The following is a 71,569-nucleotide window of genomic DNA, read 5'->3' as shown; positions in this document are numbered from 1 at the left end:
GAGGTTATAGGCCACTATAATTTAAGGAACCTTGTCGAATGTACCAGTCCGATAAACGTATGCCGAATTTTGCAATAACCTAGTAAAAGTAGACGATCTCACCTATACCACTAGGGCGGCAGACATCGATATCGCATTTTACTATCCGAGAGTTTTTAGAGTTGCGTCCATCTACTTGCTCCTTTTTGTGCTATCCTCCGAGGGATCTACCGTTCGAAGATCCCTACTCACATATTACTCTCGATACGATTTATTCGTATTTTTTCGGGGGAGAGAGAGATCCCACGGTGACACAGTTTAGGTCAGTAGAACTTCAAGTCCAAGACTACGCTCTTTATAGGGTTGTAGTCCTTTGCATTTTACCACTGACTACTCGAGACATCGCTGTGATGCGCCCTTTCCATTCGTTCTTACTTTATGCCCTGATTCATAGGTTAGAAATTGACATCAGCCTACATATCTACTCCACCATCATCTACTCAGCTGGATTCGTGACTGACAGTCGAGTCCATATGCCATTTGGTCACATTCTGACAGCCTATATGTCCTCGTTGCACATTGATGTCACTAGAGGAGACGTTGCCCATATGACCGAGTTCGATGTTATATCCTCTCGGAACTTTTCCCTAGCCGGCATCCAGATAGATAGAGATGACGGGACTATGTCTTGGCGGAGGGGGGCACAGCACCAGCCCGATCCAGACCCACAGATGGACGAGTTCATGCTCGCACTATTTCCAGAGGAAGCCGCACCGGCTCCACCACCACCCCCAGCTCGAGCACCACGACACGCTCCCCGCACTCTAGCCGACCGTATGACCGGACTAGAGAGAGCTATGGCGAGTCTCCAGGAGAACTCTGATTTTCATCGGGACATACGGCGAGAGGTTGCCGAGTTACGAGCTGCCGGGGACACCCGACACACTGAGCTGATGGCACTTCTTCGATCCTTGGGATCTGGACCACCCCCTTCATCATCTCAGTAGCTTTAGTGATGACCTACTTCTGTAGCTACACTACTTGTAAAATATTTTGGATTTATCTAGTGGCATTTCAAACTTACATTGAATATGTTCTATCTTAATATGCTAGGATCTTTCAAAAATACTTTCAAAAATGATTTTACCAACTTATAGGTTAAACTTATTTGTTTTCAAAACTTTCCATTTTTAGACTTTCAAAAAAAATTTTTGACCTTAGACTAGCTTTCCATCCTTAGAAAGCATGTACCCATAGGACTAGTTTTTGAGCATCTCACCAACACCTTAGGTTTACCTTGCTTATGTTTGATAAACATAGAAAGGGGTGAGATGCATAGGCCAACTGTCTAGACTTAAGATGCTTATTTCAGTGCATCAGCATAAGTCTGGACGTTAAATACAATTCAGATATTAATCAGATTAAAATTCATCAGTCAAGTCAAACACTGACTGGTTATAATTAACTTAATCTGACTAACCAAGTGAAAGCTACTATCTTCTGATAGTTAGTTAGTACCTAATTGGTTAGACAGCTGGTTAGAGTTAAGTATCAAGTTCAGGGGGAGAATTAACTCAAAATTTTGTTTGTTTGAAAAATGCCTTTTAAAACCTAACCTATGTTTGAACATTGATTTACAAAAAGTTAAATTTAAGTATTTGAAAAGTAAATGTTACTTAAACATAAAAAGTAAATTTGAAAAACCTATTTTGAAAATTTCCACACGACTCAACCTGTCTCCCCCAAGTTAACTTGACTATTTTTTAACTTGGTATTAAAAATTGCACTCTTATCTTTCAAATTTTGAACCAAACTTAGATATCTTTCAAAATTTGATTACCTGTTACAGTAACTCTTCACTATGATTTTTTACCTTTGTTCATTTTTTTGATGAATGCCAAAGGGGGAGGAGGGTTAGGTGGTTAAGTTAGCTAAACCAATTTGAAAACACAAACTAACTTTAAAACCACACAAAACAAACTAACTTTAAAACCACACAAATGCGTTGTTTCTTGCATATGCTTTCACTAACTTAACCAAGTCATTCCATCAAAAAGGGGGAGATTGTTGGTGCGGCTAGCACTAACGATTTAACCCAGGTTTTGATGAATGACAAATAGGTTAAGTTAGTCTTGTTGTTGTCTGACACTTTGATCGAGTGTGCAGGAGAAGTCCAGACAGGTCGACGGGCTGACCGGATGTCTGGCACGAAGTCCAGCTAGGTCGACGGGCTGACCGGATAGCTGGCGAGAAGTCCAAGCGGGTCGACGGGCTGACCGGACGCTTGGCGAGAAGTCCAGCTAGGTCGACGGGCTGACCGGATAGCTGGCGAGAAGTCTAGACGGGTCGACGGGCTGACCGGACGTCTGGCAGGTAAGTGAGGTAAGTCACTGGAGGGGAGTGACTATGAGGACGCGTTCCCGGGAAGGGGACATTAGGCGTTGATCCGGCTTAGATCCATTTCGGATGTCTAAGTCGAGATCGTGACTAGATTCCGGTCTCGAAAAGACGGAATCTAAGTCATACTCTTTTTATCCATCTGTTGAACTTTAACTGTGCTAACAATTTGTTTTACAGGATGTATATTTGCCTCGGACTAACCTTGTTTTGCAGGAAAAAGGAGTCTTTCTGGAACAAGGTGGTCCGGGCGCCCGGAGGGTATCCGGGCGCCCGGAAGCAACTTGTATCCAGACGATTCGTCGCCTCGTGGAGGATCCAGGCGCCCGGAAGGGATATAAAAGAAGCCCCAGGCAGGAGCTTCAGAATCAACTTTTACTGAGAACTCTTCTACTGCTGATCTTGCTGCTCGACGTTCAAGTACGACATTAACTACGCTCCGACAAAAGTGCTCTTCCGGTTTTTACTTAATTTTCCTTTGTCGGTATTGCTTTATTATTAGCATTTCCTGTACTTATTCTGTAATCATATTTCGACTTGTTAGTGATTGCCCAACGAAAGTGGTCAAGGACCACGGGCCTTCGAGTAGGAGTCGTCACAGGCTCCGAACGAAGTAAAAACATCTGTGTCTATTTTATTTTTCCACTGCGATTATACTCGTCTTTTTCGAATCGATATTCACCCCCCCTCTATCGAATCTAACGGTCCTACACATACATCACCTTCCCAATCGATCCACTGATTGATTGGGACCTCTGGATTGATCCACTGATCGATCCAGAAGGCTACTGTGTGCTCGGGACTGCCTCCCAATCGATCCACTGATCGATTGGGATGAAGGCTTGTCGTAGGGACACCCCAATTGATCGCCTGATCGATCCGGCTACTGGTTTTTACCCAAAACCAAGTCCCAAACCTCCCAAACTAACATCTGGTCAACCTTGACCTGTTGGTTCATCATGTCTAGCATCCGGTCACCCTTGACCTGCTAGGACTCCCTCACCAAGTGTCCGGTCAACCTCTTAGACCCACTTGGACTTTTCTTCATCATGCCAAGTATCCGGTCACTCCTTTGACTTACTTGGACTTTCACCAAATGTCTGGTCAACCTTGACCCATCTGGATTTCTCCGTGCCAAGTATCCAGTCAATCCTTTGACCTACTTGGACTTTTCACCAGATGTCTGGTCAACCTTGACCCATCTGGATTTCTCCCATGCCTGGCTTCACTCACCAGAACTTTCACCTAGCTTCACTCACTAGAATTCTCCTTTGCCTGACTTCACTCACCAGGACTTCCATTCTGCCTAGCTTCACTCACTAGGACTTTCACCTAGCTTCACTCACTAGGATTTTCACCTGGCTTCACTCACCAGGGTTTTCCTTTGCCTGGCTTCACTCACCAGGACTTTCACCTAGCTTCACTTACCAGGATTTTCCTTCTGCCTAACATCCCAATTAGGACTTCTCAGTCAAGTATCCGGTCAACCTTGACCTACTTGACTCTTCTTCAATCAACCTGATCAGACCCTGATCAGAGGGGAATTGCACCATACAATCTCCCCAAATGACCAACTGCACCTGCACTTGTCCATATCATCGAAGTCTTGTATTGTCAAACATTGAAACCCAAACCAAGACTCAAGTTTGGTCAACCAGGTCAACCTTGACCTGAGGAATGTTGCACCAACAATTAGTTGAGGGATCCACATAATTTGAAAATTTAAAATTTGATATATTTTTTTACAATAAGAGGACTACTATTAACCCATTGATGGTATTGATCATTGAGTTATTCTAAGTCTTATATGTTGGAGTGTATACTGAAAGCCTAAGCTTTGTAAACATTCATTATGAATAAAGAATCACATTTAGTCAAATTGTCTACATTTTGTAGTTGTTCATTTAATTTATATTGTAGATAACATAGTATGTGGTGTCACATGCAGAAGATGATGTTATCAGTACCTTATAAATTATAAACAGTAGCTCACGACCAAAATGGAAAGGAACAAACCATTAGAAGGTCGTAGTGTAATTAGGTATTAGTTTATCTTGACTATATAATTACACTAGTACACTCAGAGTGTATTGAGTAGGACCATTTGAGGTCGTTTCTTTTATACTGACTTTATAAAGGAACAAAGACCTCGGTTATTATGGAAGTGTGTACTCTTAATCTTAATATAATAACAAGCATATATATTTGATAATTATTTCTTTAATTTATCAATAGGTGAGATTTAGTTCGATGAATCAATAAGCCCGATAAGTTGGGAAATGATATCACTTATAGTGTGTGTTGTTGATTATAGAAGGAAACTGTGTCCTAGAGATACTAGGTTGATAATGTCCCCAAGAGGAGCTCATAAGGATTGTCATGTTAAACCCTGCAGGTGGACTTAGTCCGACATGATGATAAGGTTGAGTGGTACTACTCTTGGATTTAGATATTAATTAAATGAGTTGTCAGTAACTCACTTAATTAGTGGACATTCGATATCTTAAACACAGGGAGACTAATACACTCATAATAAGAAGGAGCCTAAAAATGTAATTTGGGATTGGTGCGGTAGTTCAATAATAGTTCTCTAGTGGAATGAATTATTATTGATAAAATTAAGTTGTGTGTTCGGGCGAACACGAGATTCTTAATTTTATCGGGAGACCAAAACCAATTCCTCCTCTCGGTCCCTATCGTAGCCTCTTATTTATAGAGTACTATACCTACCTATACCCACCTTCTATACCCACCAATAGGGGGCCGGCCAAGCTAGCTTGGGAACCAAGCTAGGGTCGGCCTAGGTATAAATTGGGGTGGCCGGCCCTAGCTTGAACCCAAGCTAGAGGGGCCGGCCAAATTAAATTAAAAAGGGATTTTAATTTTAATTTTTATTATGTGGAAGAAATAATTTATTAAGGAGAATTAAAATTAAAATATCTCTCTTGTAAAAGATCTACAAAAGATTAAAGAAAGAGAATAGATCTCTTTCCTTATTTGTAGATTGGTGAGATATTTTATTTTCTCTTTAAAATTATCCACATGTTGATAAAATTAAAATTATAGAAATTTCCTTTTATCAACCATGAAGAGATTTTTAAAGAGAAATTTTATTTTTAAAATTTCCGGAAACAAATTAGGAAGTTTTAATTGTTGATTAAAACTTGTCTAATTTTTTCCTTCATTGATGTGGCCGGTCATTGGAGTTTGATTTGGGAAATTTTATTTTATTTTTCTCAATTAAATCATGTCAAGGAAATTAAGGAAATTTTATTGTAATTAAATTTCCTAATTTGCCTAGGCCAAGGAATATAAAAGAAGGGGTAGGGGTGCCTTCATGAGACACAACCTCTATTATTTTCTCTCCCTCTTTTGTTGCTTGGTGTGGCCGGCCATCCTTTCCCTCTCTTCCTCTTGTGGTGGCCGAACCCCTCTCTTTCCTTGGAGCTCTTGTGGTGGCCGGATACTGCTTGGAGAAGAAGAAGAAGAAGGAGAGGAAGTGAGCATCTCTTGGAGCTTGGTTAGTGTTTTGATTTTCTTCCTTGGTGAAGCTTCTTTCTTTGTGGCCGAACCTAGCTAGGAGGAGAAGAAGGTGGTTGGTGGTTTCTCATCTCGGAAGATCGTTGCCCACACAACGTCCGAGGTTAGAAGAGGAATACGGTAGAAGATCAAGAGGTTTTTCTACAAGGTATAACTAGTAATTTTTCTTTCCGCATCATACTAGTTATTTATGGAAATAATACCAAATACAAGAGGCTTACGTTCTAGAATTTCGAATATGTTTTTCGATGTTGTGTTCTTTTGTTTTTTTTTCCTTGTGAATTGATTGTTCTTTTTGGTTAACCTAAAGTTATTTTAGGAAATTAAATATTAGATTTCTATAAAAGATTTTGTCTAGTCGGTGGTGGTTGCTCTCATATCCAAGAAGGTCGTGTGCCTCGCCACGTCAGTACTGGGAACCAATTATGGAAATTAATATTTAATGGAATTAATAACTTAAGGTGATTTGGGTCGAACGTGTTAAGTTCCGCAGGAGATCCAAGTCAAAACCTAAAAGAACAAATAGATTAAGTTTTGGATCAAACGTGTAAAGTTCCGCAAGCGATCCAAAATTTAATTTAAAAGAACACATGGTAGCTAGGAAAAGGTTCAGACCTTTGTACAAAATTTTTGTACAGTGGAACCTCTATGCTTTCCGAGTAGCAACCAACATTATAATGTAAGTGTACAGATTTTATCTAGTCTTGTAAGTTTATAAATTTATCATTCTTAATTTACATTATCAAATTAGATTTGTGGGCATAAATATATTCAAGAGGTTTGTAGAAATAGATTGATTTTGGTTCGAAGTTATTCAAAGTTCTTAATTCATTAGTTAGTTTTAGATGAAATATGACATGAAAGAAAAAGAAAGGGTATTTCAAAAATATGATACTTGATTTATATATCATAAAATTCAGATATGCGTAGTGGGAATAAAATATGGTATTATCATTGTTGAAATGGAATTTAGATATTTTATATTCTTTTTTTCTATTTTTTATTTGTTTTTAATGAGATTGATGGATGTAAGAATTAACATTTTGTCTGATATTTTTCAATGATCTACTTATTTCAAATTTCGCGTTCATTGAGAATTTCAATGATTATTTGTTGCATGGGTGGGTGAATCCATGTATGATTTAGTGCTCTAGAGCATAGTTCATAGGATGGAAAAGATCGGTCAGATTCACAGAAGATAAATATTATCTTCTGTTTTAGTGATATGTAGAATCATACTGATTCTATTCTGATTTTAAATCAATTCTAAAAAAATCATTCTCCATCATCCAAGACCGATTTGATATTTTCAGATCATCAAATCATAAAAAATATAAATAATTAATTAGATTGGATAACATCGAGTCTGGAATGATCTATCCGATCTTATGAAAATTTTCCACCGATTATCAGGATAAATCAAAAAGCCCTCACAGTGGACAGTCCAAGAGCCAAGCGCATATCCTCTGGACCGCTTTTTACGGTCCAAGGGATGATCCTTTCATATATATTGGTGGAATAGATGACTCCTACTCATAAAATAAGTGGGGATCATTCATCCCACCAATACATGTAGAGGGACTATCCTCTGAATCACAAAAAACAATCTAGAGGATCTGACCCCATACCCAACATCTTTTAATATACTTTTAGATCATCAAATCATAATAGCATCTGAATCCGATTATGCAAATTATGTCGGGAAGCCAGGAGAGTCCAAGTCAAATAAATTAATTCGAAGAGAAAGTGAGGGGAGGGCAGACATGGATTGATAAAATGCTATTCATAAAATAGGTGGGGACCTTTTATCCCCATCAATCCAAGAAAAACGATCCAAGAGATAATCCTTTGACATGAATTGATGAAATAAATGGTCCTCATTCATAAAATAGATAGGGATTATTCATCCCCATCAATCCATGAAAAATGATCCAGGGGATAGTCCTTTGGCATGGATTAGTGAAATGAATAGTCCCCATTCATAAAATAGGTGGGGATCATTCATCCCCACTGATTCATATCAAAGGATCATCTTCTGAATTGTAAAAAGTGATCTAGAGGATCTAGACTGAAGCGAGGGAGTCACGGATCGATGAGTCGAACGACTCCGGTGGAAGCAGAAACACGTACAACGTTAAAAGCTACTAAAAAGGAACAGACAAGGCAGTGGCAAACAATCCAACCAAAATGAACCGGATAATTTTGAATTCGGTTCGGTCTAGTTATAGCGAACCAAGAGTATAACTGTAATCACACCGTAATAGAATCTTTGAATAAATAAATCGTGGCAAAGGTGTAATTCGCCTCCTATTTGGGTAGTGTCTTGTAAATTTAGTTTGATCAAATCTCATTAACATCATACGGCTAACATTGAATGAAAGAGAAAGCTATTTCGATCAGAGGCGTCCAATATCTCACGGGACGCGCTATATATAGTGTCTTCCGCATCAATCTAGGGTTTCAAGGCTAAACTCGGCGCCGCGCTTCCCATCTCCGGAGGTAGGCGACCCCCTTGCACTCCAACCATGTGTTTCTTCCATTTCTCTTCGTGTTGCTTCTCTTTGTGGCTAAGATGTCGTTGACAGCGCTTGTTTGAGGCCGGAACGTCTTCTTTGTGCCTGTTGACTTCGTGAAAATTGTTTCTTTTTCTCTGATCTTATTTCATCTGCTTATGTATTATTTTTTTTTATTTCTATCTTTTTTCTTCTGCAGCTTTCGTCTTATATTTGATAAACTGTTTCTATAAGGAAGTTAACATACTTGATCTCGGTTACTCGTATCGGTTTTTAATTTATTGTAAGATTATTGTCTTCAAGTTCACGGTCATAAAATATATAACATACACACAACACAATTCGAAATTTAGCATAGAGAATTAATAATCATCGTCGTCAGGTTCATTATCAATCCTTGTGAGTGTCAACTATTTGGGGAGTATTACATGGATCTTATTCCCTCATTAAACTTTTCCATTAAACGTTATGCAAAATTATATTTTTATGTAACCAATTTCCTTTTGCACTTAGATGCAATGGGAAGCAGAAGATCTGTCTGTGTGGCCTATTGATCTATCCTCACAAATAAGGGATCTTTATCCTTGAGGCTCTTTACACTCTGAATTAAATATCTAACCTTGCTATGTCTTAAATCCTCAAGGTTGCAGTGTCCAATGTTCCTTGGGGGGCGGGGGGAGGGAGATGTCTTTTGCCTTTAACTTATTTTCTTTATTCAATTACTTCTTAGAAGGGCCTGCTTTATTATGTGTAAGAAGTTCACATTTTGATTGTTGCCAAATCACAACAACAAATATAGTCAAGTGATGCAACTTCTATAATTTTATACTGTAATTTCAGACTGTCTTTGTATGACCCGCGATTAGGATGTTCCCATCTTTTTGGTTCATGTATTTATTTGCTGCCTTTCAGATCTTATCCTTATTCCATGTGGGAATGACCATCATTGGATATGTGTTTGATTCAAACTATACATTTACTTTGGTTATTGTTATTACTCATTACATAAAAGAGTTGTTTGAATTATTCTTTAATTTTTGTTGTGTTTTTTGTGTGTGTGCAGCATTAGGGTTATATGTTAACAAATTCAGTTCATTTTCATGTTGCAGAGCATAACATTTGCTGTCTGAACTTTAAAGACAGTCAAGATGGTGAAGTTCACGGCTGAAGAGCTCCGCAGGATTATGGACTTGAAGCATAATATTAGGAATATGTCTGTCATTGCCCATGTTGATCATGGTAACTAAAAAAAATATTATCCTACATGTTTCCATTAGGGATTTTGCTCACTGATTTTTAGATCATATGGTTCTGCTAGTCAATCTTTTTGTTCTCCTATTCATTGATTCATTCATTTGCTAGTTGTTATAAATCCATGTGTAACTGCTAGGTTGGTGCATTTGGGAGAATGTACTACCTATTATCTCATAAATTATATTTTTTGTTCCTTGGTTAATTGTTTCTGCCATGTGGACAGTATTTTTTAACATATTATTTTACTTTTGACTGTTTGTGAACTCACACTGTACTTGGAAAGACTTACAGAGGCTAATGTATATCATATGTTTGGCGACTCATGTCATCTGATGTAGGAAATTACTAGCTTGTTTAAGGTTACTTGATATTTTGTAATGTTTGTTTTTCCTTAGTCATGTGTGATCATTTGCTAAGTAATAATTATGATCTACATGTATTGGTTGCCTGCAACCAAAGTCATTATATAACATTTGAATAATAACTCTTGTCTGCAATTTGATGTTAAAAGGATCATAAGCTGTATCCTTTGATTTTATTTATTTTAGGGGTTGAGTACAACCTTTCAGTGAATATTTCATTGGCAATTTTTTCTCTGGACGTGCAGGTAAATCTACTTTGACAGATTCTCTAGTGGCAGCTGCTGGTATTATTGCACAGGAAGTTGCCGGAGATGTTAGGATGACAGATACACGAGCGGATGAAGCTGAACGTGGCATTACAATCAAGTCCACTGGAATCTCTCTTTATTATGAAATGACTGATGAGTCTCTGAAGAACTTCAAGGGTGAAAGAGCTGGCAATGAATACCTCATTAACTTGATAGATTCACCTGGGCATGTTGATTTTTCATCCGAGGTCACAGCTGCTTTGCGTATTACTGATGGTGCGCTAGTTGTTGTTGACTGTGTTGAGGGAGTATGTGTTCAGACTGAAACAGTTCTTCGACAAGCTCTAGGAGAAAGAATCAGGCCAGTGTTGACCGTCAATAAGATGGACCGTTGCTTCCTTGAGCTTCAAGTTGATGGAGAAGAAGCATATCAAACATTCTCTCGAGTTATTGAGAATGCGAATGTCATTATGGCTACTTATGAGGATCCCCTTCTCGGTGATGTCCAAGTTTATCCAGAAAAGGGGACTGTTGCCTTTTCTGCTGGATTGCATGGATGGGCTTTCACCTTGACTAACTTTGCAAAGATGTATGCAACTAAGTTTGGAGTTGATGAGTCCAAAATGATGGAGAGGCTTTGGGGTGAGAACTTCTTTGACCCTGCAACAAAGAAATGGACTACTAAGAATTCCGGTTCTCCTTCATGTAAGCGTGGATTTGTTCAATTCTGCTACGAGCCGATTAAGCAAATTATTGCCACCTGCATGAATGATCAGAAGGATAAACTATGGCCGATGCTGCAGAAGCTTGGTGTCACCATGAAGTCTGATGAGAAAGAGTTGATTGGGAAAGCGTTAATGAAGCGGGTCATGCAAACTTGGTTGCCTGCCAGCACTGCCCTTCTTGAAATGATGATCTTCCACCTTCCTTCTCCCTCCAAGGCACAGAGGTATCGTGTTGAGAACTTGTATGAAGGTCCGCTTGATGATATTTATGCAAATGCAATCAGGAACTGTGATCCAGAGGGACCGCTTATGTTGTATGTCTCAAAGATGATTCCAGCTTCTGACAAGGGCAGGTTCTTTGCTTTTGGCCGTGTTTTCTCTGGAAGGGTTTCAACGGGCATGAAGGTAAGGATTATGGGGCCCAACTATGTTCCTGGACAGAAGAAAGATTTGTATGTTAAGAGTGTCCAGCGAACTGTTATCTGGATGGGTAAGAAGCAAGAGTCTGTGGAGGATGTTCCTTGTGGAAACACAGTTGCTATGGTTGGCCTGGACCAGTACATTACCAAGAATGCAACGTTGACCAATGAGAAAGAAGTGGATGCTCATCCTATTAGAGCAATGAAGTTTTCAGTTTCTCCCGTGGTTCGTGTTGCAGTGCAATGTAAGTTAGCTTCTGATCTTCCAAAACTCGTAGAAGGGCTGAAACGGTTAGCCAAATCAGATCCCATGGTGGTGTGTACAATTGAGGAATCTGGTGAGCACATTGTTGCTGGTGCTGGTGAGCTGCATCTTGAGATTTGCTTGAAAGATCTGCAGGAAGATTTCATGGGTGGAGCAGAGATCATTGTCTCAGATCCTGTGGTTTCGTTCCGTGAAACTGTGTTGGAGAAATCATGCAGGACTGTTATGAGCAAATCACCAAACAAGCACAACAGACTCTACATGGAAGCCCGGCCTATGGAGGAAGGCCTTGCTGAGGCAATTGATGATGGGCGTATTGGCCCTAGAGATGATCCTAAAGTGAGATCGAAGATTCTATCTGAGGAATTCGGCTGGGACAAGGATCTCGCCAAGAAGATCTGGTGCTTTGGGCCTGAGACTACTGGTCCAAACATGGTGGTTGATATGTGTAAAGGAGTTCAGTACCTTAATGAGATCAAGGATTCTGTTGTAGCTGGATTTCAGTGGGCTTCAAAGGAAGGAGCATTGGCTGAAGAAAATATGCGCGCTATTTGTTTTGAGGTGTGTGATGTGGTGCTCCATGCTGATGCTATTCACAGAGGTGGCGGTCAAGTTATTCCAACAGCGAGAAGAGTCATATACGCAGCTCAATTGACTGCCAAACCAAGACTTCTTGAACCAGTCTACCTGGTGGAAATCCAGGCTCCTGAGCAAGCTCTTGGCGGTATCTATGGTGTCCTTAATCAGAAGAGAGGTCATGTCTTCGAAGAGATGCAGAGGCCAGGGACTCCCTTATACAACATCAAGGCGTATCTTCCAGTCATCGAGTCATTTGGTTTCTCTAGCACTCTGAGGGCTGCCACATCCGGGCAGGCCTTCCCACAGTGCGTGTTTGATCACTGGGACATGATGTCATCTGATCCTCTGGAGCCAGCATCCCAGGCTGGGCAGCTGGTGGCAGATATCAGGAAGCGCAAGGGCCTCAAGGAACAGATGACTCCTCTCTCCGAATTTGAAGACAAGCTTTAAGTTAATGTGTCTCGTCATGGTATTTTCATGTACTATCGCTCTGCGGCCTCATCTTGTATCACTTGTTGCGAAGTTACCTCCCTGTTTCATTTACGGATTGCCTATCTATTTATCGTCTTGAAATACTTTCAACATTATGATATTGTGCTTCTACTCTTAACAAGACTATTTGCAACGTGAAATAAAATTAGACTTGAGTTTGTAGTTCTTGGACAATATGCTTGCTGATTAGTTCAGATTGAAGTTTGCTTATGCTCAAGTTTGTGGTGTGAAAATCGTTGTCTCGTGTTATATACCACATGCCAGTTTGTTTCCTATAAGAAAAAAAGAATCCACGATCACCAAAAGAGGTCATAAGACTGATTCAATGCATATGATTGAGCTTTATTGTCATTGTGATCTATCGTAAAATTTCTTTATGGGGCTATTCTCAGCTATAGGTAGGGCTGTAAATGAGTCGAGCCGAGTTTTGGGGTGTTCAAGATTGTTTGATAAGATAATCGAGCCGACCTTAAAATGAACCAAGTTTTTGAAATGAGTGTTCAAGCTTGACTTGGTTTATTTTTTATGAGCTTGAGCTTGTTTGAAGTTTGGCTTGAGCTTGGTTCATTTAGATGTTATCAAGCTCTTAATTCAAGCTTGACTTGAGTTTGGTTCGAACTTGACTTGAGCTTGGTTTGAGTTTGGTTCGTTTAGATGTTATCAAATTCTCAATTCAAGCTTGTTTGATTGTTTGAAACTTGTAATTGTTTGATTGGTTATTAAGATTGATAATTTAAATTTATTTATTTATTTTATTATTTATTTATCATACTGAAAAGAGTTTTATTAATAAATATGGTTCACTAACATTGTTCATGAACGTTGTTCACGAACGTTGTTCACGAACGTTAACGAGCTGAATACTTATGTGTTCAAGTTTGTTTGTTTAGCTTAATAAACTGTTCAAGCTTGTTTGTTTAATTAAGCATATGTATATTGAACGAACATAAACAAACTCTTACTAAGCCGAACACCAAGCTTGTTCATGAACGCTTGATTCATTTACAGCCCTAGCTGCAGGCTCTATGTCTGGTATAGTAAACGATAAGGCATGAGAGTTTCTGATGCACAACGCAATAAAGCTGGTTATCATAATAGTCACACGATAGTAATTTTATTGTCCCACTAAGGTTTCTTTCACAACACAATAGTCCTCGATAAATTTGTTAAACTTGTGAAACAAGAGCATATCCAATATCTCTTGTCCTTCTTTCTTGAGAAACTCAGAAATTTTCAAATAAATACCCAGACGCGACTCCGGAGAACAAAGCTCATCAAGGCGAGCGAATCAGCCATTAAAAAAAAAAGAGGAAAGCAAACATCAAACTTAAAAACACAGAGCGAAAGCTTTTTGCCTGACTTAACCCTGCGTGCCATTCGTGTCAGTGTCACCTTCAAGCTGAAGAAGAAAAAGAACACCAAGGCAATGGCTCCTCCATGGAATCAAACAGACCTTCACTAGGAGAAGGTGTCGACGAGTAACTCGACGACATTTGTGGACGAAGCAACATCATTTTGGAGGTATAGAAGCACCGATCCTAACCTTCAATTCTCCTTTATAAATAGGAGCAATCGGGTAAGGTAGTGAAGCAATTTATGGTCATAATATTATTATGATTGTTTGCTATAAGTTGGCACGATCAATTAATGGAATTAAAACACTTGCTTCCTTAATTAAATACCAAGTTTGGGTAGTTTTTTTCTGTCACTAAATGCATATTAAATATATCCTTAAAGAATGCATTGATTAACTACACTAAATAAAGAAGCAATTTGTCCAGAATTGCTTGCAACGAAATCAATATGCATTAAAGTAAATTTACTACCCTTAATTATCACCATCTAAAGGAGTGATCTGACCCATGACCCATCAAAGTTAATAGATACGAATAAATTTGCTTAACCAATGCTTTAAACTCTGTTGGTAAATGTATCTTAACAACTGAAAAATGTTCAAATACAGAAAATTGCAAGCTATATCAGAGTAACTAGCTGCATATCATTTGTTATGGTTTGAATCTTTTATGAGAAATATCAGTGCACAGACTCCTTTTTTTTTTTTTTTTTAATATTTTTAGAGAGATAGAATTGATATATGATTTATTCAAAGCAACCATAGAGGTATGGGAATGATGCATAAATTTTGTTTTTTTGCATATGAGGCATTTAGATTTTTGTGATTATTTTTTTAACAAGGGTTCTTGAATATCAAAAAACTTATTACTCATAATCCTATGGAGTGGGCATCATTGATGGGGAGGAAGCGAGGTTTATCAGGACCCATGTTACGAGCTTCTGGAATACAATGGATCTTCATAACTCTGTAATGTTATTTTGTTCATGGGATCTACTCTCCATGTAATGCCCTTTGGCAGATACCTCTCGAGCATTGTTACCGCGTAGATGCAACAATATACATTAGATCTGCCCTCCTTTTTGCCTCAACATCAACCTCCTGCTGAATGGGAAGGAGGCCTTCCACTCATTGTCTCTCGGCTCCAAACACCCGACAGGAAACCTCCATACCAGCCTCCTCGCATTGCTTTTGATGTTGTAAGCGACATATTTATGTGTTTATATGAGCAAAGCTTGATAATGCTCAAACTTGTTAGCTTATCTCGTTGAGTTTGTATACGAGCAAAGATTGTGCTCATCCATTTTATATTTAGTTACATCATCAGTCCGCATAGTATAGTTGTTGCCATATGATCAAAAAATTACGAGTTCGAATCCTAAAAACAACTTCTTACAAAAAACAAGGTAAGACTGCGTACAATAGATTCTTCCTCAGGACCTCGCATGACAGGAGCTTCATGCACCGGACTGTTTTTTTTTTTACATCATCAGTCCATAAATAGAAATAAGAAGTATTATGAATATACACACATATTATGTTCTTTATATGTTTAAATAGACATTGTTGTGTATCTTTTTCATTTTTAATCAACATATAAAAACTAAAATATTATTCTTATTCCTATGCAGCCCTAGCAATACACAGGCAGGCACCCCCAAAACCTTGCTATTTTTGAATGTTTTAATTGAAATAATTAATTAGACTTATTTCACACCAAATAAACACTCGTATTCAACAAAATAATTCAGATGTTTGGCATTGGTTTGTGAAGACGCTCGAGCCTCTTGTTCTTTAGAGGTCACCTACTTGTTAGATTTGTTGGTTAAAGGGTAGAAACCAAGGGACGAAAGGAAGCTACTAACTTCATACTCGAAGCACTTGGTCACAGACTCACAAAGGTGTGAGCTTGAAGGCTATACGCTATCTAATAAACTATCGAGTGGAAGCACCTTTGCTCCTTGTTTTATTGTATCAACCTAACTGCAACCGGTTTAGTAGTAATGAACATAAATGGCAAAGACATAATCCTCAACCTAACAAATACCAAGAACAGTGTTGAATATTTCAGCGATCAGTATCCCAATGCAAAATTTACACTGCAAGAACCGAATCATTTGAATAAACAACATAAATTTTCATTTTTTCCTCCCAGTATGATTGCAGTTTCTGATAAATATGCACTTATAATCTCAACTAAACCATCAACAGGAAACTCAAAAATATTCAAACCAGAGCCAAAAAAGAAAAACACTGCAAGAGCCAAACCATTTGGATCAACAAGATAACAAGAAATTTGAAATGTCTTGTTTTCATTGAATTGCCTGGTTATTATAATGTGTGTCTTGTTTCATTAAACGCAGAAAACAGGATGAATGTTGAGTTTTAGATCAATCGGTTCTAATTTTCCTGTTCATAACATCGTGATAGTACAAGAGGACGCACATTGGTTGACCAAGAATGCTGAAAAAGATCCAAAAGATCATGTTGCCCACCTGCCCACTCAGCATAAAACAAGTTAGACTCTTCATGATACGTAAGCAAATCTCATGCTCAAGCAATTGAACCATCAAACTAGTAATCATGTTGGTTTGATATCGTTTCAAAATATTGATTAGAACATAAATAGATAATGTGGAATTGAAAGGAATTGTACCATGGTATTTCTAAATTTGTTCTGGAGGTATTTGGTTAGGAAGACCAATGGGATCTGCCACACGAAAATAAGCAAATGCAGAATTAGCCAAAAGAAAAGCACTAAAAGCGGCTAAAGACTATATATTTAATTAAATGAAAATCAAATCCACATTGCTCGAACAAATCATTATCTAATTATCACTCCAAAAATAATGTTTTATCATCTGACTTTTTTCAGCTTGAATGTTACAAAAATATGAACCTAAGGTAGATTTTTTTTTTTTTATATATATTCAGAATAACACAGGCTAAGCAAGCACAATTATAATGTGTGTTTGATAAACTTTGGGAAGTGATCCTTATATACCTGAAATAGTATTCCTAGAAATGCCCAAAACTTGATTATATGGCACGGTACTGCAACACATAGCTACAGTTTGACATTGTTAAACCAAATGATAAGAGGATAACTTTTTGCAACATTGTAAACATGATATAAACATTGTTACAGAAAGCAAAATACAGTAAATACCTCATGGAATATGGCTGAAACCAGGAACGAAATTAAAATAGCAATACCCTGCAATCAAGTACTAAAAATAAAAGGCCAGAAACTAGAACAAAAAACTTAATGATTTGAAGTCCTTGTTCACCACTCAGCAACATATCTTTATGCATTTACAAGGTCTAGTTTGCAAACTGAAAGAAAGGAAAGAACAGTGTTCTTTGATGGAGATCAAAAAGATATTCAAGATATCTGTACTTAGATGATGGACTTTTTTTCTTTTTTCTTTTTACTTCTAGCAATTAATCATCTCTTAATCCAATTTCGTGGAACACTGGATCATTTCAACTTTCAGTTATCTTTATCATGAAGACATGTTAATGTCAACTATTTAAGGTTGACTCCTTTGTTAAACTCAATGTAAGGTTATAATATTAGTACGACTCGTATATCTTATTAGATCATTTTCAATTACATTAACAATAATTTTTTTGGTGTCCCTCCACCTTTAATTGATTCAATTTGTCCAATTATAAAAACTTATATTTGTCATTCAAACTCTCTGTTAGTTTGATATGAATACCAAAAACACCATAAAAAGTAGCAAGAGTGAAAGCATTACCATAAAGAGGAATATGTTAAGAAGAATGATGAAGAGGAAATAAAGACAACTAAATATACGAGTGAAAGTGCACATAAACCATCTCAAATTAAAACTCAGAAACTTTACCTTTGGTAAACCTTTTTGTACACAAGGAAAGTATATATGGCGAACCATCCATTTATGGACAGGCTGTGTAACCAAAAAAACAATGTTTAGAGGAACCACTTAAAGAAATCCTTGCATCGTGTGTATGAAAGAAAAACATCACATCACATGAATATGCTTGTGAAGAAAGGGCATAAAAATATGAGATGATCTAAATTGCCTTTCAGGCAACCAAAATCATAATTTGAACAAACATTGAAATAACTGATTTTGTTCATATTTAAAATTATATATTGGCAAAATGAAGAGTTCCATACTCTATTATTTTAAAATTTAGGGTTTCATTTATAGTCAACAGAATGAAATAAAAGATTCCATGAACGTACAGAGTGCTGAATGGCTACTTATTTACCTCTAGATTATTAGTAAATATGATGAATGAACGAACCAAAGACAATCAAAATGGTCTTGCATGAATCAGGAAAAAACAAGAAAACTTCTAAAACCAACAATCTTGAAAGGTATTTTCTTACAACAGACAATGAAGAAGAAACATATTCAAGAGTCAGAAACCATGTATTGAAGAGGCAGATTTTTTATGTTAAGTTTCTAGGTGCTCAATATAACTTGAAGGAGTCGATAATAGACGTACCATGTTCCACATTCTCCAATACTGATCCAGTCCAAAAAAGTACATGAAAATAACAGAGGGAGAAGAATTGAAGTTAAAAAATATTATATAAGTGGAAAACAATTCACAGAATAACCTACCTCTTCAACTGTTTTTGCATTCCACCAATCTTTGTAGAACTCACGGTCACCAAAACAAAGGAGCTCAGCAAGAATATTAAGCCTACAATCAGAAGATGAGATTGAATATGTACTTTTCATCCAATTATTTACAAATTGAGATCATTTTAAACATTTTACAGTATTAAGTATAGACATTCTTCACTAATTCTTGCAAAAGAAAAAGTGAGGATTCTTTGAACCTTCATTGAAAATTAAATGGTCATGAAAAATTGGCATGCATTTTATGAACTGTATGGTCAGTAGAATATTTCCAAAGGATTATACAGACAGTACTGTTTAGATAAAGAAAGAAATTGACATACAGACAGTACTGTTTAGATGGATTATACATGACTTACCATAGATGAAAAAAGCAATAGAACATGCAAAGCCACACGTACAAGGTAGGAACTGATAGCTTTAAGATCCTTTCTATAGCATATAGAAGATTCCCTTTTAAAGGGTGTTGAGAATTCTGGACAATTGGGTTTATGTACTGTCAAAGGAAAAAAAATATATAAAAAATTCAATTTAACTGACTTAATAGGAGGCTGAAGACTATGAAGTAAGATTGTAAGAACTGCTTACTTGCTCAATTATGAAGCCCATCAAACCTGTACAAATCACCAACTTAATAAATTGACAGATCACCCAGCCCTTTCTAATGCACTTTGTACGAGGATATTTTTGCTACAACAAAGGAAATCATAGAAATTTTATACCAACTTGGGAAGCAAAGGATGTTTCTTAGTTAATTTCAAAAATAAAAGAAAACAAGCAAAGTGATTTTAGGGAAATGAAAATGAACAAAAATTAAGTTCATAGAAGTCTATTCCAGTCCCACGTCCATATAATCAGAATAACTTTTCAAAATGAAATACCTGATAGCAAAGTGTGGGAGCCAACATGAAGTACACTAACTGTTTGAAGCTAATACCCTCCTCAGCATCAAAGCCTGATAAGTTGGTAGATGTGTCCTCCTAAACATAAAAGCATATTATTCCTTCAACAAATATATTACAGTTATGATAGAGATATATAATGTTCGGTAAGAGAAATTACCTTATCAAATGATTTGATAAGTGTTCGTAGATCATAATTTGTATGTGCAAATGACACAAGCTTTAACCAAACTATGCTTGCAAAGAACATCAATGTGAATCCAGATAAAACTGCCGAATCACACCTGACAATTATCCTCATCAGAAGTTAACAAAAAACATAGGAAAAGATAAAACAGTGACTAAGAGCATGTTTAGTTAGAAATAATTGGGAGAAAGAAAATTAGAAGGGTACAATAGTTGGTTATTTTCTGATTTGTGCATATCTAACTACAATAATGTAGTGAGCTGATATGTAAACGATTATAAAATTGTTATATATCAGAAAATAACAAATTGGCATCTACCAATATGAGGACTGTAAGTTCCTGACCATCAACAGAAAATAAATTTGTTCCATAGAAGAAATTATCCAGATTGCTAACTAAATCATACATTTATAAGAAATATGAGGATTCATTCTTCTTTCTTCAGTAAAATAGTTCCTAATCTATTTATAAGTGATGAGAAAATTCATTCTTCAATATATGCCATTAATTTTTCTTGATGTAAACTAACAAAAAAGTACAAAATCAGCGTACAAAGTAATTAACTCTGTGAGTCAATTCTTCACCATCTGTTATTATACCTCTTTTTATCTTTTCTGATATGTATTATTTACCAAACTGAAACATTTCCTCTACACCATGATAAAATTACAAGGACAAAAATCCTCACAAGCAAAGATGGTTGGTGTAAAAGGACAAGTACATCAAGCAAGACAATCGTTATCTAGGAAAACTATAGTACTTGAACACTTCAACGTTCTACAGCTTGCAACATTAGAATTTAGAAATTTAATATATCATGTGTGGAAACTTAAAACTGGCTTCAGGAACACTCCAAAAATACAAAATTAGCTTCATGACTTCTGAAAGTAATCTAGATTTAAAAAATTACACAGGAAAAGAAAATGGATAACCATTACCTAAGAATCACATAAACTGGATAGACAATTTCAGCTGTTGTAAGCATCAGATGAAGAGAGATAACTACCTGTGAACAATCAAGACTACTGGAATAAGTGAAAGCTAAATCCTCCAATTCATATAAAGAACTTCTGCATCACTCAAAGTCATTGGTCAAAAATTAAAAACAACAGAGAATGCAAGCATGGAGCATAAACAAGAAGCCACCATCATTCTAGCAAATAACATAGGAAGAAATAAAGCACAATCAAGCATGATGATTATGGGACCTAACTTTCAAATACATGCAGAACACACGAATGATACATTGTGTGCACTTGCATACCTTGTCCCTTCTAATTCAATCATATTATTCTTGGAATGTATTTAGAAATACAGGATAGTCGTGTCATCACATGAACATAGTATCATTTGTATGCAAACCACACAGGCTGTTCCATCAGTATAGCAAAACAATATAATAGGACGAGTATATTCATATCATGCCTCTGCTCTGACAGATAAAAAGGATTATAGATGTAGAGAGGAAAAAAGAAGAGGAAATTGGGATACATGCAAAAATAAACCGTAATTTTCTCAATGTCAAGGGAAACAACTAAACAACAAATACAGAAAAAACTCTAAAGTTCCCAGGCCTTAGGAATCCACAAAGTAAAATCCATCTAAATGGGCAAAAAATAAGCTATTATATGTTGAAAAAGGATCAAGAACTGCAAATTTGTTTTGGTTGATCATAACAGAAAGGTATTGCACCAAAAAGTAGTGCCGCTATCACCATGCTGACGATCACAGTATATAAATATGGGCTACCATGCTTCCATTTCTGATTTTTCAAATTACCATAAAATTTCCATTCATTCATTCAAAGAAGATAACTTTGCTAAAGTCAAATTTGAGTTCTAACATGAACTAAATATCAGAAAGAGATTATGACATAAACCAAGGTACCTATTACACTGAAAATGGAACTTGTCACTTTCATCTTTAATTGTTTCGCCAACTAGATCAATGCCTTTTAATTAAGATAACAAACTGTACTACTGGAATGCAAAGAGGTTCCAACAAATCTACTAGAACCCTCTAAGCATATAGCACATAGGCCTATATGCTCTTCTCCAACAGTCAAAGATGACTCATGTCAAAGAAGACACCAGGCATCCAAGACATCAAAAATCAAAGTATATAACTGGAAGAGTCTACAACCTAGCAGAAAATTCACAAGTTTTTAAATCATTCCACAACTTAGTAGGAATGTTCAACTTGATAAAACCATAGATTCAGTAGAAGTATGAATTATGACTTGGATACTCACATTTTACCAAAATATCTTCCGAGAGGTCAACATAATATAAATTTCTATGAAGAGAAAATCAGAATAGTATAAAAATAAGTTCCAACAATATGGTTTGCCCCACCTTTTTGACCTGCCTTTGTGTTAAAGTAGAAACTTTCCATCAAATCTCCTACCTGGCACCATTGCTCAATGACAAAGAATAAAAAATAAAAATTTTGGAATTTGACATAGCATAAAATTTCCATGGATTCTCATTATCAAAAGCAAGAGTACCAGGCATAATCGTGGAAATTAGCAATGCTCATACTTCAATTTCAAAATTCTAATTAATTTATCGTGATAGAGCTTCATCAATGTTCAACTTCAATATGGAAAATTCATAACTTATCCAGATAGAGAAAATGAAAAAATAGACATAAGAAACTACTTACTGGTTCAGAAATAAACTTGCGCCATGCTAGTTTCTCGATCAAAAAAGCAACAAGGGGGAATATTGGGAGTGTGAGGCTGGAAACTTTAACATGTCAGATAGAATCTACATTAGCTCTAGAACAAAAAAATATAGTTGTCAAAGTTTACCAACACATCAAAACTGGCCAATCTCTCAGTGACTTTGAACTGAACCAAAACCCAGCTCTTATGAGCAGGCCATACTGCAAAAATAAAAAACATAACTATGAAAATTTTCCATATTCCTGTATAAATTCAGAAATACACTTGATTATACATTTAACATGAAGGTGAACAAAAAAATACATGAGGTTCAAATAAATGTATGCTTCCTAGGTATTCAGCTTGTGCCGTTTCCTAGGGTGTATGGTTCGGCCCTACTTCCTGGACACCTGGTAAACCAGGGAAGTGCAAGCAGCTCTGGATTTGATGACCATGTGCACGAGAAATTCGAAATTCAACACTGCGGGCATGCCCCCAGCGAAAATCGAACCTCGCTTCGTGGGTTCACCGCCAAATCCATTTACCAACTGCATTGTGCCCCTGGAGGCAGGTCCAAATAAATGTAGACGCAACGTGAAGGTGACTCGATTATAAATAAAGTCATCTAATTTTTCATGTATTGTATTGAAATGTAGAAGGTAGAAAATAAATGAAGAAGAGACTTATATCTATGCAATCTAAGGGAAAAAATTATTTGCTAAGAAAACAAGAGAAAGGAAGAAGAAGCAACCTTCATCAAATTCTCAATTATCAGCCTTCCATTAACTGCAATCAGCACTACTATGCAGAGGTTAAGAAGACCTGCATGGCTCTATTATCAAAGAGAGTCTTAGAAAGGATAAGGATCTAGCAAAACTAAGTCAGTAAGAAAATAAGCTCAGTAAAACAACAAATCAACAATTCCAAATCTTGACCCATAACAAGAACAAACTCTTACAAATTAATAGGAAAGAATGTCAATATATCTGTTTGGAGATCTGAAATACAATGGAATTCACTTGAGCAATCCAGAAATAGAGTATAAGATACATAGTCAGAGACATGCCGCTCCTCAATTAAACACTTCAGTAGCATTCAGATATTATAAAAGGCGAACAAATTTGTCACTGGATAATAACTTGTGTCTACATATTGTGTAGGTGATTCCAAGTAATAGTCAACTAATTTATTTGATTAATAACTTTTTTCCATTGCGCGCCATCAAGAAATGAGTTATTTGAAGGGAAAGGCAAACTAAAGCAAATAAAACCTATTTAACAGTTCCTTGATAGAGAAACATTAGCATGCATACCGTTTGTTAAATGAGATTGCTGCCGTATAAAGTTGGATGAAATATCATTGCAGCGTAAAGTCAAATTGTAACCGCATGACTTAATCGAGGTGAGGTTAAACCCAAAAACCAATTAACAGTATGACTTACTTGCTTAAAGATAGCATCCGAGCTCAAAGGACTTTCCCTGATCCACCTATGCGCCGGCGCGGACGCTCGGTACTTGTATTTAGCCGGAATCCAGCCTCCACTCCCTTGATTCTCTTTGTCTCTCGGCGCCATCAGGCTGCCCCTCCCTTCCTCCGAACCCTCTCGGTCATCCTCAGCAATCGCGCGACGGAACACGGCCGAGTCGGGACTGGTCCTGGAATCCAATTGCCCGGCCGATTCGGCGGCCTTATGGGAGCTCGAGCCGGGGGAGGCGTCGGTAGTACCGGGAGGGGAGGGCGAGGAGCGGCGGTGGAAGAGGGGATCGGAGGACGAAAGGTCGGTCTCCGACGGCCGGACTAGGGTTTGGATTTGTCCATCGCTCGACGTTGCCATGGTCTGGCCGCGTGTCGTCGATTAGTTGACGACGGTGGAGGCCGGTGGACTTGATTCCTTCTATATATATATATAGAAAAACTATAAGACCCCTATTCTGTGAATAATATAATTAAGGACACCAAATCAATATTCACTAATTCGGTGGCGTTAGACACTGAGCTCCTCATTTATCTCATTTCACGTAAACAATCATTTTACTGTCACTAATTCAGTGATTAATTATAAGTTTTTAATTTATCTCTTCTATGATTGTAGGATCAACCGTCTGATATAATTGGGGTGATAAATTTTATTTTTTACTATAACAACTAATTAAAAAAAAAAATCCTTCCATGAGAAGAATAGGAGAATGTTGGTTATTTGTATAAACCTCAATTTTAGTGATAAATAGAAAATTTAGGTAAGATCATTTTCTAAAAATAAAATAAAATAAATAATAATAATAAAAAACTAATTCAGTAAAAATAAAAAATAAAAAATGCTATTGAGCATAGTCGAGCTAGTCACTACATGGTTGAATTTTAGAAATAGATAAGAGTCAATTCCTAGTGAAGTCGATGAAAAATACCCTCCTACATAATGACCTGCTTAGTTTTCTAATTTACCTCTCTATAGATATTTGTGGGGCATCTGAGGTCACGGTATGACCTTTTGTAGAAGCTAATCCAGTAAAAAAAAGTCTCACAGATTGTCATAGTTAAGTACTTGTATGAATATTTGCTCTAATAAATTTTTAAGTTAACTTTCAACTAATATAAAATGTCTCGTTGGATAATGCCTCCATAATTTATTTGTCTGTATCTTATCGTGGGATCGGTGATACTGGATTGCTTGGGATTAACGATATCACCTTTTGCTCCTATTAATTCGGTAAAAAAATTTATCGTCAAAGAGAAACAAATAAAAAAAAAGCCCCAGTTGGTACTCGAATGAGAAATTATTATAATAGGTCTCGGATTCAAATCGCAGGTGTGCTAGGCCCCTCACCTAGGAAATTGCTTGGCTAGCCGAATAACTTCCATGATTTACTTCCTTCCAATATAATTAAGGGGGTCTTTGAGGGGCTGGGATGAAGATTATTATCTTTTGCTATACTAATTCGGTAAAAAAAAAATCAATCCAAATGGGTTCCAATCTCACACTCATCGTTTCCAAACACCCAAGGCATATGAACCGTTAGTGATGCTGAGGTGATTTACTTGGTGACTCTGTGGCTAATTCATAAAATCGGACATCTATCTTCAAAATTAATCGGATTTGAATAACTGGATTTTTTTAAAAAAGTAAAGATATAGTTTTAAAAAATTAATTCATTAAAATATCCTTAATGTTCAACCGAGTCTCGATTATGTGCCTAAAGTTTTTTTTTGGGAGCTATTTACGTACCTCATATTTTACAAAGTGTCTCATATTTTAAGATATTTTGTAAAATATGAGGGACATAAATAATTTTGAAAAAAATTAAGAACATAATCAATATTCAATTAAAATGTTAGGGATATTTTAATAAATTATCGCTTTTAATCTAGTTAAAAATAATACCCTTGTGATAGGGTTGAAACACGAATAAAATACATATAGAATAATCTTCCAAACTAGTGTGATCACACCATGAGCAAGGTCAGCATATTTACACCACAAAGCGATGCTTCTTAGGAATGAATTCGTCTCTGAATCGAACTCGACTGATTTAGAAAGTGAAAGTTGATGTGAATATATATATAAGATAATCGAGATGCTTAGCTTATCGAGCAAAGAATATGTGCCTATGACACCTTTCGTGGCTATGACATTTTCAAAAAGTATTCACTTTTGTACTTTAAAAAGTTGACAAGAAAGTAGGAGTTGAAAAAATTGCCTAAGAATCAAATTTAGTTTGCAGTAACGTTAATAGTTATGGGACCGTATAGGTATGACATATGATCTGTCTTCAATTTTGTCGACATATAGGGAGAAAGAGGAGGAAGGAAGAATGTAGGGATGTAAATAGGGATGTAATTGAGTTGAGTCAAGCCGAACTCTTGAATTTTTGAGTTTGGCTCGTTTATAATCAAGCCGAGCTCGAGTTTTATTTAACGAATATATTCATGATTCATGAGTTTATTCGAATTTTTATCGTGCCTAAACGAACTTAATAAATATAAATCATAAATTTAAATATTCATTAAAAACTAAATTATATATTTAGAGACAATTATAATAATATTATTAAAATTTATAATTTTATTCTAATAAATAAATTTAATATATTAGTCTATATTTTTCATAAGTAGAGTGCAAAATTTATAAATTCAATATCAAAACTACTATTATTTTTATTTAAAAGTTGCTTAATGAGCTTAACGAACGTGTTCATGAGCTAACAAGTCGAATATTACAAAACTTGAGCTTGATTTGTTTATCTTAACAAGCCTAATTAAACGAACTCAAACGAGCTTTTATCGAATCGAGCTTGAACCAAGCCGCTCGCGAGCTATTCGAAGCTCGATTCGATAAAAGCTTGTTTGAGCTCGTTTAATGAGGCTCGTTAAGATAAATAAATCAAGCTCAAACTTCGTAATATTCGGCTCGTTAGCTCGTGAACACATTCGTTAAGCTCATTAAGTAACTTTTAAATAAAATAAATAATAGTTTTGATATTGAATTTATAGATTTTGCACTCTATTTATGAAAAATATAAACTAATATATTAAATTTATTTATTAGAATAAAATTATAAATTTTAATAATAATATTATAATTGTCTCTAAATGTATAATTTAATTTTTAATGGATATTTAAATTTATAATTTATATTTATTAAGCTCGTTTATGCTCGATAAAAACTCGAATAAACTCGTGAGTCATGAATATATTCGTTAAATAAAGTTCGAGCTCGGCTCGATTATAAACGACCCAAACTCAAATATTCAAGAGTTCGGCTCAGCTCGATTACACACATAGAAGAATGTAAAAGAGGGAGAAGAATGTAAAAGAGGAAGGAAGAAAAAAATTTAATTAGCCTCGGGATTTTATTTTCGATCAACCGAGTAAATCAGCCGGAGTAGGTCAGTCCTTCTGACTCCGCCATTGGTCTTCTGGTCCATGTATACTTTTGAGTTGTCCAAAAATGCTCCTCCTTTTTCTTTCATAGATTTTTTATATATAATTTACACTTTTACTTTACTCATTTAAAAATTTACTGTTGTCATAGTATTGATAGATTAAGAAAGTTTCTAGAAATATATTAAATTTGATTTAAAATTATTTAAAAATTCTATTTGATAATATAAATTGAGCGGACTGCCACAAATTTATTATAATATCCAGGACAATAATATTTACTGATCAAATCTTTAAACTAAAATATACATTTCTACAAACCTCTTTGTTATGTTACCATAGGTGATTTAAATATTATAAAAGTTAGATTCGCGAAATGAATAATCCTGGTGCGCGGCGTTATTCTTAAGATTAGTTTCCAGTGTAGATATGCATTTTGCTTTCAAGCTGTTGCAGAAAAATCAAAAGCCTAACTCGGGAACCATCTCATAGGCCTGTTTATTTAGCTGTAGCTTTACCATTCCACTTTGATGCCTGACTTGGAAACAAATCCCTAACCTTCTACAATTCCCTAACTACCTCGTGCATGTTCATCCTGTCCGTTGGCAATTCCAAGCGCAGACATATTGCATTCCAGATCTCACCCATCCGTGCCGCCGTCGCCTAGTCCCTTGCTGCTCATAGTTGAAGATCCATGATCTTAACAACTTGTCCTGGAAGTGCCATCTCAACATAGTGGTGAATGCTATATCCTTCCTTAAAAACATCAGCTGCGGGGCACAAGTCATATCGACAGATATATTGAATCTGTTGATGAGGCCCAGTGTTCTTAGTCCACTTGCACCATTTTCTTTAGGATGAAGCCATTCATCCAAGATATCATTTGGTAAGAACTCAAGACTAAAGTTTTGAAGTCAATACTTGAGCGTGAGGTTAACAGCTTGACTAAAGCTTAGCATTCGGCCAGAAAGCTTCTCGAAGCCCCTTCTTGTTGGAGGTTGAGTAATTCCAAAGTGGAGGGATGATCAGCTAATCAATGTTACTGGGGATCTCTCCTCGAAGCATGTTTTGAAGAGACTGATGGATTGTAGATGCAGGCAATTGTTAAGGTTGCTCGGAATCATCCCCAGCAAGTGGTTAAGCTAGTGGGAATGAGCTTAAATAAGAATTAAGTAGCACCTAAAGAAGTTTTTCTCCAAGTGCATTTTCTTTGTCTGTGCCATAGGGAACTGAGTTCACATACCACACCATCCATGCAGAAAAATAAACAAGATATAGCTCACCAAATTCTGTAAATTTTTACGACAGAGAAATCTGAAATCCATTTGGTTGGCCAGAACCAGATCAACACAACTGATATTATGCAAAATCATCAAGCCTCTCAAGGACTGATGAACACAAGGAAAAATCCATGAACTGTGATTTTACTCTGCTTGCCTGATTCGTTCGTTTTTTGCACACTCTTCCTGTAACATTTATCAACTTATCAGGTTTACGGAAGTGAAAAGCAATTACAAACTTGTGTCATCATCCTTTTAATCAGATCTCTTTGACATGATCTTCTTTATGCACACATCACTTTATGCTAAAACCAACCGATTAATGGTATACTAGAGAGCATGTATGTGGTTCAAAGGACAACTATGTATATGCTTTCATATGCTTAGTTGTTGAATTTAGAGCTGACCTGGAGTTCCTTCAAAAGAGATGAAAAATATCGTTGGTCTGCTAAATTGGTTGTTAACTTCTCCCTAAGAGATTCAGAATTCTTCTTTTCAGCCATCAGGCTAAGCTCTACCTTTTCCAGCTTCTGTAGCATAAAATGTAGTTTAGACTTTTCTGGATGTACTCAAACTTATCAGGTTGGTCAATATTTTTACTAAAGCTTAACTAAGAGAATCGTTGTGCTTACTTGTCGAGCTCCCTTCACTATAGTCTCCAAAGAATCTACAAGTTTAGTACGACCGATGGTGCTTGTTAAGGCATCTTGAAACTAGAAAACATGGAGAAGAAAAACACTGAAGATTATCATCACATTAATAGAACAAGGAAATATTCATTGGTCAAGTTACATTAGATATCTTTGTTCTTTTATTTTTTTTCTTAATTAAATTGACACAAATTCAAACAGAAAAGGAAATTCAAATGATTACTTGATCATAGCGACGTCTTGGACAAACCTGTGAATTTATCGAATTCAGTATTGATGTTTCTTTTAGCATCAGTTCCTTTATTTCCAGTAGTGAGTTGTAAGTGTCAAACAATGTAGAAGTTTGCTTATGCTTGTCCTGTAAGCAAAAATAAAAAAAAATCAAGATAATCTGAGAATATATTTCAGATAATTCATAAGTTATCTTTAAGAGGAAAAAAAAGAATAGCACTGTCAAATATTGCCAATAATTTCATATGACCATACCCTAATCTGGGAATAAAGTTCAGATAATCTCCGCTCATACCTGAAGTAATTAAAAGTAGGCTATTGAGTCCAGTAACAGCATAAAGGATAATGTAGGAGATTAATTGCTAAACAAAGAAACTTTATAAATAAACCAACTTAACAAGAGAGTACTAGGCACAAAGACCAAAAGCAATTGCTATTGGTAAAAGCACCTAAGATTATAATCATTATAAGTTTCAGATATAAAAAGGGGGAGAACCCAAAAAAAACCCATCACCCCTTCTTAGATTCCCCTTTGGTTGAATATACCCTTTTGCTAATTGTATATACCCTTTTGATTATTCTAAATCCTCTCAGTTTCTGCTGGACGATAGGTATGCTGTAGCCCAAGATTGCTGAAAAAAACAATGACTCTAAAACCTCCAAAAGATATGGTAAGAAGATCAATTGATTGATCATTTGAGCTAATATAAGCAGGTAACAATAATATCCTGCCACTAGAACTTTAATTAGAAAGATCGAATTAAATGTCTATGAGATATTCATAGAATTCTAAATTAGAAACAGTGAAATAGTGCTTGATTATAGAGCTCATTAGTGAATGGTCACAAGTAAATAAAGATTTAGGTGACAACCATGGCTGCGCAATAATGAAGAAATGTCAATGTTATATAGCTCTGCTGCATTATTAAGATTTAGGTCCTATTTATCAGGGAAGGTAAGATAGATAGCTGTGAAAAACAGATATTGAGGGGAGATAGAAGATGAGGAAAGAAAGTAAGAAAAAATACCAATCCACCACCAAGAACAATCTTCCTCTAAATTTTCTCATTCCTTTACTTTCTCTCCAAGTGAACTGGGGCTTGGGGATTAAACAAGGGACTAGTGAAAAAAATTCCTTCGGAAAATGGATATGATGGCAAGAGAGAGTCCTGCCATGTTATTATTAGGTAAAGTTAAGTAAGGTCTTACACCATTAACTTACCTGTTGCTACAGCTACCTAACTACGTGAGTCACCAACTAATTAAGTACTAAAGAAACTACCATCCTGATACTATTCAGCCAAGCCACACCACTAAAAAACTATCTGCTGGCAGCTACAAAAGTAATATGTCCTTGAAACTTACTACAGAACTTAAGTAAAAACTCAGCCAAGCAGCCATTGTTTTGCATTCCGAACATCCCTCCACTGCACGACATAGACATTACATCTTCAACAAATCCTTCTTTTCCCTCATCTGAAACATTATCTTTCTAATCCCTCCAGCAATGTCTAAGCTAATAACCTCACTCTGCTGGGCACTTTGATCACCCAACTCCACAACTGAGATCTCAATTTCCCTTAGAAAAACCTTGAGCATTACTGTGTGTGTGAAACTTACTACAGAACTTAAGTAAAAACTCAGCCAAGCAGCCCTTGTTTTGCATTAGGAACATCCCACCACTGCACGACATAGACATTACATCTTCAACAAATCCTTCTTTTCCCTCATCTGAAACATTATCTTTCTAATCCCTCCAGCAATGTTTAAGCTAATAACCTCACTCTGCTGGGCACTTTGATCACCCAACTCCACAACTGAGATCTCAATTTCCCTTAGAAAAACCTTGAGCATTACTGTGTGTGTGTCAAATCGCCAACCTCTCCCTTCTTTAAATAATTATGCAAACACACCACTCTTATATATATACATAATATTCATAACAGTGCTAACATAGCATGGATACTTGTCCACTCTCAAATTGCTACTGCTTGACAGTATACTAAGCCTTGCAGACTAGCGGGTAAAATAAAGGGAGGAGACATGTAAACTAGTTAGTGGCTTGAATGATTCTTCATGGGCTTGGCAATGGAATTGTGCTATGAGATTTGAAACGACAAGAGCAACTATTACAAAAACATAAACATACTGAATCAGTTCTGCTTGCGTGGGCACATCATCAATCTTCCGTTTTACCGACAGTATCATCCTTAGTTTAGCTGCCAGTTCCTGAACAAACGCACACAGATACCATCAATTTCCTTTGAGATAGATTTTGCTTTATCAACAAAAATATGTTCACAAGAGACAGATTTTGTAAAGGGGAAGAGATCCAAATAATAAGGACACTTTACTAGTGAAACAGAATCGTAACAGTATTTCCAATTCATCAAGTATGAATAAAGTGAAGTGCAACTAACGCCATCATAATTAAATTGCATTGATAATTGAGTCTACCTGTTTAGATGAAACCATTTTGTCCATAACTTGACTTAGAGTATGATCAAAATCATCCAACTCCAATTGTTGTTGTTGATATTCAATAGAACCTTCCACATCCATATGCAATTAACAAGAAGATGATGAAGATCAGACCTTTTCCTCCAAAATCCTGTAGAATGAATTGAAGTCAATGTGGCCGAGAGAGGGCAAAAGATGGGGAGATGGCAGGCTGCTAGCTTACGACTATTTTGAGGCTGCAGCGCCGCGGGAGGAAGGGAGATCCCTTGAGATTTTCTGGTTTTGAGGCGTCGGAGGAGAAAGGGCCTCGATTTGCAGCGGCGAGAGTCGCTGATCGACGATCACGGCGAGGCCAGGGTAAACCATGTAGTTTTGGGGACAATCTCATACCGTCCCTACTGGGCATCCTACGGTCAATATGAAACCATAAAGGAAAGCACTTCGATCCTATCTCATCGAATTAAGCAACGACGTGTCGATTGATTGAAGGCAATAAGTATCACAATCACGATATTTAGATCTGATAGTCGTCATCTTCTCTCTCGTTCCGTTCCTCCTCTTCGATCCAGATCATCGTCGATCTCCGGAGGCGGCTTCATCGTTTTCTTCACTTCTTCGGTCGATCGCAGAGTTTCATGGGTCAGATTTTGGCGACTGTTCAGGATAAGCTCCACGGTGAGTGTCTTCTCCTTTCTCTTCCTCGATCGTCGTCGGCAATGCTTGGAGATGACGTGAATCCAAAATTTAGGGAGGCAATGGAAGGAGAAACAGATTCGGAAGATTACAGATCGGGTGTTCGACCATATCAAAGACGACTCCGCCTCCAGGGATGCTCTGACTTTCGAGGAAGTCTACATCGCCGTCCTCTGCATCTTCAAGTAAATCAAACCCCCTTTCTTCTTCTTCTTCTTAATCATTTTGGGGGAATCTCTCTGACCCCTTTTGCTCTTGTCGTGTTGTGGATTTTCTTCAGCGACATCAACAAGCACTTGCCTGGACCCCACCAGGATCCTCCCTCCAAGGAAAAGCTCAAATCTTTGATGAAGGTTCTTATTCCCAGCTTCGATTCCCAATTATCGTTCATATGATATATTTTTATTATAACAAAAAGAATACCTAGCTATGGATTCTCAAGATATCGAAGAAGTTCTGATTATGCACGAATCATGTAGATCATTTTTCCTGCTTCAACTGCTTGATCTGAGGTTGTTTCGTTGATTAACAAGAAATGGCTAAGCGCGCACACTCATTAAATTTCATGTTGACCTAGCACCTAGGCAGAAGTTCATTCATTTTTCTACAGAGAACTCTAAAATTGTCTTGCAAAAGCTTCGTCGGCCTCTAAAGAAAGACTATCAGTCTGTATTAAAGGAAGAACATTCAAATTAACCTGATTTGCTTCATGAAGATCTTCCCCTATCTGGTAGCATAACTTGCATTGATTTCTTCCATTTGTCCCAGGGCAAGCAATTTCTGTGTGTTCTACAGGATCTATCTGATATTAATCTCACTTGAGGGTGCTTTCATCTTCACCCAATACTGGTAGCTCAGGGCTTCTAACCCTGCTAAAAAATTGATAAACTTAGGCTAATCATTTCAGGTAAACTATAACAAAATGATAACAAAGGATATGAGGTGAGCAACAACTCTGGACCTTTGCCCTCTTTAAGCCAATTGAAATTGTTCCAAGTTTGTAGAAATAGAATCTAGTTAAATGATCTGGCTATTTCTTACAAAGAGAGCAATTGCAGAATAGATTTATGCATCTGATTAACTAGTTTGGATCTAAAGTTTATGCAATCTTGTACTTTTAGTTCTGCAAGATCTAAACTTTTGTTTACAATTTTTTTATCATTAAAGTTCACATCAATTCTCTATGAAGTATCATCTTATGTTGTTATACTACTTCCACCTAACCTAAGCTCTAATTCCTCACCTTGTAGGAGTATGATGTTAATCTCGATGGGCTACTCGACCGCGAAGAGTTTACCAAGTTCATACGAAAATTGACAAATGACACCTTATCGACAATTAGTGTGAATCTTATAATCGCACTTGTGCTGGCTCCGACAGTGGCACTGCTGACGAAGAGGGCAACCGAAGGGGTTCCCGGTGTGGGTAAAGTTGTGCAAAAGCTTCCGAGTTCCGTCTACGCCTCCATAATTACCCTTGGGGTTGTCGTCGTCCAAAAGTCTACCGAGGGTTGTGAATAATTTCATCACTTCTTGTTCTGCTCAGGAACATTTATGCACTCCTATTATTTATAGCTTAGGAAATATTTTCTATAGAAGTGAAGTTACTAATTTGTGTAATAATGTTGCTTATTGTTCTTGAGAAAATCTTTACCAATTATGTGTGGTTGTTATATCAATAAGCTAAAAACTGGATATTGTAATTAGCTGATATTCTACTGTTTTATTGACTTTGTTTTTTTAAAAAATTTCTTCAACTCAGATTGAATATATGATTTGTAACTTTGAGTGAAAGTTAATATATGATTTCTCAGATTGAATATATGATTTGTAACTTTGATCGAAAGTTAGTATATGCTCAAACAAGGTCTATTAAATAGCAAGTTTGATATCCGATTTGGTAAGAGTTTTATTTATATTTGTGCAATGCATATAATGTTAATTAACTGAACAAGTTTGAATGTATTTGTGTTCAATTCATTAATATTCATGAACAGGGATTGTGAATGAATATCAAAGATGATATCGCTCATTCCAAGTAATTTAGTATCGTCGGTCTCATGGTTAAATATAAGTAAATAAATTATGCAGATATTTTATCTTAGTACAGTAGCTCTTTCTATGAGGAGGTCAAACATTCAACGTGAGTATGGGAGCTCCAAGTGGACAAGAGAGGGTTTTTTCTTTCTTCCTTTTACTTTCCCTATTTCCCCAAGACAATTTTCCTAATTCCTTCCCTTGTCTTCTTTGGCTGCCCTTCTCCTAAACCCTAATCCTCCACTCATGGACACGAGGGAGGCACGCCTCTTCTTCCTGATGGGAGACCATGGAGCAAGCTCCTGGGCCATCTCTGTTGACCGTCGGGTCTCGCACAACCATCGCAGCAGCAAGTCCTTTTCCTCCTCTTCCGTCTTTTTCGATAGCGGCCCTAGCTATTGTCTTTTTCGTGACATCAGTCGTCGGAGCTTGCTAGAACTAACCGAGGTTGTCAACGATGAAGGGCAAGCATCCCTAGTTGCTGCCCTTTCACACGCTGCCTCATCCTCTTTATCTCTCCCCGATCGTCGGGTCTCGCGCAGCCACTACAACAACAAGTCTTTTTCCTTCTCCTGGGCTGACGGACGTAAATCTTTGCACCCAGTATGATTCACCCTCTCATCCACTTGCTCCCTCAATCACCGTGATTGTTGGTCTGGGGGTGCTGGGGGCGAGCACTTCGCCTTTTGCCACTTTTTTCTTCTCCTCCTCTTCTGTCTTCTCCAACAACGACCGTTGTTGTTGTCCTTTTTGTGATAGCAGTCACCAAAACTAATTGAAGTTGTCAACAATAAAAGGCAAGCAACCCTAGCTGCCACCCTTCCTCATCCTCTTCATCTCCGCCGTCGCTGACCCTGCCTTCGAAGATGACGATAAGCCTTGCGACGAGTGCGATGTTGTGGGCAACATCTGACATCACCCAACTCTACTCCCTCGTTAGCCCCCCAAATGGAGCACTCCATCCAACCTCATTGATCCCGATCCAATGCTCGTCTCGGCCCTACCAACTTTCGGGGCTCAACTCCCCAATCCAACGCCTTGTTTATTTCCATTCGACCTCTCTGACCCGACAACCATTTATAAGTCAAAGCCTCTGGTTCATCATCACAGCTGGTCAATAGCACATGAATAACACGTGTTGTCAGGACATGTGGAGCGGTTTGGTCGACGTAGTGTGATCCCCACGATCTCCTACAGTGCAAGATGTGGGTGACATGACCCTTGACATGACGACGTGATATTTTTTTTATTGCGGATATGATATCTCATTCCTTTGTGTTACAAAAATACTCACCCTACAGACAGAGGTACACATATATACTTTTATATACAACTATATACACATATCTACTATTTAGCTTCCCCATTTTTCTCTCCCGTCGGAGATTGACCTGAACTTCAAAGTGGACGAGCCGGGGCACTCCCGACCTTTATTCTAATCTCCTCCCTCACTCTTTTACTCCTTGCAAGCTCTCCAGATGATTTAGTCATTCTTGAACGATGACTCCCTTCTCTTGCTCTGCAGGCATTTCTGGTAGCCCCACATTCCTCTAGCTCACAACGACTTAGTCAACATTCCAAACAACTCACCGGTGGCTCATTTGCAAGTACTCTCAGACAAGATCATTTACGAATCATATTTATTGATAAAATTCTTGTGAATATAGTAAATAAATAAATTAAACAAATAAGTTTATATTATTAAACTTAACAACTAATCAAACAATAATAACAAAGTCTTATCCTACTAGATGGGGTTGACTATATGAATAATTAATTAAAAAATGAAAAAATATAAAAATTTTAAGCAATAAAAAAGTTTAAATTGAGAGTCATAATAAACAAATGAACCAAGATCAAGTGGATAAAAAAGAAACTAAACTAAGCTTGAATAATCATTTCAACAGCTTAGTTTATTTTGGGTTTAATTTAGTCTGGCTCAGTTACTTTATCAAATAAATTTTAGTTTTTTACTTAATCACGTGGGTAAAGTATTGAAATTACCAAATCACATAGGGTAGTTTCAAAATGACCAAATCACATACCCACTTTCCATTTTACCCCTAATTAATTTTTTGATAAACAATTAGTTGAATTGATTTTCTGTTTGAAAATAAGTCGGCTGATATTTTTTTCCAGTTGAATCGATTTGTTTCTATGTCAAAATTTTAAAATTTTGAGTAAATCAGTTGACTAATTTATTTTTATTTTTTATTTTTTTTATCAAAATTGTTTTGGACAAAATCGATAATAGATCAAACGACCTTTGATTGACATAACACTAGTCCTATGTGTTTGTCTAGTTCTCTTGATTATATCCATGCTCTCAAATATTAATTTGACACAATATATTGACAGAAGTGATTTTTTAAACATGAATATGTTTAAAAAATTTAATTCATGTTTAAAAAATCACTACTCTTAATATATTGAGTTAAATTGATATTTGAGAACATGAATATAATCATAAAAATTAGCTAAACATATAGGAATTAGTTTCATGTCAATTAGAGATCATCTAATCTATCAACTATTTTTGAGCAAAATCGACTGATAGACCAAACATCCTCAGATTGATATGAAACCAATTCCTATATATTCATCTAGTTCTCCTGATTATATTGATGTTCTCAAACATAAATTTGACCCAATATATTAAGTGTAGTGATTTTTTTTAACATAAATTGAATTTTCGAATACATACGTGTTCACATAATCATTACTCTCAATATATTATGTCAAATTGATATTTAAGAGCATAAATATAATCAAAAGAACCAGATGAACATATAGGAACTAGTTTCATGTCAATCCGAGTATTATTGGTCCCTCAGCTAGTTTTGTCTAAAACTAACTAATGGACCAAATGACTTCGATTGACATGAAACCAACTTCTATGTATTCGTCTAATTCTCCTGATGATATCCATGCTCTCAAATATCAATTTGACCTAATATATTAAGAGCAATAATTTTTTTGAACATGAATGTGCTAGAAAAAATTAATTTATATTTAAAAAATCACTACTCTTAATATATTGGGTCAAATTGATATTTGAGATCATAGATATAATTAGGAGAACTAGACAAACATATAAGAGCTAGTTTTATGTCAATCAAGGATGTTTGGTCCATCAGTCAATTTTGCCCAAAAATGACTAATGAACCACGATCTTGGATTGACATGAAACTAGTTCATATGTGTTCGGTTAGTTATCATAATTATATAAATATTTTCAAACATCAATTTGACCCAATATATTAAGAATAGTAATTTTTTTAAACATATTCGTATTAAAAAAATCACTACTCTTAATATATTAGGTCAAAATGATATTTGAGGGCAAAAATATAATCAGGAGAATTAAACGAAAACATATGAGCTAGTTTTATGTCAATCCGAGGTCGTTTAGTCTATCAACTAGTTTTGGACAAAACTGGCTGATGGATCAAAAATCTTCGGATTGACATGAAATTAGTTTCTATGTGTACATCTAGTTCTCTTAATTATATTCATGCACTTAAATATCAATTTGATCTAATATATTGAGAATAGTGATTATTTTAGACACGAGAGGCTGGATATCTTCACCTTTTACCATTTTTTGGCTCCTGCAATAAATTTAAAAAGGAAAGGAATTAACTAACACAGAAGAAGAAGATGAAGAATGGAAACAAGGTAGCTAATGAAGATTACATTATAATGTCATCTGGAGCTACAGAAATGAAGAGCAAATGAAGAGGAATGAGCTTGAAGCCTGACGCTGAGGCGAACATTTATGATCATGCTCAACTGGGCAGGGTCAAAGGAGGTGAACAAAGATGTTGGGAAACCCGCGACATTCACTGCCAATATCATCACTCATTCAAGGAGAAAGAGAGATCCAATGGTCCCAATCCATTTGAAACTATGTCTCGAAACACAACCTCCAATACTTGAAATCTCCTTGCACGTATGGAGGTGAGATTCAAATATCCCATCCTATTGCTCCCTCCGACTCCATTTCTTCCTCTAGTACTTGTTCCTTCCGGCGATTAGTCATTCAAGAGCCTCTTTGCTCTAATACCACTTGTTGAGACCTTGATCACCAACTAGAGGAGGTGAATAGGTGGTTAGTTGGCTATTATCCATACTCAATGTCACGAATGAACTCCAAATTAATAAAGTATTTGAAAACCCTCAAATATACAAAAGAATTGATATAGTATAGGGCCCAAGTCGAATCTCTTGAGGAAACTAATAAGAGGATGTTTGTTCTAGATTAAAAACTCTTTTTGAGATTTTTACCTTAAAAATGGGGGTTGTTGTGTTTTTTTGTTTAAATCCTAGATTAAGGTACGAAATGAAAACAAGTAAAGGAAATGGAATTGATTTAATTTGATCTAAAATAGAATTTAAATCCTAGTTTAAAACTAAATCACTCAACAAGAAAAAAACTTACCCTAAAACAATTAGAAGAACAACTAGACTTAGAAGAACAACTCAACAAAACTTAACTACTCAAACTAGAAAGAAGAACAACTAATCAAGGCAAATTGAGATCACGAAATTAAAGAAATATAAATCGAATTTCAAATCTGTCAACAGTTAAGAAGAATGCAGAATCTATCCTAAGCAAATTAAAAAGCAACTCAACAATTAACACTAAACTAAGCTACTTCTTAACAAAAATTAAGCTAACTGGCTCTCAAGAAACAAGTTTCAACTTAACACAACTTAACTACACAAAGCAACCCTAGATTATGAAATCAACTAATCAAACTTACAAAGATTTTCCGAAACTACATAAGAACATTTGCAAGAATTTGTAGGAACAGAAATGCAGAACTAAATTGTAGAAATTGAAATTACTGAGTCAAGTACTTCAAGAACAGATTTATAGTAAACAAAATTGCAGAAACAAAATGAAGATCTAAATTGCAGTAACAAGAATTTGAGAACAAGAATTAAAGATACTAAATTGCAGAATCAAAACTAATTCATCTCTAAACCCAAAACACACTTTAAAACTCCTTCTCCTTACCATCACACAAGGAACCAATTGCGAACACTTCTTGTCAGTGTCAGAGAAGAAACCTTCAGCTACAACTCAGCTCAAGAAGAGCTCAACAAGCCAAAAAAACCCTCTCCAGCGATGGATTATGTCAACGAACAGAAATCTGAATTTCTAGAAACTAGAATCTTTAGGTCAGGTGGATGGTTGTTGATGATGGATTGTCGTCGGAAGAAGCTCAGTGACACCAGAGGAATGCTGCCAGTGTTGGTGAGGTGAGGAGGAACCACTGGATTGGAGAAACACCTCCGATCAGTGGCGGAAGTAGAGAATCACAGAAAACAAAATTACCACCAAGAACCTCTCGCCGGTGATTCTAGATGATAGGAAGCTAAATGTCAGTTGTTGAAGACCTCAACACCGATGAAGATGCAGGGAAATGCAGATCTATAAGAAGAAACGGGGAATTGTGACTCGCGACGATGGAATCGGGCACGGTGAACAATAGTGCAAGCCACTGTTCATTGTGCCAAACCTGGGCTTTTAAACCTTGTCTTTGAACCGGGTTTGGGGTGTAGTTGAAGGGAATTTTAGGGCTTTTGGGTGGTGGATTGAACATGGGTTGAGAACAATAGATTGGCTTCATGAATTGGGTTGGAGTAAAGTTGAACGCAAGTAAGGCATTAGGCTCTTTCACTTGAATCTTGCATCCCCTTGTAATGGTTTGCTTCCTCTTGAAATATTTATTAATTCAACTCACTTCAATATCCTACCAAATCAAATTCACAGTGTAAGGAAATATATCATGATTCAAGAGAGAAATATAATTAAGGCCAAAACAGTGCTCATCTTATAAACATGTTCAAAGTGTTGGTACAATCGACTTCTAAGGTTTTGATGTTTGACAATATATCTAAATGTGGTCAATTTGCTCAAGGGTTAATCCAAACATGACTTGATGTTTGGATAAGAATAGTTTAGTTAGGACTAGATGACTAGCAAGGAGAAGTTCTAACTGGAGGTTAGACAAAGTGGAAGTCCTGGTGAGTGAAGCCAGACCCTAGTGAGTGAAGGTAGGTAGTGGATGGAAGTCCTGGTGAGTGAAGTCAGGCCCTAGTGAGTAAAGTTAGGTAGTGGAAGTCCTGGTAAGTGAAACCAGGCCCTAATGAGTGAAGTTAGGTAGTGGAAGTCCTGGTGAGTGAAGCCGGACCCCAGTGAGTGAAGCTAGGTGATGGAAGTCCTGGTGAGTGAAACCGGACCCTAGTAAGTGAAGTTAAGTGGAGAAAGTCCTGGTGAGTGAAGCTGGGCCCTAGCGAATGAAGCTAGGAGGAGGAAGTCCTGGTGAGTGAAGCCAGGCAATAGAAGTCTTAGTAAGTGAAGTTAGGCAACCCTAGGTTATACTTGAATTCTGTTAACACTGTTTTACCTTATCATTTTATCTATTGTGCTAACTCAGTGTTGCAGGGAAGTTTAGCTAGGTCGATGGGCTGACCGGATATCTGGCACGAAGTCCAGACAGGTCGATGGGCTGACCGGATGCCTGGCAGGTAAGTTAAGGTAAGTCACTAGAGGGGAGTGACTTGGTGAGGACGCGTTCCCCGTTTGAGGGAATAGTAAACGTCGATCCAACTTAGAACCATTTCGGGAATCTAAGTTGAGATCGTGACTAGATTCTGGTCTCGGTGAGACAGAATCTAATTACTACCTTTTTTTACCATAATTGTGCTAACACTTTATTTTGCAGGGTAGTATAATTTGTATTTGTCTTGGACTAATATTTTCTTGCAGAAAATTGATGTGCTAGAAAATGGTGGTCCAAGCGTCCGGAGTGTAAAAACTTATCTTATCGCCACGCGGAGCGCGCTGATTGGCTGGGCCAATGTCACGGTCCAGGCACCCGGAAGGGATCCGGGCGCCCGAAGCACTCCTATAAAAGGAGCCTTCCTCCAAAGCTACGAAAAACAACTTCTTCTATGACTGCTATGTTGTGCTATGCTCCTGCGACATTGCGAGGCTCCTCTGATAACTTGCGATTCAACTTCTTTTTCTGTATTGACGGTATTGTTTTAATTATTCTTGTACTTAAGCTTGTAATATCTTACGAATTATTAGTAATTGCCCAAGAAAGCACTCGACGAGTGCGGGCCTTGGAGTAGGAGTCGACGAAGGCTCCGAACCAAATAAAATTGATTTGTGTTAGCGTTGTGTCTTTTATTTTTTTGCTACGTACTCGATTTAATAACGATTTTTTTTTCGATCGCTATTCACCCCTCCCCTCTAGCGAACTCCACAATTCAACACAAAGGTGTCAATTAAAATATGTAATTAGCTATAAAACACCCAATATTAAATCAAAAAAATGTATCAAATAATGACTTATCAGTGGTCACCCACTTCGTTTGATTTCCTACACTTGTTGGTACAGCGGAATACAAAACAACAAGTAGAAAGCTAACCATAGAAACAATAAAGACAAGAAGAAAACAAACAAAACCTAACACGTTTGTTTAACGTGTTTCGAAGATGATGCTCATACTCCATGGTGTGTCTGTAAGGTGGATGATCCCTTAATCTGTCGGTGGATCAATCCTCGGAACTTCAACTAGCACAATCCTCCTTGTCGGTGGAGAAAACTCACCATAAACTTGATCAAGATCTTGGATTACAATGAGAACTTTTGAGACTCTAATTAGGGGTTAACCACCTTTAATTTTATTACTCAAGTCAGTCATCCTAAGATCCATTATATAGAGGTTGGGAGAATACACCTAAGCTATTTTCTTGCTATCAGTCGACTACTAAAGTTATTAGTCGACTGATCTTTGTGAAAATTCGACCGTTACAATCCAACAGCTCGATACCAGTCGATTAATCCACATGGGCTGAGCAAATAAAAACATTCTATTTGCTCCAAGTTGACTGTTTGGTCGACTAGTAAAGTTACCAGTAGACTGGTAACCCTAGAACCACAAACTAGCTCCAAGTTTGTTGGTTCTCAACAACAAGTAGACCGAGACATATACCAATCGACTGGTAAATCCTAAACCTAGGGTTTTATCCTGAGTACAATCACTCAACACTCGTCCTTACCTATACAACTTTGACCTTGCCTTCTATCTTCTTTCATCAGTCTTGCGTCCCTCAGATGCTTTCTATCTTTCACGCTTTGCCTTCAAGAGTTTCCTTCGGCCTTATCCTTTGTTGTCAGGTATTTTATTGTCAAGAGGCTCCATACCTCCAGGACTTCACACTTGCCAAGTCATACTTGGACTTACGTTGCCAATGTTACATATTTGGACTTACACCCCCAAGACTCCACAGTTGGACTTTGACTTTGCTAAGATCACACTTAAACTTTCCTTTGCCAAGATCACACTTGAATTTTGCCTTGTTCTGCCTGCATCCTGTACACTCACAAGTGCATATCAAATATAACAATAACCTAACTTATACTTTTGTCCAAACATCAAAACCTAGGGTCACATCGATTACTCCAACATTATCTTCCTTTCTCTCAGTTTAGCTATTCTACAAATGTCTCTTTCCCTTTCTTTTATATTCAAATTTTAATATAATCATTCAAAAGTTTTATTATTTGTTTCATTCACTATTTTTTAGACTTTTTATTAGCTATTGTATATTTTTTAATTTTTTTCTCATTTTTACAAATATATAATTCCTTATAAGCAATTCATTCTTATTTCACTTTCATTTATATTTTTTCATTCCACCACTAAGATTCCTTATTTAGTAATGCATGTCCCTTTGACTTACTGAGTACACTCTTAGCTACTATTTTCAACTTTGATATCATCTTATCCCATATCGTATTAGAGTTACCATATATTTCACCTAATATTTGTACTTCTATCTTCTCCTTAAATATTTTTACTTTCCATCCTTTAATATTTACCACTTAATTCTATGAGTCATATATATTTTCTTTCTATTGATATTGTGCTTGAGGCATATATCCAACACTACTAACTTATGTTGAGTAGTTAAGTTTTCGCTAGGGATGACTTGCAATCTTTACAAATCTTTCTATCCTTCTTCCTAACCATAAGAAAGTTAATTTGTGATTTATTATTCTCATTTTAAACGTGACTAAGTGTTCTCTTAAAAAATGTATTATCTAATATAAGGTTATATGTTATCACAAAATCTAATACAATTTTCGCTAGGGATGACTTTACAATCTTTACAAATCTTTCTATCCTTCTTCCTAACCATAAGAAAGTTAATTTGTGATTTATTATTCTCATTTTAAACGTGACTAAGTGTTCTCTTAAAAAATGTATTATCTAATATAAGGTTATATGTTATCACAAAATCTAATACAGTTTTCCCTTTTTCATTTCTTGTTCCAAACCCATAACTCCCCATGTACCATTTCAAATTCCTCATTTTTCACTCTAACATACCCATTTAGATAACCTCCTATTAAAATTATTTCATTTGATAGAATATTTTATAATAGTTCATCTAAGTCGTCTCAAAATCTTGATTTGGTAGCTTCATCTAATGCTACTTGCGGTGCATATACACTAATTATGTTGATAGTTTCTTTCACCACTATTATCTTAAGGGCTATAATTTGATCCCCTTTTCTAACTATTCTTACAAGTTCATCCTTTAACGAACTATCTACAATAATATCCACTCCATTTCTTGCTTTACTTTTTCCTGTATACCATAACTTAAAAACTTGAGTTTTTTTTATCATCTTTGTCTTCTCGTCTATCCATTTTATTTCTTGTACACATAAAATATTAATTTTTCTCCTAATCATCGTATCTACTAATTCTATTGATTTACCAATAAGAGTTCTTATTTTTCATATTCCATGTTTCAAATATTAAACTATTAGTTTTCTTATCATATTTACTTTTATCCAACCTATGGTGTGAGAACTCTTGCATATTTAACATTACATTTAACTTCTCATGAAGATGCAGTGGTCCTTGTTGATACGTTATAGTTAGACCATGTAACGCAAACTCTTATATATTTAGTACAACACTCAAGTTCTAGAGATATAGCAGTTCTTGCCGAGACGTTATAGTCGGACCCTGCAACACGTTCTTTCTGGGGAACAACTTAGCATTAGCATAATAGTTTAATGAATCCATGCATTGAACATTTAACATAATTTTAATGCTAGCTGACAACCTAATGCAAATATGGGCTTGGGATTAGGGATGGCAATGGGGCGGGGCGGGGGCGGGTTTGCCATTCCCATCCCCGCCCCGTTCTCATATTTCGGGTTCGGGGATTCCCCGAACCCGAACCCACGGGGATCAAATCCCTATCCCCGCCTCATTCCCAAATTTAATTTATATTATTATTATTATTATTTAATACAACAACAACAACAACAACCAAGCCTTTTCCCACTAGGTGGGGTCGGCTGTATGAATCCTTTTACGCCATTGAGCTCTATCTCCTATTATATCATCATCTATATTTAAATAAATTTTATCTTATTTTATTGTTGCTAACCAAGTCTTTTTTGATCTTCCTCTTCCTCGTTTGATATGCATGTTTATCATAGTTTCACATCGCCTAACTGGAGCATTTATTGGTCGTCTAAGTACATGTCCGTACCATCTTAAACGTGTCTCTCGGAGTTTGTCCTCAATAGATGCAACTCCGACTTTCTCTCTAATGCTCTCATTCCTTATTTTTTCCATCTTCGTATGTCCACACATCCACCTTAACATCCTCATCTCTGCAACTCTCATCTTATGCTCATGTGCTCGAGTCATAGCTCAACATTCAGCTCCATATAACATAGCAGGTCTAACATCGGTTTTATAGAACTTACCTTTAAGTTTAAGAGGTACTTTACGGTCACATAAAACACTCGACGCTGCCCTCCATTTCACCTATCCTGCTTGTATTCTATGTAAGACGTCTCTCTCAATCCCTCCATCATTTTGTAAAAATGATCCTAAATATTTAAATCTCTCGGTTCCGGACAACTCGTCCTCTCCTATCTTAACAATTGTTTCATTACTTCTAATATTGCTAAATTTAAATTCCATATATTCTGTCTTTAATCTACTAAGCTTAAAACCTTTCCCTTCTAGTGTTTCCCTCCAAGATTCTAGCTTAGCATTTACTCCTTCACGTGTCTTATCTACCAAAATAATATCATCTGCAAACAACATGCACCACGGTACTGTGTCTTGAATGTGCGTAGTGAGTTCGTCGATAATTAGTGTAAAAAGATAGGGACTTAGGGCTGATCCCTGATGTAACCCTATCTTTATTGGAAATGCTTCAGTTACTCCGCCTGAAGTCTTTGCTCTGGTCGTTACATCCTCATACATATCCTTAATTAGTTCAATATATGTTACGCTAACACCTCTCTTTTCTAAAATTCTCCATATAATTTCTCTTGGGACTCTATCATAAGCTTTTTCTAAGTCAATGAATACCATGTGTAGATCTTGTTTTTGCTCCCGATATTTTTCAATTAATTGTCTAAGGAGATGTATAGCTTCTATTGTCGACCTTCCAGGCATGAACCCAAATTGATTTTCTGTCACTGTGGTCTCCTTCCTTAATCTTTTTTCTATTACTTTTTCCCAAAGTTTCATAGTATGACTCATTAGTTTAATACCCCTATAGTTTGCACAATTTTGTATGTCTCCCTTGTTCTTATATAAGGGAACTAGAGTACTTATCCTCCATTGATCAGACATTTTTTTCGTTTTCAATATCATGTTAAATAATTTTGTAAACCATTCAATACCTTGTTTCCCTAAGCACTTCCATACCTCTATCGGAATATCATCTGGTCCAACAACTTTTCCATTGTGTATCTCATTTAAAGTTTGTTTTACTTCTGAAGTTTGAATTCTACGATAAAAATTAAAATTTCTATGCTCATTTGACCTAATTAAATTACCTAAGTTAAGTTGATCACCTAAACCTTCATTAAAAAGTTGATGAAAATACCTCTTCCACCGCTCTTTTATTTCTCCATCATTTACTAATACCCTATTACATTCATCTTTAATACATTTTATTTGGCTAAGATCTCTTGTTTTCCTTTCTCTCACTTTAGCTATTCTATAAATATCTCTTTCCCCTTCTTTTGTATCCAATTTTTGATATAACCGTTCAAAAGTTTCATTTTTTGCTTCACTCACTACTTTCTTAGCTTCTTTCTTAGCTATTGTATATTTTTTTAAGTTTTTCTCGTTCTTACAAATATATAATTCCTTATAAGCTATTCGTTTTTCCTTCACTTTCTCTTGTACTTTCTCATTCCACCACCAAGATTCTTTACTTAGTGGTGCATGTCCCTTTGACTCACCAAGTACACTCTTAGCTACTATTTTCAATATTATTTAATAATTATTATTAATGATAATATTAATATCAATATTAATGATATTATTATTAATAATATTTTAAAAAATTTAATATTAATATTAACACTATTATTAATATTTTTTTTTTAAAAAAAATCATATTATTTATTTGACTTTACGCTGCAATGATATTTCATCCAACTTTATACGGCAGCAATCTCATTTAACAAACGGTATGCATGCTAATGTTTCTCTATCAAGGAACTGTTAAATAGGTTTTATTTGCTTTAGTTTGCCTTTCCCTTCAAATAACTCATTTCTTGATGGCGCGCAATGGAAAAAGTTATTAATCAAATAAATTAGTTGACTATTACTTGGAATCACCTACACAATATGTAGACACAAGTTATTATCCAGTGACAAATTTGTTCGCCTTTTATAATATCTGAATGCTACTGAAGTGTTTAATTGAGGAGCGGCATGTCTCTGACTATGTATCTTATACTCTATTTCTGGATTGCTCAAGTGAATTCCATTGTATTTCAGATCTCCAAACAGATATATTGACATTCTTTCCTATTAATTTGTAAGAGTTTGTTCTTGTTATGGGTCAAGATTTGGAATTGTTGATTTGTTGTTTTACTGAGCTTATTTTCTTACTGACTTAGTTTTGCTAGATCCTTATCCTTTCTAAGACTCTCTTTGATAATAGAGCCATGCAGGTCTTCTTAACCTCTGCATAGTAGTGCTGATTGCAGTTAATGGAAGGCTGATAATTGAGAATTTGATGAAGGTTGCTTCTTCTTCCTTTCTCTTGTTTTCTTAGCAAATAATTTTTTCCCTTAGATTGCATAGATATAAGTCTCTTCTTCATTTATTTTCTACCTTCTACATTTCAATACAATACATGAAAAATTAGATGACTTTATTTATAATTGAGTCACCTTCACGCTGCTTCTACATTTATTTGGACCTGCCTCCAGGGGCACAATGCAGTTGGTAAATGGATTTGGCGGTGAACCCACGAAGCGAGGTTCGATTTTCGCTGGGGGCATGCCCGCAGTGTTGAATTTCGAATTTCTCTTGCACATGGTCATCAAATCCAGAGCTGCTTGCACTTCCCTGGTTTACCAGGTGTCCAGGAAGTAGGGCCGAACCATACACCCTAGGAAACGGCACAAGCTGAATACCTAGGAAGCATACATTTATTTGAACCTCATGTATTTTTTTGTTCACCTTCATGTTAAATGTATAATCAAGTGTATTTCTGAATTTATACAGGAATATGGAAAATTTTCATAGTTATGTTTTTTATTTTTGCAGTATGGCCTGCTCATAAGAGCTGGGTTTTGGTTCAGTTCAAAGTCACTGAGAGATTGGCCAGTTTTGATGTGTTGGTAAACTTTGACAACTATATTTTTTGTTCTAGAGCTAATGTAGATTCTATCTGACATGTTAAAGTTTCCAGCCTTACACTCCCAATATTCCCCCTTGTTGCTTTTTTGATCGAGAAACTAGCATGGCGCAAGTTTATTTCTGAACCAGTAAGTAGTTTCTTATGTCTATTTTTTCATTTTCTCTATCTGGATAAGTTATGAATTTTCCATATTGAAGTTGAACATTGATGAAGCTCTATCACGATAAATTAATTAGAATTTTGAAATTGAAGTATGAGCATTGCTAATTTCCACGATTATGCCTGGTACTCTTGCTTTTGATAATGAGAATCCATGGAAATTTTATGCTATGTCAAATTCCAAAATTTTTATTTTTTATTCTTTGTCATTGAGCAATGGTGCCAGGTAGGAGATTTGATGGAAAGTTTCTACTTTAACACAAAGGCAGGTCAAAAAGGTGGGGCAAACCATATTGTTGGAACTTATTTTTATACTATTCTGATTTTCTCTTCATAGAAATTTATATTATGTTGACCTCTCGGAAGATATTTTGGTAAAATGTGAGTATCCAAGTCATAATTCATACTTCTACTGAATCTATGGTTTTATCTAGGTGAACATTCCTACTAAGTTGTGGAATGATTTAAAAACTTGTGAATTTTCTGCTAGGTTGTAGACTCTTCCAGTTATATACTTTGATTTTTGATGTCTTGGATGCCTGGTGTCTTCTTTGACATGAGTCATCTTTGACTGTTGGAGAAGAGCATATAGGCCTATGTGCTATATGCTTAGAGGGTTCTAGTAGATTTGTTGGAACCTCTTTGCATTCCAGTAGTACAGTTTGTTATCTTAATTAAAAGGCATTGATCTAGTTGGCGAAACAATTAAAGATGAAAGTGACAAGTTCCATTTTCAGTGTAATAGGTACCTTGGTTTATGTCATAATCTCTTTCTGATATTTAGTTCATGTTAGAACTCAAATTTGACTTTAGCAAAGTTATCTTCTTTGAATGAATGAATGGAAATTTTATGGTAATTTGAAAAATCAGAAATGGAAGCATGGTAGCCCATATTTATATACTGTGATCGTCAGCATGGTGATAGCGGCACTACTTTTTGGTGCAATACCTTTCTGTTATGATCAACCAAAACAAATTTGCAGTTCTTGATCCTTTTTCAACATATAATAGCTTATTTTTTGCCCATTTAGATGGATTTTACTTTGTGGATTCCTAAGGCCTGGGAACTTTAGAGTTTTTTCTGTATTTGTTGTTTAGTTGTTTCCCTTGACATTGAGAAAATTACGGTTTATTTTTGCATGTATCCCAATTTCCTCTTCTTTTTTCCTCTCTACATCTATAATCCTTTTTATCTGTCAGAGCAGAGGCATGATATGAATATACTCGTCCTATTATATTGTTTTGCTATACTGATGGAACAGCCTGTGTGGTTTGCATACAAATGATACTATGTTCATGTGATGACACGACTATCCTGTATTTCTAAATACATTCCAAGAATAATATGATTGAATTAGAAGGGACAAGGTATGCAAGTGCACACAATGTATCATTCGTGTGTTCTGCATGTATTTGAAAGTTAGGTCCCATAATCATCATGCTTGATTGTGCTTTATTTCTTCCTATGTTATTTGCTAGAATGATGGTGGCTTCTTGTTTATGCTCCATGCTTGCATTCTCTGTTGTTTTTAATTTTTGACCAATGACTTTGAGTGATGCAGAAGTTCTTTATATGAATTGGAGGATTTAGCTTTCACTTATTCCAGTAGTCTTGATTGTTCACAGGTAGTTATCTCTCTTCATCTGATGCTTACAACAGCTGAAATTGTCTATCCAGTTTATGTGATTCTTAGGTAATGGTTATCCATTTTCTTTTCCTGTGTAATTTTTTAAATCTAGATTACTTTCAGAAGTCATGAAGCTAATTTTGTATTTTTGGAGTGTTCCTGAAGCCAGTTTTAAGTTTCCACACATGATATATTAAATTTCTAAATTCTAATGTTGCAAGCTGTAGAACGTTGAAGTGTTCAAGTACTATAGTTTTCCTAGATAACGATTGTCTTGCTTGATGTACTTGTCCTTTTACACCAACCATCTTTGCTTGTGAGGATTTTTGTCCTTGTAATTTTATCATGGTGTAGAGGAAATGTTTCAGTTTGGTAAATAATACATATCAGAAAAGATAAAAAGAGGTATAATAACAGATGGTGAAGAATTGACTCACTGAGTTAATTACTTTGTACGCTGATTTTGTACTTTTTTGTTAGTTTACATCAAGAAAAATTAATGGCATATATTGAAGAATGAATTTTCTCATCACTTATAAATAGATTAGGAACTATTTTACTGAAGAAAGAAGAATGAATCCTCATATTTCTTATAAATGTATGATTTAGTTAGCAATCTGGATAATTTCTTCTATGGAACAAATTTATTTTCTGTTGATGGTCAGGAACTTACAGTCCTCATATTGGTAGATGCCAATTTGTTATTTTCTGATATATAACAATTTTATAATCGTTTACATATCAGCTCACTACATTATTGTAGTTAGATATGCACAAATCAGAAAATAACCAACTATTGTACCCTTCTAATTTTCTTTCTCCCAATTATTTCTAACTAAACATGCTCTTAGTCACTGTTTTATCTTTTCCTATGTTTTTTGTTAACTTCTGATGAGGATAATTGTCAGGTGTGATTCGGCAGTTTTATCTGGATTCACATTGATGTTCTTTGCAAGCATAGTTTGGTTAAAGCTTGTGTCATTTGCACATACAAATTATGATCTACGAACACTTATCAAATCATTTGATAAGGTAATTTCTCTTACCGAACATTATATATCTCTATCATAACTGTAATATATTTGTTGAAGGAATAATATGCTTTTATGTTTAGGAGGACACATCTACCAACTTATCAGGCTTTGATGCTGAGGAGGGTATTAGCTTCAAACAGTTAGTGTACTTCATGTTGGCTCCCACACTTTGCTATCAGGTATTTCATTTTGAAAAGTTATTCTGATTATATGGACGTGGGACTGGAATAGACTTCTATGAACTTAATTTTTGTTCATTTTCATTTCCCTAAAATCACTTTGCTTGTTTTCTTTTATTTTTGAAATTAACTAAGAAACATCCTTTGCTTCCCAAGTTGGTATAAAATTTCTATGATTTCCTTTGTTGTAGCAAAAATATCCTCGTACAAAGTGCATTAGAAAGGGCTGGGTGATCTGTCAATTTATTAAGTTGGTGATTTGTACAGGTTTGATGGGCTTCATAATTGAGCAAGTAAGCAGTTCTTACAATCTTACTTCATAGTCTTCAGCCTCCTATTAAGTCAGTTAAATTGAATTTTTTATATATTTTTTTTCCTTTGACAGTACATAAACCCAATTGTCCAGAATTCTCAACACCCTTTAAAAGGGAATCTTCTATATGCTATAGAAAGGATCTTAAAGCTATCAGTTCCTACCTTGTACGTGTGGCTTTGCATGTTCTATTGCTTTTTTCATCTATGGTAAGTCATGTATAATCCATCTAAACAGTACTGTCTGTATGTCAATTTCTTTCTTTATCTAAACAGTACTGTCTGTATAATCCTTTGGAAATATTCTACTGACCATACAGTTCATAAAATGCATGCCAATTTTTCATGACCATTTAATTTTCAATGAAGGTTCAAAGAATCCTCACTTTTTCTTTTGCAAGAATTAGTGAAGAATGTCTATACTTAATACTGTAAAATGTTTAAAATGATCTCAATTTGTAAATAATTGGATGAAAAGTACATATTCAATCTCATCTTCTGATTGTAGGCTTAATATTCTTGCTGAGCTCCTTTGTTTTGGTGACCGTGAGTTCTACAAAGATTGGTGGAATGCAAAAACAGTTGAAGAGGTAGGTTATTCTGTGAATTGTTTTCCACTTATATAATATTTTTTAACTTCAATTCTTCTCCCTCTGTTATTTTCATGTACTTTTTTGGACTGGATCAGTATTGGAGAATGTGGAACATGGTACGTCTATTATCGACTCCTTCAAGTTATATTGAGCACCTAGAAACTTAACATAAAAAATCTGCCTCTTCAATACATGGTTTCTGACTCTTGAATATGTTTCTTCTTCATTGTCTGTTGTAAGAAAATACCTTTCAAGATTGTTGGTTTTAGAAGTTTTCTTGTTTTTTCCTGATTCATGCAAGACCATTTTGATTGTCTTTGGTTCGTTCATTCATCATATTTACTAATAATCTAGAGGTAAATAAGTAGCCATTCAGCACTCTGTACGTTCATGGAATCTTTTATTTCATTCTGTTGACTATAAATGAAACCCTAAATTTTAAAATAATAGAGTATGGAACTCTTCATTTTGCCAATATATAATTTTAAATATGAACAAAATCAGTTATTTCAATGTTTGTTCAAATTATGATTTTGGTTGCCTGAAAGGCAATTTAGATCATCTCATATTCTTATGCCCTTTCTTCACAAGCATATTCATGTGATGTGATGTTTTTCTTTCATACACACGATGCAAGGATTTCTTTAAGTGGTTCCTCTAAACATTGTTTTTTTGGTTACACAGCCTGTCCATAAATGGATGGTTCGCCATATATACTTTCCTTGTGTACAAAAAGGTTTACCAAAGGTAAAGTTTCTGAGTTTTAATTTGAGATGGTTTATGTGCACTTTCACTCGTATATTTAGTTGTCTTTATTTCCTCTTCATCATTCTTCTTAACATATTCCTCTTTATGGTAATGCTTTCACTCTTGCTACTTTTTATGGTGTTTTTGGTATTCATATCAAACTAACAGAGAGTTTGAATGACAAATATAAGTTTTTATAATTGGACAAATTGAATCAATTAAAGGTGGAGGGACACCAAAAAAATTATTGTTAATGTAATTGAAAATGATCTAATAAGATATACGAGTCGTACTAATATTATAACCTTACATTGAGTTTAACAAAGGAGTCAACCTTAAATAGTTGACATTAACATGTCTTCATGATAAAGATAACTGAAAGTTGAAATGATCCAGTGTTCCACGAAATTGGATTAAGAGATGATTAATTGCTAGAAGTAAAAAGAAAAAAGAAAAAAAGTCCATCATCTAAGTACAGATATCTTGAATATCTTTTTGATCTCCATCAAAGAACACTGTTCTTTCCTTTCTTTCAGTTTGCAAACTAGACCTTGTAAATGCATAAAGATATGTTGCTGAGTGGTGAACAAGGACTTCAAATCATTAAGTTTTTTGTTCTAGTTTCTGGCCTTTTATTTTTAGTACTTGATTGCAGGGTATTGCTATTTTAATTTCGTTCCTGGTTTCAGCCATATTCCATGAGGTATTTACTGTATTTTGCTTTCTGTAACAATGTTTATATCATGTTTACAATGTTGCAAAAAGTTATCCTCTTATCATTTGGTTTAACAATGTCAAACTGTAGCTATGTGTTGCAGTACCGTGCCATATAATCAAGTTTTGGGCATTTCTAGGAATACTATTTCAGGTATATAAGGATCACTTCCCAAAGTTTATCAAACACACATTATAATTGTGCTTGCTTAGCCTGTGTTATTCTGAATATATATAAAAAAAAAAAAATCTACCTTAGGTTCATATTTTTGTAACATTCAAGCTGAAAAAAGTCAGATGATAAAACATTATTTTTGGAGTGATAATTAGATAATGATTTGTTCGAGCAATGTGGATTTGATTTTCATTTAATTAAATATATAGTCTTTAGCCGCTTTTAGTGCTTTTCTTTTGGCTAATTCTGCATTTGCTTATTTTCGTGTGGCAGATCCCATTGGTCTTCCTAACCAAATACCTCCAGAACAAATTTAGAAATACCATGGTACAATTCCTTTCAATTCCACATTATCTATTTATGTTCTAATCAATATTTTGAAACGATATCAAACCAACATGATTACTAGTTTGATGGTTCAATTGCTTGAGCATGAGATTTGCTTACGTATCATGAAGAGTCTAACTTGTTTTATGCTGAGTGGGCAGGTGGGCAACATGATCTTTTGGATCTTTTTCAGCATTCTTGGTCAACCAATGTGCGTCCTCTTGTACTATCACGATGTTATGAACAGGAAAATTAGAACCGATTGATCTAAAACTCAACATTCATCCTGTTTTCTGCGTTTAATGAAACAAGACACACATTATAATAACCAGGCAATTCAATGAAAACAAGACATTTCAAATTTCTTGTTATCTTGTTGATCCAAATGGTTTGGCTCTTGCAGTGTTTTTCTTTTTTGGCTCTGGTTTGAATATTTTTGAGTTTCCTGTTGATGGTTTAGTTGAGATTATAAGTGCATATTTATCAGAAACTGCAATCATACTGGGGAAAAAATGAAAATTTTATGCTGTTTATCCAAATGATTCGGTTCTTGCAGTGTAAATTTTGCATTGGGATACTGATCGCTGAAATATTCAACACTGTTCTTGGTATTTGTTAGGTTGAGGATTATGTCTTTGCCATTTATGTTCATTACTACTAAACCGGTTGCAGTTAGGTTGATACAATAAAACAAGGAGCAAAGGTGCTTCCACTCGATAGTTTATTAGATAGCGTATAGCCTTCAAGCTCACACCTTTGTGAGTCTGTGACCAAGTGCTTCGAGTATGAAGTTAGTAGCTTCCTTTCGTCCCTTGGTTTCTACCCTTTAACCAACAAATCTAACAAGTAGGTGACCTCTAAAGAACAAGAGGCTCGAGCGTCTTCACAAACCAATGCCAAACATCTGAATTATTTTGTTGAATAGAGTGTTTATTTGGTGTGAAATAAGTCTAATTAATTATTTCAATTAAAACATTCAAAAATAGCAAGGTTTTGGGGGTGCCTGCCTGTGTATTGCTAGGGCTGCATAGGAATAAGAATAATATTTTAGTTTTTATATGTTGATTAAAAATGAAAAAGATACACAACAATGTCTATTTAAACATATAAAGAACATAATATGTGTGTATATTCATAATACTTCGTATTTCTATTTATGGACTGATGATGTAAAAAAAAAAACAGTCTGATCATATGGCAACAACTATACTATGCGGACTGATGATGTAACTAAATATAAAATGGATGAGCACAATCTTTGCTCGTATACAAACTCAACGAGATAAGCTAACAAGTTTGAGCATTATCAAGCTTTGCTCATATAAACACATAAATATGTCGCTTACAACATCAAAAGCAATGCGAGGAGGCTGGTATGTAGGTTTCCTGTCGGGTGTTTGGAGCCGAGAGACAATGAGTGGAAGGCCTCCTTCCCATTCAGCAGGAGGTTGATGTTGAGGCAAAAAGGAGGGCAGATCTAATGTATATTGTTGCATCTACGCGGTAACAATGCTCGAGAGGTATCTGCCAAAGGGCATTACATGGAGAGTAGATCCCATGAACAAAATAACATTACAGAGTTATGAAGATCCCATTGTATTCCAGAAGCTCGTAACATGGGTCCTGATAAACCTCGCTTCCTCCCCATCAATGATGCCCACTCCATAGGATTATGAGTAATAAGTTTTTGATATTCAAGAACCCTTGTTAAAAAAATAATCATAAAGATCTAAACGCCTCATATGAAAAAAAAAAAAAAAAAAAATTATGCATCATTCCCATACCTCTATGGTTGCTTTGAATAAATCATATATGAATTCTATCTCTCTAAAAATATTTAAAAGAAAAAAAAAAGGAGTCTGTGCACTGATATTTCTCATAAAAGATTCAAACCATAACAAATGATATGCAGCTAGTTACTCTGATATACCTTGCAATTTTCTGTATTTGAACATTTTTCAGTTGTTAAGATACATTTACCAACAGAGTTTAAAGCATTGGTTCAGCAAATTTATTCGTATCTATTAACTTTGATGGGTCATGGGTCAGATCACTCCTTTAGATGGTGATAATTAAGGGTAGTAAATTTACTTTAATGCATATTGATTTCGTTGCAAGCAATTCTGGACAAATTGCTTCTTTATTTAGTGTAGTTAATCAATGCATTCTTTAAGGATATATTTAATATGCATTTAGTGACAGAAAAAAACTACCCAAACTTGGTATTTAATTAAGGAAGCAAGTGTTTTAATTCCATTAATTGATCGTGCCAACTTATAGCAAACAATCATAATAATATTATGACCATAAATTGCTTCACTACCTTACCCGATTGCTCCTATTTATAAAGGAGAATTGAAGGTTAGGATCGGTGCTTCTATACCTCCAAAATGATGTTGCTTCGTCCACAAATGTCGTCGAGTTACTCGTCGACACCTTCTCCTAGTGAAGGTCTGTTTGATTCCATGGAGGAGCCATTGCCTTGGTGTTCTTTTTCTTCTTCAGCTTGAAGGTGACACTGACACGAATGGCACGCAGGGTTAAGTCAGGCAAAAAGCTTTCGCTCTGTGTTTTTAAGTTTGATGTTTGCTTTCCTCTTTTTTTTTTAATGGCTGATTCGCTCGCCTTGATGAGCTTTGTTCTCCGGAGTCGCGTCTGGGTATTTATTTGAAAATTTCTGAGTTTCTCAAGAAAGAAGGACAAGAGATATTGGATATGCTCTTGTTTCACAAGTTTAACAAATTTATCGAGGACTATTGTGTTGTGAAAGAAACCTTAGTGGGACAATAAAATTACTATCGTGTGACTATTATGATAACCAGCTTTATTGCGTTGTGCATCAGAAACTCTCATGCCTTATCGTTTACTATACCAGACATAGAGCCTGCAGCTAGGGCTGTAAATGAATCAAGCGTTCATGAACAAGCTTGGTGTTCGGCTTAGTAAGAGTTTGTTTATGTTCGTTCAATATACATATGCTTAATTAAACAAACAAGCTTGAACAGTTTATTAAGCTAAACAAACAAACTTGAACACATAAGTATTCAGCTCGTTAACGTTCGTGAACAATGTTCGTGAACAACGTTCATGAACAATATTCACGAATCATATTTATTAATAAAACTCTTTTCAATATACTAAATAAATAATAAAATAAATAAATAAATTTAAATTATCAATCTTAATAACCAATCAAACAATTAAAAGTTTCAAACAATCAAACAAGCTTGAATTGAGAATTTGATAACATCTAAACGAACCAAACTCAAACCAAGCTCAAGTCAAGTTCGAACCAAACTCAAGTCAAGCTTGAATTAAGAGCTTGATAACATCTAAATGAACCAAGCTCAAGCCAAACTTCAAACAAGCTCAAGCTCATAAAAAATAAACCAAGTCAAGCTTGAACACTCATTTCAAAAACTTGGTTCATTTTAAGGTCGGCTCGATTATCTTATCAAACAATCTTGAACACCCCAAAACTCGGCTCGACTCATTTACAGCCCTACCTATAGCTGAGAATAGCCCCATAAAGAAATTTTACGATAGATCACAATGACAATAAAGCTCAATCATATGCATTGAATCAGTCTTATGACCTCTTTTGGTGATCGTGGATTCTTTTTTTCTTATAGGAAACAAACTGGCATGTGGTATATAACACGAGACAACGATTTTCACACCACAAACTTGAGCATAAGCAAACTTCAATCTGAACTAATCAGCAAGCATATTGTCCAAGAACTACAAACTCAAGTCTAATTTTATTTCACGTTGCAAATAGTCTTGTTAAGAGTAGAAGCACAATATCATAATGTTGAAAGTATTTCAAGACGATAAATAGATAGGCAATCCGTAAATGAAACAGGGAGGTAACTTCGCAACAAGTGATACAAGATGAGGCCGCAGAGCGATAGTACATGAAAATACCATGACGAGACACATTAACTTAAAGCTTGTCTTCAAATTCGGAGAGAGGAGTCATCTGTTCCTTGAGGCCCTTGCGCTTCCTGATATCTGCCACCAGCTGCCCAGCCTGGGATGCTGGCTCCAGAGGATCAGATGACATCATGTCCCAGTGATCAAACACGCACTGTGGGAAGGCCTGCCCGGATGTGGCAGCCCTCAGAGTGCTAGAGAAACCAAATGACTCGATGACTGGAAGATACGCCTTGATGTTGTATAAGGGAGTCCCTGGCCTCTGCATCTCTTCGAAGACATGACCTCTCTTCTGATTAAGGACACCATAGATACCGCCAAGAGCTTGCTCAGGAGCCTGGATTTCCACCAGGTAGACTGGTTCAAGAAGTCTTGGTTTGGCAGTCAATTGAGCTGCGTATATGACTCTTCTCGCTGTTGGAATAACTTGACCGCCACCTCTGTGAATAGCATCAGCATGGAGCACCACATCACACACCTCAAAACAAATAGCGCGCATATTTTCTTCAGCCAATGCTCCTTCCTTTGAAGCCCACTGAAATCCAGCTACAACAGAATCCTTGATCTCATTAAGGTACTGAACTCCTTTACACATATCAACCACCATGTTTGGACCAGTAGTCTCAGGCCCAAAGCACCAGATCTTCTTGGCGAGATCCTTGTCCCAGCCGAATTCCTCAGATAGAATCTTCGATCTCACTTTAGGATCATCTCTAGGGCCAATACGCCCATCATCAATTGCCTCAGCAAGGCCTTCCTCCATAGGCCGGGCTTCCATGTAGAGTCTGTTGTGCTTGTTTGGTGATTTGCTCATAACAGTCCTGCATGATTTCTCCAACACAGTTTCACGGAACGAAACCACAGGATCTGAGACAATGATCTCTGCTCCACCCATGAAATCTTCCTGCAGATCTTTCAAGCAAATCTCAAGATGCAGCTCACCAGCACCAGCAACAATGTGCTCACCAGATTCCTCAATTGTACACACCACCATGGGATCTGATTTGGCTAACCGTTTCAGCCCTTCTACGAGTTTTGGAAGATCAGAAGCTAACTTACATTGCACTGCAACACGAACCACGGGAGAAACTGAAAACTTCATTGCTCTAATAGGATGAGCATCCACTTCTTTCTCATTGGTCAACGTTGCATTCTTGGTAATGTACTGGTCCAGGCCAACCATAGCAACTGTGTTTCCACAAGGAACATCCTCCACAGACTCTTGCTTCTTACCCATCCAGATAACAGTTCGCTGGACACTCTTAACATACAAATCTTTCTTCTGTCCAGGAACATAGTTGGGCCCCATAATCCTTACCTTCATGCCCGTTGAAACCCTTCCAGAGAAAACACGGCCAAAAGCAAAGAACCTGCCCTTGTCAGAAGCTGGAATCATCTTTGAGACATACAACATAAGAGGTCCCTCTGGATCACAGTTCCTGATTGCATTTGCATAAATATCATCAAGCGGACCTTCATACAAGTTCTCAACACGATACCTCTGTGCCTTGGAGGGAGAAGGAAGGTGGAAGATCATCATTTCAAGAAGGGCAGTGCTGGCAGGCAACCAAGTTTGCATGACCCGCTTCATTAACGCTTTCCCAATCAACTCTTTCCCATCAGACTTCACGGTGACACCAAGCTACTGCAGCAACGGCCATAGTTTATCCTTCTGGTCATTCATACAGGTGGCAATAATTTGTAATCGGCTCGTGGCAGAATTGAACAAATCCACGCTTACATGTAGGAGAGCCGGAATTCTTAGTAGTCCATTTCTTTGTTGCAGGGTCAAAGAAGTTCTCACCCCAAAGCCTCTCCATCATTTTGGACTCATCAACTCCAAACTTAGTTGCATACATCTTTGCAAAGTTAGTCAAGGTGAAAGCCCATCCATGCAATCCAGCAGAAAAGGCAACAGTCCCCTTTTCTGGATAAACTTGGACATCACCGAGAAGGGGATCCTCATAAGTAGCCATAATGACATTCGCATTCTCAATAACTCGAGAGAATGTTTGATATGCTTCTTCTCCATCAACTTGAAGCTCAAGGAAGCAACGGTCCATCTTATTGACGGTCAACACTGGCCTGATTCTTTCTCCTAGAGCTTGTCGAAGAACTGTTTCAGTCTGAACACATACTCCCTCAACACAGTCAACAACAACTAGCGCACCATCAGTAATACGCAAAGCAGCTGTGACCTCGGATGAAAAATCAACATGCCCAGGTGAATCTATCAAGTTAATGAGGTATTCATTGCCAGCTCTTTCACCCTTGAAGTTCTTCAGAGACTCATCAGTCATTTCATAATAAAGAGAGATTCCAGTGGACTTGATTGTAATGCCACGTTCAGCTTCATCCGCTCGTGTATCTGTCATCCTAACATCTCCGGCAACTTCCTGTGCAATAATACCAGCAGCTGCCACTAGAGAATCTGTCAAAGTAGATTTACCTGCACGTCCAGAGAAAAAATTGCCAATGAAATATTCACTGAAAGGTTGTACTCAACCCCTAAAATAAATAAAATCAAAGGATACAGCTTATGATCCTTTTAACATCAAATTGCAGACAAGAGTTATTATTCAAATGTTATATAATGACTTTGGTTGCAGGCAACCAATACATGTAGATCATAATTATTACTTAGCAAATGATCACACATGACTAAGGAAAAACAAACATTACAAAATATCAAGTAACCTTAAACAAGCTAGTAATTTCCTACATCAGATGACATGAGTCGCCAAACATATGATATACATTAGCCTCTGTAAGTCTTTCCAAGTACAGTGTGAGTTCACAAACAGTCAAAAGTAAAATAATATGTTAAAAAATACTGTCCACATGGCAGAAACAATTAACCAAGGAACAAAAAATATAATTTATGAGATAATAGGTAGTACATTCTCCCAAATGCACCAACCTAGCAGTTACACATGGATTTATAACAACTAGCAAATGAATGAATCAATGAATAGGAGAACAAAAAGATTGACTAGCAGAACCATATGATCTAAAAATCAGTGAGCAAAATCCCTAATGGAAACATGTAGGATAATATTTTTTTTAGTTACCATGATCAACATGGGCAATGACAGACATATTCCTAATATTATGCTTCAAGTCCATAATCCTGCGGAGCTCTTCAGCCGTGAACTTCACCATCTTGACTGTCTTTAAAGTTCAGACAGCAAATGTTATGCTCTGCAACATGAAAATGAACTAGCGTTTGTTAACACTAACCCTAATACTTTTTTACACAAAAACACAACAAAATTAAAGGAATAATTCAAACAACTCTTTTATGTAATGAGTAATAACAATAACCAAAGTAAATGTATAGTTTGAATCAAACACATATCCAATGATGGTCATTCCCACATGGAATAAGGATAAGATCTGAAAGGCAGCAAATAAATACATGAACCAAAAAGATGGGAACATCCTAATCGCGGGTCATACAAAGACAGTCTGAAATTACAGTATAAAATTATAGAAGTTGCATCACTTGACTATATTTGTTGTTGTGATTTGGCAACAATCAAAATGTGAACTTCTTACACATAATAAAGCAGGCCCTTCTAAGAAGTAATTGAATAAAGAAAATAAGTTAAAGGCAAAAGACATCTCCCTCCCCCCGCCCCCCAAGGAACATTGGACACTGCAACCTTGAGGATTTAAGACATAGCAAGGTTAGATATTTAATTCAGAGTGTAAAGCGCCTCAAGGATAAAGATCACTTATTTGTGAGGATAGATCAATAAATACACAGACAGATCTTCTGCTTCCCACGTACATCTAAGTGCAAAGAAATTAGTTATAAAAAATATAATTTTGCATAACGTTTAATGGAAAAGTTTAATGAGGAATAAAGATCCATGTAATACTCCCAAATAGTTGACACTCACAAGGATTGATAATGAACCTGACGACGATGATTATTAATTCTCTATGCTAAATTTCGAATTGTGTTGTGTGTATGTTATATATTTTATGACCGTGAACTTGAAGACAATAATCTTACAATAAATTAAAAACCGATACGAGTAACCGAGATCAAGTATGTTAACTTCCTTATAGAAACAGTTTATCAAATATAAGACGAAAGCTGCAGAAGAAAAAAGATAGAAATAAAAAAAAATAATACATAAGCAGATGAAATAAGATCAGAGAAAAAGAAACAATTTTCACGAAGTCAACAGGCACAAAGAAGACGTTCCGGCCTCAAACAAGCGCTGTCAACGACATCTTAGCCACAAAGAGAAGCAACACGAAGAGAAATGGAAGAAACACATGGTTGGAGTGCAAGGGGGTCGCCTACCTCCGGAGATGGGAAGCGCGGCGCCGAGTTTAGCCTTGAAACCCTAGATTGATGCGGAAGACACTATATATAGCGCGTCCCGTGAGATATTGGACGCCTCTGATCGAAATAGCTTTCTCTTTCATTCAATGTTAGCCGTATGATGTTAATGAGATTTGATCAAACTAAATTTACAAGACACTACCCAAATAGGAGGCGAATTACACCTTTGCCACGATTTATTTATTCAAAGATTCTATTACGGTGTGATTACAGTTATACTCTTGGTTCGCTATAACTAGACCGAACCGAATTCAAAATTATCCGGTTCATTTTGGTTGGATTGTTTGCCACTGCCTTGTCTGTTCCTTTTTAGTAGCTTTTAACGTTGTACGTGTTTCTGCTTCCACCGGAGTCGTTCGACTCATCGATCCGTGACTCCCTCGCTTCAGTCTAGATCCTCTAGATCACTTTTTACAATTCAGAAGATGATCCTTTGATATGAATCAGTGGGGATGAATGATCCCCACCTATTTTATGAATGGGGACTATTCATTTCACTAATCCATGCCAAAGGACTATCCCCTGGATCATTTTTCATGGATTGATGGGGATGAATAATCCCTATCTATTTTATGAATGAGGACCATTTATTTCATCAATTCATGTCAAAGGATTATCTCTTGGATCGTTTTTCTTGGATTGATGGGGATAAAAGGTCCCCACCTATTTTATGAATAGCATTTTATCAATCCATGTCTGCCCTCCCCTCACTTTCTCTTCGAATTAATTTATTTGACTTGGACTCTCCTGGCTTCCCGACATAATTTGCATAATCGGATTCAGATGCTATTATGATTTGATGATCTAAAAGTATATTAAAAGATGTTGGGTATGGGGTCAGATCCTCTAGATTGTTTTTTGTGATTCAGAGGATAGTCCCTCTACATGTATTGGTGGGATGAATGATCCCCACTTATTTTATGAGTAGGAGTCATCTATTCCACCAATATATATGAAAGGATCATCCCTTGGACCGTAAAAAGCGGTCCAGAGGATATGCGCTTGGCTCTTGGACTGTCCACTGTGAGGGCTTTTTGATTTATCCTGATAATCGGTGGAAAATTTTCATAAGATCGGATAGATCATTCCAGACTCGATGTTATCCAATCTAATTAATTATTTATATTTTTTATGATTTGATGATCTGAAAATATCAAATCGGTCTTGGATGATGGAGAATGATTTTTTTAGAATTGATTTAAAATCAGAATAGAATCAGTATGATTCTACATATCACTAAAACAGAAGATAATATTTATCTTCTGTGAATCTGACCGATCTTTTCCATCCTATGAACTATGCTCTAGAGCACTAAATCATACATGGATTCACCCACCCATGCAACAAATAATCATTGAAATTCTCAATGAACGCGAAATTTGAAATAAGTAGATCATTGAAAAATATCAGACAAAATGTTAATTCTTACATCCATCAATCTCATTAAAAACAAATAAAAAATAGAAAAAAAGAATATAAAATATCTAAATTCCATTTCAACAATGATAATACCATATTTTATTCCCACTACGCATATCTGAATTTTATGATATATAAATCAAGTATCATATTTTTGAAATACCCTTTCTTTTTCTTTCATGTCATATTTCATCTAAAACTAACTAATGAATTAAGAACTTTGAATAACTTCGAACCAAAATCAATCTATTTCTACAAACCTCTTGAATATATTTATGCCCACAAATCTAATTTGATAATGTAAATTAAGAATGATAAATTTATAAACTTACAAGACTAGATAAAATCTGTACACTTACATTATAATGTTGGTTGCTACTCGGAAAGCATAGAGGTTCCACTGTACAAAAATTTTGTACAAAGGTCTGAACCTTTTCCTAGCTACCATGTGTTCTTTTAAATTAAATTTTGGATCGCTTGCGGAACTTAACACGTTTGATCCAAAACTTAATCTATTTGTTCTTTTAGGTTTTGACTTGGATCTCCTGCGGAACTTAACACGTTCGACCCAAATCACCTTAAGTTATTAATTCCATTAAATATTAATTTCCATAATTGGTTCCCAGTACTGACGTGGCGAGGCACACGACCTTCTTGGATATGAGAGCAACCACCACCGACTAGACAAAATCTTTTATAGAAATCTAATATTTAATTTCCTAAAATAACTTTAGGTTAACCAAAAAGAACAATCAAATCACAAATTCAAAAACAAAAGAACACCACATCGAAAAACATATTCGAAATTCTAGAATCGTAAGCCTCTTGTATTTGGTATTATTTCCATAAATAACTAGTATGATGCGGAAAGAAAAATTACTAGTTATACCTTGTAGAAAAACCTCTTGATCTTCTACCGTATTCCTCTTCTAACCTCGGACGTTGTGTGGGCAACGATCTTCCGAGATGAGAAACCACCAACCACCTTCTTCTCCTCCTAGCTAGGTTCGGCCACAAAGAAAGAAGCTTCACCAAGGAAGAAAATCAAAACACTAACCAAGCTCCAAGAGATGCTCGCTTCCTCTCCTTCTTCTTCTTCTTCTCCAAGTAGTATCCGGCCACCACAAGAGCTCCAAGGAAAGAGAGGGGTTCGGCCACCACAAGAGGAAGAGAGGGAAAGGATGGCCGGCCACACCAAGGAACAAAAGAGGGAGAGAAAATAATAGAGGTTGTGTCTCATGAAGGCACCCCTACCCCTTCTTTTATATTCCTTGGCCTAGGCAAATTAGGAAATTTAATTACAATAAAATTTCCTTAATTTCCTTGACATGATTTAATTGAGAAAACTAAAATAAAATTTCCAGAATCAAACAATAATACATCAATGAAGGAAAAATTAGACAAGTTTTAATCAACAATTAAAACTTCCTAATTTGTTTCCGGAAATTTTAAAAATAAAATTTCTCTTTAAAAATCTCTTCATGGTTGATAAAAGGAAATTTCTATAATTTTAATTTTATCAACATGTGGATAATTTTAAAGAGAAAATAAAATATCTCACCAATCTACAAATAAGGAAAGAGATCTATTCTCTTTCTTTAATCTTTTGTAGATCTTTTACAAGAGAGATATTTTAATTTTAATTCTCCTTAATAAATTATTTCTTCCACATAATAAAATTAAATTAAAATCACTTTTAATTTAATTTAGTAAAATTTTCAAGCAGGTTCGAGCTAGGTATTCTTAATTTATACCTAAATGAGCCTAACTGGTTTCAAAACTTCTTAATGACCTGACAATTAGGTATAGAAGATTGGGTATAGAGTGGTGTAGTGCTTTCTATAAATGAAGTGATGGGGACGAGGGAGGAGGAATTGGTTTGGTCTCCCATTGAAATTTAAGATCGTGTTAAAACTGGGACTTTGTGATTTTATAAACGTATTCATTCCACTAGAGAACTATTATTGAACTACCGCACCAATCCCAAATTACATTTTTAGGCTCCTTCTTATTATGAGTGTATTAGTCTCCCTGTGTTTAAGATATCGAATGTCCACTAATTAAGTGAGTTACTGACAACTCATTTAATTAATATCTAAATCCAAGAGTAGTACCACTCAACCTTATCATCATGTCGGACTAAGTCCACCTGCAGGGTTTAACATGACAATCCTTATGAGCTCCTCTTGGGGACATTATCAACCTAGTATCTCTAGGACACAGTTTCCTTCTATAATCAACAACACACACTATAAGTGATATCATTTCCCAACTTATCGGGCTTATTGATTCATCGAACTAAATCTCACCTATTGATAAATTAAAGAAATAATTATCAAATATATATGCTTGTTATTATATTAAGATTAAGAGTACACACTTCCATAATAACCGAGGTCTTTGTTCCTTTATAAAGTCAGTATAAAAGAAACGACCTCAAATGGTCCTACTCAATACACTCTGAGTGTACTAGTGTAATTATATAGTCAAGATAAACTAATACCTAATTACACTACGACCTTCTAATGGTTTGTTCCTTTCCATTTTGGTCGTGAGCTACTGTTTATAATTTATAAGGTACTGATAACATCATCTTCTGCATGTGACACCACATACTATGTTATCTACAATATAAATTAAATGAACAACTACAAAATGTAGACAATTTGACTAAATGTGATTCTTTATTCATAATGAATGTTTACAAAGCTTAGGCTTTCAGTATACACTCCAACATATAAGACTTAGAATAACTCAATGATCAATACCATCAATGGGTTAATAGTAGTCCTCTTATTGTAAAAAAATATATCAAATTTTAAATTTTCAAATTATGTGGATCCCTCAACTAATTGTTGGTGCAACATTCCTCAGGTCAAGGTTGACCTGGTTGACCAAACTTGAGTCTTGGTTTGGGTTTCAATGTTTGACAATACAAGACTTCGATGATATGGACAAGTGCAGGTGCAGTTGGTCATTTGGGGAGATTGTATGGTGCAATTCCCCTCTGATCAGGGTCTGATCAGGTTGATTGAAGAAGAGTCAAGTAGGTCAAGGTTGACCGGATATGATGAAGGTCCTAATTGGGATGTGGGGCGGAAATCACAGTAGGTGACTAGGTGAAAGTCACGGTGGAGTGAAGCAGTGAAGAAAAAACCTGGTGGTGGAAGCAGGTGAAAAGTCCTAGTCGGGGAGTGAAGCTGGGTGAAGAGTCCTGAGTGGTGAAGCTAGGCAGAGATGGAAGTCTGGTGGTGGGGGAGTGAGGCGAGAGAATTTAGTGGTGAAGCTGGGTGATTCATTGAGTGAAGCCGGGCATGGGAGAAATCCCGGATGGGTCAAGGGCAGCGGACATCACAGTGAAAAAGTCAGTAGGTCAGAAAGGATTGACTGGATACTTGGCACGGAGAAATCCAGATGGGTCAAGGTTGACCAGACATTTGGTGAAAGTCCAAGTAAGTCAAAGGAGTGACCGGATACTTGGCATGATGAAGAAAAGTCCAAGTGGGTCTAAGAGGTTGACCGGACACTTGGTGAGGGAGTCCTAGCAGGTCAAGGGTGACCGGATGCTAGACATGATGAACCAACAGGTCAAGGTTGACCAGATGTTAGTTTGGGAGGTTTGGGACTTGGTTTTGGGTAAAAACCAGTAGCCGGATCGATCAGGCGATCAATTGGGGTGTCCCTACGACAAGCCTTCATCCCAATCGATCAGTGGATCGATTGGGAGAAATCCCAAAACACCACAGTAGCATACGGATCGATCGGTGGATCAATCCAGAGGTCCCAATCAATCAGTGGATCGATTGGGAAGGTGATGTATGTGTAGGACCGTTAGATTCGATAGAGGGGGGGTGAATATCGATTCGAAAAAGACGAGTATAATCGCAGTGGAAAAATAAAATAGACACAGATGTTTTTACTTCGTTCGGAGCCTGTGACGACTCCTACTCGAAGGCCCGTGGTCCTTGACCACTTTCGTTGGGCAATCACTAACAAGTCGAAATATGATTACAGAATAAGTACAGGAAATGCTAATAATAAAGCAATACCGACAAAGGAAAATTAAGTAAAAACCGGAAGAGCACTTTTGTCGGAGCGTAGTTAATGTCGTACTTGAACGTCGAGCAGCAAGATCAGCAGTAGAAGAGTTCTCAGTAAAAGTTGATTCTGAAGCTCCTGCCTGGGGCTTCTTTTATATGCTGTTCCGGGCGCTGGATCGCAAGGCACGGAGTGTCTTGTCTTGCTCAGGCAAGATGCTCACGTGGCGGCGACATGCGGATAGAGTGCAGCCTTCGGGGCGTGCCTTGTTCTGGAAGGGCTCGCTTTTTCTGCCTTGCAAAGCGAGGTTGATGGGGCAATATAAATCTGTAAAACAGGTATTATACGATTGAAGTTGACGGATGGATAAAAGTGTGACTTGGGTCAGTCTTTTGAGGCCAAGATCTAGTCACGATCTCGACAGACATCAAAATGGATCCGGCGGATCGCGCTAGTATTCCCCTTCAGGAGCGTCTCATGGTCACTCCTCCGATGACTTTACCATACACTTAGGGCGTCCAGTCCGGCCGTCGGCCGTCCTGAACTTCTCGCGACTGAATATATAACCGGTGAACTTGGTATTCATTGGACTTCTATAATGGTCGGTGTTGGTATTGCTTGGACTTCTATCGACTATCCGGTCGGCCGATGGGCCTGGGCGGATTCGATGCCGGAGACATCCGTTACGTGATAGGCACATCGGACTTCTCCCTGCACACTCGATCAAAGTGTCAACAACAAGACTAACTTAACCTATTTGTCATTCATCAAAACCTGGGTTAAATCGTTAGTGCTAGCCGCACCAACAATCTCCCCCTTTTTGATGGAATGACTTGGTTAAGTTAGTGAAAGCATATGCAAGAAACAACGCATTTGTGTGGTTTTAAAGTTAGTTTGTTTTGTGTGGTTTTAAAGTTAGTTTGTGTTTTCAAATTGGTTTAGCTAACTTAACCACCTAACCCTCCTCCCCCTTTGGCATTCATCAAAAAAATGAACAAAGGTAAAAAATCATAGTGAAGAGTTACTGTAACAGGTAATCAAATTTTGAAAGATATCTAAGTTTGGTTCAAATTTGAAGATAAAAGTCGTTTTTTAATACAAGTTAAAAAATAGTCAAGTTGACTTGGGGGAGACAGGTTGAGTCGTGTGGAAATTTTCAAAATAGGTTTTTCAAATTTACTTTTTATGTTTAAGTAACATTTACTTTTCAAATACTTAAATTTAACTTTTTGTAAATCAATGTTCAAACATAGGTTAGGTTTTAAAAGGCATTTTTCAAACACACAAAATTTTGAGTTAATTCTCCCCCTGAACTTGATACTTAACTCTAACCAGCTGTCTAACCAATTAGGTACTAACTAACTATCAGAAGATAGTAGCTTTCACTTGGTTAGTCAGATTAAGTTAATTATAACCAGTCAGTGTTTGACTTGACTGATGAACTTTAATCTGATTAATATCTGAATTGTATTTAACGTCCAGACTTATGCTGATGCACTGAAATAAGCATCTTAAGTCTAGACAGTTGGCCTATGCATCTCACCCCTTTCTATGTTTATCAAACATAAGCAAGGTAAACCTCAGGTGTTGGTGAGATGCTCAAAAACCAGTCCTATGGGTACATGCTTTCTAAGCATGGAAAGCTAGTCTAAGGTCAAAATTTTTTTTGAAAGTCTAAAAATGGAAAGTTTTGAAAACAAATAAGTTTAACCTATAAGTGGGTAAAATCATTTTTGAAAGTATTTTTGAAAGATCCTAGCATATTAAGATAGAACATATTCAATGTAAGTTTGAAATGCCACTAGATAAATCCAAAATGTTTTACAAGTAGTGTAGCTACAGAAGTAGGTCATCACTAAAGCTACTGAGATGATGAAGGGGGTGGTCCAGATCCCAAGGATCGAAGAAGTGCCATCAGCTCAGTGTGTCGGGTGTCCCCGGCAGCTCGTAACTCGGCAACCTCTCGCCGTATGTCCCGATGAAAATCAGAGTTCTCCTGCTGGAGACTCGCCATAGCTCTCTCTAGTCCGGTCATACGGTCGGCTAGAGTGCGGGGAGCGTGTCGTGGTGCTCGAGCTGGGGGTGGTGGTGGAGCCGGTGCGGCTTCCTCTGGAAATAGTGCGAGCATGAACTCGTCCATCTGTGGGTCTGGATCGGGTGCTGTGCCCCCCTCCGCCAAGACATAGTCCCGTCATCTCTATCTATCTGGATGCCGGCTAGGGAAAAGTTCCGAGAGGATATAACATTGAACTCGGTCATATGGGCGACGTCTCCTCTAGTGACATCAATGTGCAACGAGGACATATAGGCTGTCAGAATGTGACCAAATGGCATATGGACTCGACTGTCAGTCACGAATCCAGCTGAGTAGATGATGGTGGAGAAGATATGAAGGCTGATGTCAATTTCTAACCTATGAATCAGGGCATAAAGTAAGAACGAATGGAAAGGGCGCATCACAGCGATGTGTCGAGTAGTCAGTGGTAAAATGCAAAGGACTACAACCCTATAAAGAGCGTAGTCCTGGACTCGAAGTTCTACTGACCTAAACTGTGTCACCGTGGGATCTCTTTCTCCCCGAAAAAATACGAATAAATCGTATCGAGAGTAATATGTGAGTAGGGATCTTCGAACGGTAGATCCCTCGGAGGATAGCACAAAAAGGAGCAAGTAGATGGACGCAACTCTAAAAACTCTCGGATAGTCATAGGGGAAAATACGATATCGGTGCCTGCTGCCCTAGTGGTATAGGTGAGATCGTCTACTTTTACTAGGTTATTGCAAAATTCGGCACACAGACTTATGTTTATTGGACTGGTACATTCGACAAGGTTCCTTAAATTATAGTGGCCTATAACCTCTAAAGCAGAGGGACATGACCTTAGAAAGAACGATCTATCTATGCAGGTAGTCCTAATGGCCTTATAAATGGTGGACTCAAATTTAATCCTAAGTTCGTTTGTGGGAAACCTAGGGTCTGTACTAGCATTGGAGGGTCCAACACCAATATTTGTTCGTTTCCTACTGTATATAAATAAAAGAATAATCAAAAAAAATTGAGAAGACAAAAAATAAAATTTTAGAGAGGGGAAGAATTTTTTACCGAGGAGCCATCGAAAAATATAGATTTGACGACCTCGGTTGAATCGCAACAGTGTCTTCACCGCAAGAAAATTTTGATTTAGAGTACTTTCGCACTGAGGTTCAAAGTGAACCTAGGCAAAAGTGAGAATTAGTGGGGCAAAGGTTGGGGGCGCCTGCTGCCCCTTATTTATAGGGGACTCCGGGCGCCCGGGATTGTTAGGGCGGGGCGCCCGGATTCCCTTTCGGGCGCCCCGGAGAGGAATACCAGGGGCGCCCGCCCCTGGTTTTTGACTTTTTTTTTTTTTTTGAAATTAGGTTTGAAGTTAAGTTTATTAAAATTTTAATTTAATTTTAAGGTTTAAAATTTTGAACATA

The 71,569-nt window shown here is 36.5% G+C and overlaps 5 protein-coding genes and 1 pseudogene across 7 annotated transcripts; 3 read left to right on the top strand and 3 right to left on the bottom strand.

Annotated features, from left to right (window-relative positions):
- The first annotated feature begins 8,306 nt into the window (after positions 1-8,306).
- LOC121992655 (elongation factor 2-like) lies at positions 8,307-12,947 on the top strand. The gene is made up of 3 exons (XM_042547156.1): positions 8,307-8,415; positions 9,539-9,668; positions 10,291-12,947. The coding sequence occupies exons 2-3, from the start codon at positions 9,578-9,580 to the stop codon at positions 12,729-12,731; spliced, it is 2,532 nt and encodes an 843-aa protein (XP_042403090.1). The 5' UTR covers positions 8,307-8,415; positions 9,539-9,577; the 3' UTR covers positions 12,732-12,947.
- A 3,465-nt stretch (positions 12,948-16,412) lies between these two features.
- On the bottom strand, positions 16,413-24,411 carry LOC121992653 (diacylglycerol O-acyltransferase 1-2-like). Of its 2 annotated transcripts, none has more exons than XM_042547155.1 (16): positions 23,967-24,411; positions 23,277-23,357; positions 22,673-22,746; positions 22,525-22,600; positions 20,799-20,866; positions 19,833-19,956; positions 19,652-19,750; positions 19,359-19,460; positions 19,130-19,266; positions 18,750-18,831; positions 18,631-18,651; positions 18,000-18,062; positions 17,297-17,344; positions 17,132-17,194; positions 16,784-16,837; positions 16,413-16,622 (listed from the first exon to the last, which is right to left on the bottom strand). In XM_042547155.1, exons 1-16 carry the CDS (start codon positions 24,357-24,359, stop codon positions 16,518-16,520), a joined length of 1,590 nt encoding a protein of 529 aa, XP_042403089.1. In that variant the 5' UTR covers positions 24,360-24,411; the 3' UTR covers positions 16,413-16,517. The 2 variants fall into 2 exon arrangements, 1 of the variants encoding a protein (XP_042403089.1); XR_006114970.1 differs by having other exon boundaries at positions 16,534-16,622; positions 17,132-17,181.
- A 4,272-nt stretch (positions 24,412-28,683) lies between these two features.
- On the bottom strand, positions 28,684-32,391 carry LOC121992651 (coiled-coil domain-containing protein 93-like). Of its 2 annotated transcripts, none has more exons than XM_042547152.1 (8): positions 32,249-32,391; positions 32,023-32,176; positions 31,715-31,794; positions 29,821-29,860; positions 29,558-29,692; positions 29,317-29,397; positions 29,092-29,214; positions 28,684-28,870 (listed from the first exon to the last, which is right to left on the bottom strand). In XM_042547152.1, the coding sequence occupies exons 2-8, from the start codon at positions 32,125-32,127 to the stop codon at positions 28,829-28,831; spliced, it is 606 nt and encodes a 201-aa protein (XP_042403086.1). In that variant the 5' UTR covers positions 32,128-32,176; positions 32,249-32,391; the 3' UTR covers positions 28,684-28,828. The 2 variants fall into 2 exon arrangements, with proteins under 2 accessions (XP_042403086.1, XP_042403087.1); XM_042547153.1 differs by having other exon boundaries at positions 29,585-29,692.
- Positions 32,392-32,565: 174 nt separating this feature from the next.
- LOC121992652 lies at positions 32,566-34,499 on the top strand. The gene is made up of 4 exons (XM_042547154.1): positions 32,566-32,700; positions 32,774-32,903; positions 32,999-33,071; positions 33,969-34,499. The coding sequence occupies exons 1-4, from the start codon at positions 32,661-32,663 to the stop codon at positions 34,236-34,238; spliced, it is 513 nt and encodes a 170-aa protein (XP_042403088.1). The 5' UTR covers positions 32,566-32,660; the 3' UTR covers positions 34,239-34,499.
- A 13,291-nt stretch (positions 34,500-47,790) lies between these two features.
- On the top strand, positions 47,791-54,728 carry LOC121992650 (diacylglycerol O-acyltransferase 1-like). The gene is made up of 15 exons (XM_042547151.1): positions 47,791-47,865; positions 48,396-48,469; positions 48,541-48,616; positions 50,275-50,342; positions 51,185-51,308; positions 51,391-51,489; positions 51,681-51,782; positions 51,875-52,011; positions 52,310-52,391; positions 52,490-52,510; positions 53,079-53,141; positions 53,797-53,844; positions 53,947-54,009; positions 54,304-54,357; positions 54,519-54,728. The coding sequence occupies exons 1-15, from the start codon at positions 47,860-47,862 to the stop codon at positions 54,621-54,623; spliced, it is 1,122 nt and encodes a 373-aa protein (XP_042403085.1). The 5' UTR covers positions 47,791-47,859; the 3' UTR covers positions 54,624-54,728.
- A 3,359-nt stretch (positions 54,729-58,087) lies between these two features.
- LOC121992649 lies at positions 58,088-62,720 on the bottom strand (annotated as a pseudogene).
- Positions 62,721-71,569: the final 8,849 nt, after the last annotated feature.

The sequence above is a fragment of the Zingiber officinale genome, chromosome 6B (genome assembly GCF_018446385.1).
Source record: "Zingiber officinale cultivar Zhangliang chromosome 6B, Zo_v1.1, whole genome shotgun sequence".
Lineage (NCBI taxonomy): Eukaryota > Viridiplantae > Streptophyta > Magnoliopsida > Zingiberales > Zingiberaceae > Zingiber > Zingiber officinale.
This window is presented reverse-complemented; position numbering and strand designations above follow the sequence as displayed.

What these genes read in the sequence shown, in the direction of transcription:
- LOC121992653 (XM_042547155.1), bottom strand. Translation starts at nt 24,359, where the DNA reads ATGGCAACGTCGAGCGATGGACAAATCCAAACCCTAGTCCGGCCGTCG. An exon ending in TAATTGAGAATTTGATGAAG is followed by an intron (nt 22,747 to 23,276) that starts GTTGCTTCTTCT and finishes TTATTTTTGCAG; the next exon opens with TATGGCCTGCTCATAAGAGC. An exon ending in ATGCAAAAACAGTTGAAGAG is followed by an intron (nt 18,652 to 18,749) that starts GTAGGTTATTCT and finishes GGACTGGATCAG; the next exon opens with TATTGGAGAATGTGGAACAT.
- LOC121992651 (XM_042547152.1), bottom strand. Translation starts at nt 32,127, where the DNA reads ATGGATGTGGAAGGTTCTATTGAATATCAACAACAACAATTGGAGTTG. An exon ending in ACGCAAGCAGAACTGATTCA is followed by an intron (nt 29,861 to 31,714) that starts GTATGTTTATGT and finishes TAATTACTTCAG; the next exon opens with GTATGAGCGGAGATTATCTG. An exon ending in CAAGACGTCGCTATGATCAA is followed by an intron (nt 29,398 to 29,557) that starts GTAATCATTTGA and finishes CATGTTTTCTAG; the next exon opens with TTTCAAGATGCCTTAACAAG.
- LOC121992655 (XM_042547156.1), top strand. Translation starts at nt 9,578, where the DNA reads ATGGTGAAGTTCACGGCTGAAGAGCTCCGCAGGATTATGGACTTGAAG. An exon ending in CATTGCCCATGTTGATCATG is followed by an intron (nt 9,669 to 10,290) that starts GTAACTAAAAAA and finishes CTGGACGTGCAG; the next exon opens with GTAAATCTACTTTGACAGAT.
- LOC121992650 (XM_042547151.1), top strand. An exon ending in GCAAGTTTATTTCTGAACCA is followed by an intron (nt 48,617 to 50,274) that starts GTAAGTAGTTTC and finishes GATTGTTCACAG; the next exon opens with GTAGTTATCTCTCTTCATCT. An exon ending in TTTCAGCCATATTCCATGAG is followed by an intron (nt 53,845 to 53,946) that starts GTATTTACTGTA and finishes GTCAAACTGTAG; the next exon opens with CTATGTGTTGCAGTACCGTG.
- LOC121992652 (XM_042547154.1), top strand. Translation starts at nt 32,661, where the DNA reads ATGGGTCAGATTTTGGCGACTGTTCAGGATAAGCTCCACG. An exon ending in TGTTCAGGATAAGCTCCACG is followed by an intron (nt 32,701 to 32,773) that starts GTGAGTGTCTTC and finishes TCCAAAATTTAG; the next exon opens with GGAGGCAATGGAAGGAGAAA. An exon ending in GCCGTCCTCTGCATCTTCAA is followed by an intron (nt 32,904 to 32,998) that starts GTAAATCAAACC and finishes GATTTTCTTCAG; the next exon opens with CGACATCAACAAGCACTTGC.